The 60,127-nt window shown below is 43.8% G+C and overlaps 1 protein-coding gene and 1 long non-coding RNA gene across 2 annotated transcripts in view; both read right to left on the bottom strand.

Moving 5' to 3' along the window:
• The window catches only part of LOC110525344 (midkine-A), a 14,446-nt gene extending 549 nt beyond the window's left edge, over positions 1–13,897 (bottom strand). Inside the window, exons 1-5 of the mRNA XM_021605381.3 lie at positions 13,646–13,897; positions 1,303–1,391; positions 986–1,153; positions 573–737; positions 1–264 (exon numbers count right to left, since the gene is read on the bottom strand). The exon at positions 1–264 is cut by the window's left edge and continues 549 nt beyond it. Of these exons, the coding sequence (XP_021461056.1) occupies positions 248–264; positions 573–737; positions 986–1,153; positions 1,303–1,391; positions 13,646–13,650 (444 nt within the window). The 5' untranslated portion in view covers positions 13,651–13,897 and the 3' untranslated portion in view covers positions 1–247. The remainder of the gene's footprint in view (positions 265–572; positions 738–985; positions 1,154–1,302; positions 1,392–13,645) is intronic.
• Positions 13,898–42,344: 28,447 nt separating this feature from the next.
• LOC118964411 (uncharacterized) lies at positions 42,345–54,338 on the bottom strand. The gene is made up of 3 exons (XR_016496052.1): positions 54,209–54,338; positions 45,002–45,066; positions 42,345–44,591 (listed from the first exon to the last, which is right to left on the bottom strand). It is a non-coding gene; the product is annotated as an uncharacterized LOC118964411 (long non-coding RNA).
• Between the last annotated feature and the right edge of the window lie 5,789 nt (positions 54,339–60,127).

The raw sequence follows: 60,127 nt of genomic DNA, 5'->3' as shown, positions 1-60,127 counted from the left end.
GCGCTTAGCGGCAGAGACAGATGCTACATCCCAAATGACACCCTATTCCTTATATATTGCACTACTTTTGACCAGGGCCCTCTGGTCTAAAGTAGTGCACTATATAACAGATAGGGTGTCATTTTGGACACAGTCAGAGACACTGGCTGAGTGTTTGGCAAAGGAGGGTGACGATTGTGCTGCTGAAGTAAGCCAGAAGTCACACCTGCTGTGTCTCAGTCAGTCCTCAAGCTTCACTCTTTAGTTGTCACTCTGTCCTCTTCCCTAGAAAAAAAAGAAGAAAAAGTCAGTTGTTTGGATTCAATTGGGCTATTCTCAGTCAAACGGCAAAGTGCATTTTGACAGGGTGGCTATGAAATTCCTTTCAGCATATGAATTGCTTTATTTTCTGCAGTGTTGGGTTTGTGTTTTCATGTTGTTTTGGAGAACCTGCTTTTCCAGTTTAGTGACAAATGCATACCTGCTAAGGAGTATACCATCAGTATTCAACATCTCCTTAACAAACAGAATTTCAACCAGTTTTGCCCGCTGGGTTTGTCCTATGGTGGTCTAATAAATGAGATCCGACCTACCTTTTCCTCCCTTTCCCTTGGGCTTAGAGGAGCATGGCTTGGTCACCGTGATGGTGGCCTCGCAGTCTAACTTGAACAGGTCTTTCTTCAGGGTTCCTGACCGGCTCTTGGTGCCGGTGGTCGTGTCACACTCACCCCAATTGGTGAACCTGTACTTGCAGTCAGCTAGAAAGAAATACCATCTATTTTATCATATAAAACATGTTAATCTAATTCCGTTATGATTAGAGACCAGAGTTTTTCCTGACCACGATGAGACCTGACCAGTGACCATGAAAAACTATGGGCCCTAGTTACTAATGATGATGGTACAGAATGCAGATACATGTAGTATATTTACATATATGTGAATATATGTATGTACTGTATGTGTCTGTCAGGACCACATCCATCTCCAACATTTGCCCTCGTACCACCAAAGGCCTTCTTCCAGTTGCAGGGAATATTGCACTTGTGTTTGGTGGTGTGCTCACTGCAGGTGGCCTCACGGAACCCATCTCCACAGTCACCAGCATTGGGCACACATTTGCCAAAGCGCTTCTCAGCACACTCTGCTTTGCCCCCCTCTTTGGCTTTCTGACCTGTGGCACCAAAAATAAAACAAATAAATAATTGAATTGATTTTGCCGGACATTTGCAGTAACACAACATAACTTGAGCTCCTTCAAAGGGATACATTTTTTTTTATCTGACATATTGTACACACTAATGTAGTTTGATCACATCTCACCTTTTTTGTCACCATGTTTGTGTGCTGCTTCTGCTGTGACCATCAAGGCCACAAGCAGCACAAGTGTCATTGAGAACACACCTTGCATTCTGTGGAGAGAAAATGTAATATCATTATCAACATATTATTGGAAAGTTTACTAGCCACTGGGCTGAAAGAGATGATCAAAACACATTATGGTTCTATGTATGTCCTATATCTTTTTTATGCTTTTGGGAGTTGTAACTTGTGAGTGACCATGGTCGAGTTCCTGCCCGACTACAGTCATGGCCAAAAGTTTTGAGAATGACACAAATATTAATTTCCACAAGGTTTGCTATTTCAGTGCCTTTAGATATTATTGTCAGATGTTACTATGGAATACTGAAGTATAATTACAAGCATTTCACAAGTGTCAAAGGCTTTTATTGACAATTAACATGAAGTTGATGTGAAGAGTCAATATTTGCAGTGTTGACCCTCTTTTTCAAGACCTCTGCAATCCGCCCTGGCATGCTGTCAATTAACATCTGGGCCATATGGTGGCACTGATGGCAGCCCATTCTTGCATAATCAATGCTTGGAGTATGTCAGAATTTGTTGGTTTTTGTTCGTCCACCCGCCTCTTGAGGATTGACCACACGTTCTGAATAGGATTAAGGTCTGGGGAGTTTCCTAGCCATGGACCCAAAATATTGACGTTTTGTTCCCTGAGCCACTTAGTTATCACTTTGCCTTATGGCAAGGTGCTCCTTCATGCTGGAAAAGGCATTGTTCGTCACCAAACTGTTCCTGGATAGTTGGGAGAAGTTGCTCTCGGAGGATGTTGGTACCATTCTTTATTCATGGCTGTGTTCTTCGGCAAAACTGTGAGTGAGCCCACTACCTTGGCTGTGAAGCAACCCCACACATGAATGGTCTCAGGATGCTTTACTGTTTACACAGGACTGATGGTAGTGCTCACCTTGTCTTCTCTGGACAAGCTTTGGTCCAGATGCCCAAAAGAATCGGAAAGGGGATTCATCAGCGAAAATGACTTTACCCCAGTCTTCAGCAGTCCAATCGCTGTACCTTTTGCAGAATATCAGTCTGTCCTTGATGTTTTTCCTGGAGAGAAGTGGCTTCTTTGCTGCCCTTCTTGACACCATGCCATCCTCCAAAAGTCTTCGCCCCACTGTGCGTGCAGATGCACTCACACCTGCCTGCTGCCATTCCTGAGCAAGCTCTGTGCTGGTGGTGCCCCAATCCCGCAGCTGAATCAACTTTAGGAGATGGTCCTGGCGCTTGCTGGACTTTCTTTGGCGCCCTGAAGCCTTCTTCACAACAATTGAACCGCTCTCCTTGAATTTCTCGATGATCCAATATATGGTTGATGTAGGTGCAATCTTACTGGCATATCCTTGCCTGTGAAACGCTTTTTGTGCAAAGCAATGATGACGGCACATGTTTCCTTGCAGGTAATCATTGTTGACAGAGGAAGAACAATGGTTCCAAGCACCACCCTCCTTTTGAAGCTTCCAGTCTGTTATTCAAACTCAATCAGCATGACAGAGTGATGTCCAGCCTTGTACTCGTCAACACTCATACCTGTGTTAACGAGAGAATCACTGACATGATGTCAGCTGGTACTTTTGTGGCAGGGCTGAAATGTAGTGGAAATGTTTTTTGGGGATTCAGTTCATTTGCATGGCAAAGAGGGACTTTGCAGTTAATTGCAATTCATCTGATCACTCTTCATAACATTCTGGAGTATATGCAAATTGCCTTCATACAAACTGAAGCAGCAGACTTTGTGAAAATTAATATTTGTGTCATTCTCAAAACTTTTGGCCACGACTGTAGATGCGTAGGCATTTTAAAAATATTTATTTTTATTTCACCTTGATTTAACCAGGTAGGCCAGTTGAGAACAAGTTCTCATTTACAACTGCGATCTTGCCAAGATAAAGCAAAGCAGTGCGACAAAAACAACAACACAGAGTTAGACATAAACAAACGTACAGTTAATAATACAAAATAAAATAAAAATAGAAATGTAGAAGAGTAGAGAGGTAGGCAATAAATAGGCCCTAGAGGCAAAAATAATTACAATTTAGCATTAATACTGAAGTGATAGATGTGCAGATGATGATGTGCACGATGTGCATGATCTTACCTCATTTGCACACACTGTATATAGACTGTTTCTACTGTATTATTGACTGTATGTTTGCTTATTCCATGTGTAACTTTTTGTTGTTCTTTTTGTCACACTGCTTTGCTTTATCTTGGCAAGGTCGCAGTTGTAAATGAGAACTTGTTCTCAACTGGCCTACCTGGTTAAATCAACGTGAAATAAAAAAATAAAAACTGCACGTAGAGATATTGGGGTGCAAACGAGCAAGAGGGTAAGTAATAATATGGGGATGAGGTAGTTGGGTGGGCTATTTACAGATTGACTGTGTACAGGTACAGTGATCAATAAGCTGCTCAGACAGCTGATGCTTTAAATTAGGGAAGGAGAAAAAAGACTCCAGCTTCAGAGATTTTTGCAATTCGTTCCAGTCATTGGCAGCAGAGAACTGGAAGGAAAGGCGGCCAAAGGGTGTGTTGGCTTTGGGGATGACCAGTGCAATATACCTGCTGGAGAACGAGCTACTAGTGGGTGTTGCCAGTGAGCTGAGATAAGGCTGGGCTTTACCTAGCAAAGACTTATAGATGACCTGGAGCCAGTAGGTTTTGCGACAGATATGTAGTAAGGGCCAGCCAACGAGAGCATACAGGTCGCAGTGGTGGGTAGTATATGGGGCTTTGGTGATAAAACGGATGGCACTGTGATAGACTACATCCAGTTCGCTGAGTAGAGTGTTGGAGGCTATTTTGTAAATGACATCGCCGAAATCAAGGATCAGTAGGATAGTCCGTTAAGAGGGTATGTTTGGAGGCGTGAGTGAAGGAGGCTTTGTTGCGAAATAGGAAGCCGATTCTAGATTTAATTTTGGATTGGAGATGATTAATGTGAGTCTGGAAGGAGAGTTTACAGTCTAACCAGACACCTAGGTATTTGTAGTTGTCCACATATTCTAGGTCAGAACCTTCCAGGGTAGTGATGCTAGTCGGGCGGAAGGGTGCCGGCAGCAATCGGTTGAAGAGCATGCACTTAGTTTTACTAGCATTTAAAAGCAGTTGGAGGCCACGGAAGGAGTGTTGTATGGCATTGAAGCTCGTTTGTAGGTTTGTTAGCACAGTGTCCAAAGAAGGGCCAGATGTATACAGAATGGTGTCGTCTGCGTAGAGTTGGATCACAGAATCACCAGCAGCAAGAGCGACATCATTGACATATACAGAGAAAAGAGTTGGCCTGAGAATTGAACCCTGTGGCACCCCCAGAGAGACTGCCAGAGTACCGGACAACAGGCCATCTGATTTGACACACTGAACTCTATCTGAGAAGTAGTTGGTGAACCAGGCAAGGCAGTCATTTGAGAAGCCAAGGCTATTGAGTCTGCTGATAAGAATGCAATGATTGAAAGAGTTCAAAGAGTTGAAGAGTTGCTGCACGGGATGCTGAGATGTTGGCCGGGGTAGGGGTAGCCAGGTGGAAAGCATGGCCAGCCGTGGGAGAATGCGTATTGAAATAATCGATTATCGTAGATTTATCGGTGGTGACATTGTTTCCTATCCTCAGTGCAGTGGGCAGCTGGGAGGAGGTGCTCTTATTCTCCATAGGCTTTACAGTGTCCCAGAACTTTTTGGAATTAGTTCTACAGGAAGCAAATTTCTGTTTGAAAAAGCTAGCCTTAGCTTTCCTAACTGAGTACATTTGTTCCTGACTTCCCTGAAAAGTTGCATATCGCGGGGGCTATTCGATGCTAATGCATAACGCCACAGGATGTTTTTGTGCTGGTCAAGGGCAGTCAAGTCTGGGGTGTTCTTAGTTCTACATTTTTTGAATGGGACATGCTTATTTAAGATGGAGAGGAAAGCACTTTTGAAGAGCAGCCAGGCATCCTCACAGGTGAGGTCAATATCCTTCCAGGATACCCGGGCCATGTCGATTAGAAAGGCCTGCTGACTGAAGTGTTTTAGAGCGTTTGACAGTGATGAGGGGTGGTCGTTTGACCGCAGACCCATTACGCACGCAGGCAATGAGGCAGTGATCACTGAGATCCTGGTTGAAGACAGCAGAGGTGTATTTCGAGGGCAGGTTGGTCAGGATGATATCTAAGGCGGTGCCCATGGTTATGAATTTAGGGTTATAACTGAAGTGAATAAAACAAAGTTAGGGAGAAGGCTTCTAATGTTTACATGCATGCAACCAATGCTTTTACGGTTACAGAAGTCAACAAATGAGAGCGCCTGGGGAATTGGAGTGATGCTGAGGGCTGCAGGGCCTGGGTTAACCTCTACATTTACCAGAGGAACAAAGGAGGCGTTGCATTGCATCAACCAATGGTTGCGTGCCACCTCATCGAATGTTGAATTGGGCATCAAATTACTAATGCCGCGTTCATGTGCTAGTCAGAATTAGGAAACTTTCTAACTTTGTACCTATGTTTGTCCATCACATACAACCACCAACTGTTTGTTCATCGCTCTTGATCTAGATGGCAACTCAGCGCAAATGCGCATGTGCCAACTGAATCTCAACAAGTACACAGTCAGTACTTGTATTTGATTAACGTTTATTGACAGCAAACACAGAAAGACACATAACTACAGAGGGCAAACATAGGTACAAGGTTAGCATTTAATAAAAACATTTTTTTTAAGTATTGGTCTTGGGTGAACCAATGTAGTCAGACCTGAATTCCAAAAAGTCTGGTCTCATCAGAAACTTCCTTCACCATGGAGTGGAGTTTAGTCAGCTACCGTGCCTTCAGAAAGTATTCATACCCCTTGACTTATTCCACATTTTGTTGTGTTACAGCCTGAATTAAAAGCATATATGTTTCTTACCCATCTACACACAATACCCCATAATGACAAAGTGAAAACATGTTTTTAGAACTATCTCATTTAAGTATTCACACCTCCATACATGTTAGAATCACCTTTGGAAGTGATTACAGCTGTGAGTCCTTCTGGGTAAGTCTCTAAGAGCTTTGCACACCTGGACTGTGCAATATTTGCACATTATTCTTTTAAAAATTCTTCAAGTTCTGTCACATTGGTTGTTGATCATTGCTAGACAGCCATTTCTAAGTCTTACCATAGATTTTCAAATTGATTCAAGTCAAAACTGTAACTAGGTCACTCAAACATTCATTGCCGTCTTGGTAAGCAACTCCAGTGTATATTTGGCCTTGTGTTTTAGATTATTGTCCTGCTGAAAGGTGAATTTGTCTACCAGTGTCTGTTCGAAAGCAGACTGAACCAAATTTTCCTCTAGGATTTGGCTTGTGCTTAGCTCTATACCATTTATTTTTATCCCCCCAAAAACTCCCTAGTCCTTGCCGATGACAATCATATCCATTACATAATGCGGCCACCACCGTGCTTGAAAATATGAAGAGTGATACTCAGTGATGTGTTGTGTTGGATTTGCCCCAAACATAACGCTTTGTATTCAGGACATAAAGTTCATTTCTTTGCCAATTTTTTTGCAGTTTTACTTTAGTGCCTTATAAACAGGATGCATGATTTGGAATATGTTTTATTTTGTACAGGCTTTCTTCTTTTCATTCTGTCGTTTAGGTTAGTATTGTGGAGTAACTACATCCTCAGTTTTTTCCTATCACAGCCATAAAACTCGGTAACTGTTTTAAAGTCACTATTGGCCTCATGGTGAAATCCCTGAGCGGTTCCCTTCCTCTCTAGCAACTGAGTTAGGAAGGCCACCTGAATCTTTGTAGTGACTAGGTGTCTTGCTACACCATCCTAAGTGTAATTACTAACATCACCATGCTCAAAGGGATAATCAATGTCTCCTTTTTTATTTTTACCTATCTACCAATAGGTGACCTTCTTAGCAAGCCATTGGAAAACCTACCTGGTCTTTGTGGTTGAATCGGTGTTTAAAATTCACTGCGCGACTGAGGGACCATACAGATAATTGTATGTGTTGGGTACAGAGATGAGGTAGTCATTCAAAATATGTTAAACACTATTATTCCACACAGAGTGAGTCCATGCAACTTATGTGACTTGTTAAGCAAATGTATACTCCTGAACTTATTTAAGCATGCCATAAAATGGTGGAATACTTATTGACTCAAAACATTTCAGCTTTTCAATTTTTGTTAATTTGTAAAAAATAAAAATAAAAACATACACTAAACAAAAAATATAAATGCAACATGTAAAGTGTTGGTTCCATGTTTCATGAGCTGAAATAAAATATCCCAGAAATGTTCCATATGCACAAAAAGCTTATTTCTCTCAAATTTTGTGCACAAATTTGTTTACATCCCTGTTAGTGAGCATTTTGCCAAGATAATCTATTCACCTAACAAGTGTTGCATATCAAGAAGCTGATTAAACAGCATGACCATTACACAAGTACACCTTGTGCTGGGGACAATAAAAGGCCACTCTAAAATGTGCAGTTTTGTCACACAACAGAACGCCACAGATGTTTCAAGTTTGAGGGAGCGTACAATTGATATGCTGACTGCAGGAACGTCCACCAGAGCTGTTGCCAGAGAATTTTATATTCATTTCTTTACCATAAGCAGCTCCCAACGCCATTTTAGAGAACTAGGCAGTACATCCAATCGGCCTCACAACAGCAGACTAAGTGTAACCACGCCAGCCCAGGACCTCCACATCTGGCTTCACCTGAGAAATCGTCTGTACCTGTCAGATGGCAGACAGCGTCTACGGCATTCGTGTGGATGAACTGTTTGCTGATGTCAACGTTGTGAACAGAGTGTCCCATGGTGGCGGTGAAGTTATGGTATGGGTGGGATGCATGTTTGGGATGCTCTGTGTCGACGTGTACAACAGCGTGTTCCATTGCCAGCCAATATCCAGCAACTTCGCAGAGTCATTGAAGAGGAGTGGGACAACATTCCACAGGCCACAATCGAAAGCCTGATCAACTCTATTTGAAGAAGATGTGTCGCACTGCATGAGGCAAATGGTGGTCGCAAATGCTGGACTGGTTTTATGATCCACACCCTTGCTTTTTTTAAAGAAATCTGTGACCAACAGATGCATCTGTATTCCCAGTCATGTGAAATCCATAGACTAGGGCCTAATTCATTTATTTAAATTGAATGATTTCCTTATATGAACTGTAACTCAGTAAAAATCTTTGAAATTGTTGCATGTTGCATTTATATTTTTGTTCAGTGTAATTTCACTTTGACATTATGGGTTATTGTGTGTAGGCCAGGGACACAAAGTCTCAATTTAGTCTAAATTCAGGCTGTAATATGGAATGTGGAAAAAGTCAAGGGTGTGAATAATTTCTGAAGGCACTATATGTGTTGCTATGAGTTACTGCACCTCAATGCAGTACACTGTACTTATTATAACATACTTTGTTCTGTTTTCAGTCAGTTTATAGATAACTTTACTTTGAAGTTACTCTGCAGTTAACTGTCCTTCATCTTAGTTGGTGGATCATTTTAGCCTATGAACATAGCCTACTAATATCTGTATTTTTGTTTCCATGATTACATGGATAACCACGCAAATACACTGCCATTCAAAAGTTTGGGGTCACTTAGAAATGTCCTTGTTTTTGAAAGAAAAGCAAATGTTTTGTCCATTAAAATAACATCAAATTCATCAGAAGTACAGTGTAGACATTGTTAATGTTGTAAATGACTATTGTAGCTGGAAACGGCTGATTTTTTTATGGAATATCTACAGTTGAAGTCAGAAGTTTACATACACCTTAGCCAAATACATTTAAACTCAGTTTTTCACAATTCCTGACATTTAATCCTAGTAAAAATTCCCTGTTAGGATCACCACTTTATTTTAAGAATGTGAAATGTCAGAATAATGATAAAGATAATTATTTATTTCAGATTTTATTTATTTCATCACATTCCCAGTGGGTCAGATGTTTACATACACTCAATTAGTATTTGGTAGCATTGCCTTTAAATTGTTTAACTTGGGTCAAACGTTTTGGGTAGCCTTCCACAATCTTCCCACAATAAGTTGGGTGAATTTTGGTCCATTCCTCCTGACAGAGTCAGGTTTGTAGGACTCCTTGCTCGCACTCGCTTTCTCAGTTCTGTCCATACATTTTCTATAGGATTGAGGTCAGGGCTTCGTGATGGCCACTTGAATACCTTGACTTTATCGTTCTTCAGTCATTTTGCCACAACTTTGGAAGTGTGCTTGCGGTCATTGTCGATTTGGAAGACCCATTTGCGACCAAGCTTTAACTTCCTGACTGATGTCTTGAGATGTTGCTTCAATATATCTATATAATTTTCCTCCCTCATGATGCCATTTATTTTGTGACGTGTACCAGCCTCCTGCAGCAAAGCATCCCCCACAACATGATGCTGCCACCCCCAGGCTTCACGGTTGGGATGGTGTTCTTCGGCTTGCAAGCCTCACCCTTTTTCCTCCAAACATAACGATAGTCATTATGGCCAAACAGCTCTATTTTTGTTTCATCAGACCAGAGGACATTTCTCCAAAAAGTACGATCTTTGTCCCCATGGCAAGTTGCAATCCGTAGTCTTTTATGACGGTTCATCTCTAGGAAACAGAACCCATCTCCTTCCTGAGCGGTATGACGGCTACATGGTCCCATGGTGTTTATACTTGCGTACTATTGTTTGTACAGATGAACGTGGTACCTACATGCGTTTAGAAATTGCTCCCAAGGATAAACCAGACTTGTGGAGGTCTACAAAAGAAAATTCTGAGGTCTTGGCTGATTTATTTAGATTTTCCCATGATGTCAAGCAAAGAGGCACTGGGTTTAATGGTAGGCCTTAAAATACATCCACAGGTACACCTCCAATTGACTCAAATGATGACAATTAGCCTATCAGAAGCTTCTAAAGCCATGACATCATTTTCTGAAATTTTCCAAGCTGTTTAAAGTCACAGTCAACTTAGTGTATGTAAACTTCTGACCCACTGGAATTGTGACACAATGAATTTTAAGTGAAATAATCTGTCTGTAAGCAATTGTTGGAAAAATTAAATGAGTCATGCACAAAGTAGATGTCCTAACCGACTTGCCAAAACTATAGTTTGATAACAAGACATTTGTGGAGTGGTTGAAAAACTAGTTTTAATGACTCCAACCTAAGTGTATGTAAACTTCCGACTTCAGCTGAACATAGGTGTACAGAGGCCCATTATCAGCAACCATCACTCCTGTGTTCCAATGGCACATTGTGTTAGCTAATCCAAGTTTATCATTTTAAAAGGCTAATTGATCATTGGAAAACCGTTTTGCAATTATGTTAGCACAGCTGAAAACTGTTGTTCTGATTAAAGAAGCAATAAAACGGGCCATCTTTAGACTAGTTGAGTATCTGGAGCATCAGTATATGTGGGTTCCATTACAGGCTCTAAATGGCCAGAAACAAATAACTTTCTTCTGAAACTGGTCAGTCTAATCTTGTTCTGAGAAATGAAAGCTATTCCATGTTAGAAATTGCCAAGAAACTGAAGATCTTGTACAACGCTGTGTCCTACTCCCTTCACAGAACAGGGCAAACTGGCTCTAACCAGAATAGAAAGAGGAGTGGGAGGCCCCGGTGCACAACTGAGCGAGAGGACAAGTATATTAGAGTGTCTAGTTTGAGAAACAGACGCCTCACAAGTCCTCAACTGGCAGCTTCATTAAATAGTACCCGCAAAACACCAATCTCAACACCAAGAGTGAAGAGGCGACTCCTGGATGCTGGCCTTCTAGGCAGAGTTCCTCTGTCCAGTGTCTGTGTTCTTTTGACAATCTTAATCTTTTATTTTTATTGGCCAGTCAGAGATATTACTTTTTCTTTGCAACTCTGCCTAGAAGGCCAGCATCCCGTAGTTGCCTCTTTACTCTTGACGTTATGCTGATGCTCCAGATATTAAACTAGTCTAAAGAAGGCCTGTGTTATTGCTTCTTTAATCAGAATAACAGTTTTCAGCTGTGCTAACATGATTGCAAAAGGGTTTTCTAATGATCAATTAGCCTTTTAAAACGATAAACTTGGATTAGCTAACACAACGTGCCATTGGAACACAGGAGTGATGGTTGCTGATTATGGGCCTCTATACGCCTATGAAGATATTCCAGCTACAGCTACAATAGTCATTTACAACATTACCAATGTCTACACTGTATGTCTGATCAATTTTATGTTATTTTAATGGACCAAACATTTTATTTTCTTTCAAAAACAAGGACATTTCTAAGTGACCCCAAACCTTTGAACGGTAGTGTACACCACTTACAGACATTTTCCTGTTGACAGTTATGCATGATGAAAGTAGGCCAATGGTTTCTAACATTGCTCTTATCCGATCATAATATTTTGCCTAGATAACCTTTGTCTCACTGAATCAACTGAACGCCTTCAAGCCTTCTGCTATTACTTGATGAGTGCTCAATCAACAAGTACGGCAGTATATCCCTTTAATATGTGGGCCACAGGCATCCCCTTTGAATACATTAAATGTGTCAATAACCCATACATCTCTCCCTGTCCCGTCCCCCCCCCCCCCCCCCCCATTACCGGGCTGGGAAATTACAGAGTCTTCTTTGAGAGTTCAGTTTCAAGAGAAAGGCCTCCATTAAATGAGTCCGTTCTTTCACACGTCAGCCGGCCGAGCAAATCCCGCTCGTCTCCCGGCCCCAAATGTGGAGGGCTTCTCCGGGCTTTTGTGTGAACAGAACAGGCTCTCAGCAGGCTCCCTCTCCCTCTCTGTGCTCCAGCCATGCGGAGGGAGAGGCCAAGCGCTTGCTGAAAGGCCTTTAGAGTCCCCTCAAAGGAATACTGATTCATTGGACCAAAACAAAGGGCCTTCTTGCCTGTTTTCATTTCTCTCAAAAGCCCTAACACAGATCCCATGCCACATCTTAGGAGCAAGGCCTCTCCACTGTCTAGCTGAATGTAAACCTATTTGCATAAGGAGACAATGAAGTCTTAAGATGAAGAAAATAAGCGTGATGCCCCCTTTGGTAGATGCGAGGGCAGTACATTTTGAGAACTTCCTCATGAACCGGAGAGTTCACTCTCCCAAAAGGCAAACTTCATGAAAGTCGTTTAAAGATGATCTTGAACGCAGATCCGTCGTGGATCTCTAGAACACAATTATCATATCAACCAAACACTGGATAAACAATGTGAATCAAGGTTTTACTAAGACATGACCTTGTTATAACCATGGAACCAACATGCGTAGACATACTGAACAAATAGACAATGTGAGCTGAGGATGTCACAACTATTCACAGCTACTTCACAACAACTGTCTCACAACTACATACAAGACAAGCAAAGTTTTGGAAAATAAAATCTTTAAAAGTTGTTGTCAAGTTAGGGAGCAACAAAAGAGTGGTGGGGGTGCATTCCATTCCTCCAATCACTCGTCCTCAGTTCAATCATGACTTACTTATAAAGCTTGAATATAGTCTCATATAGGATTACCTTACCATGCCATGCCTTATAACCTAAAACTAGACAAAAGTGTGTGGAAAATCTCTGGCAGGATTGACATCCTGCAAGTGCCCGAAGAGTGTTGCTTTAATTGGGAGTAAAATAAACCCCCAAGGCAAACAATGAGCTAGCCATGGTATCTTCCTACAGGGTCAGATGAATCCCAACATTTTGATGGTTTTGACAGGAGAACAAACACATTTAGAAACCACACTGTCTGATGATTGTCCCATAATGAATAGAAACCACCTTTTTTCTACCATTAAAACTCAATTAATTAGATCACTTGCACTATCAAAAGCTGAATTTACTTTCCCATATTTGAATTGAACAATTATATCTGATTGAATAATTACATCTGATTCTGGTTTAGGTGGTAAAACGTGTAAGCTAAACAAGTAACACCATAGGATACGCTTTCTAACACCTAGTAGAGTTGGGCTAAATGATAACACAGTGATGCTCTTGTAGGAATGTGAAAACAACGTTTTTTTTAAAATCTCCCTCCCATTGTAAGAAGTCTTAAAACGGTATATTCAAAATTTACCTTAAGAGTTTGAGAATATAGAGTAAAAACCCAGTCTGTAGCGATATGGTATTTGATTGTTCGTAAAACAAATTGGAGATTTGGTTTGTGCGTAATGCGCACTTCCCAGCCTACCAATGCATGCACTTGTTCTGAACATCGACAGCAAATCAGTGAACAAAGAAACAATGTAAATAACATATGGATATGGTCTATGATTGTTAATAATGAATGCCTTAAACTGACAACAAATGCGGGATTAGAAAACAGTGCGTCAACTTACTTCATTCTCACAAACAGGCAACTTCACAGTCAAATCACTATACCGGTTGTGTAGTCGTTTGCTTTCCGCACCCAGACTACAGCTTGCGTTTACTGTGTCGTCCTACTTTTTTTTTCGAAACTAGTTTGAGCTGGTCGCATATGAACAATGTTTAAATCTACCACTCGGTGACATCACTTATCCATGTGGCATCACTTTAATCCATATAATGGGAGGCAAAAACAAGCTCATCTAATTTGCATTATATACAGTGGTCATGATTTCTGAGACCTGCCTGCTTCATGAATTATTATTCATTCAAACGTGTTTTACAGTAAGTTTTTCACGTAGACCTTTTTTGTGACATCCCTTTTATTATTGTTAAATACACCTGTTCTCATTAAGTAACACGGTAGACTCTCAAATATACTAATATTGCATTTAATAGAGCCTTAAATGCAAATATTATGTCAGTGTTAAGTTACAATCCAAAATTCTGAACCACATGTCTGTTATAAGAATGTAAAGAGGTATGGGGGAAACCTGCAGAATGGCAGGTGAATTGCAAGCCAAAGAGCTGAATAGAATATACAGTTTCAGTTTTCACTACTAGGACCAGTAATTCGCATTTTGATTCTCATGTTTTCCAACCCAGCAAATGAGCTGTTCACATCATCCATCAATGATTCACTGTATCCTTATTGCACAACAGACCCACAATGTACACATTTTTCCCATGGTCATAAACATTTATCCCTCTCTTCTATCCCAATGAAGTCCACATGACTTCTGTTATGGTGTGAGGAACACCTGTTTGGTCAGGGAATGATTCAGTTGGATAAATAATACCTATTTAAATACTGTAAGGTTTGGTCACTGGGTTATAGAGCACCGTTTGGCTCTTGTTGCCCCTCTGTTGGTTTCAGTGTACACAGTAGCAACCCCTGTTTCTTTCATTAACAACATGTTTTGTTGAGGTAATGTATTTTCATAATGTGGCTTCTTTAGTGCTTATAAGTTGATTGGGGTGTCTCTATGGTTATGTTAGTATATTATTATACATTGAACAAAAATATAAATGCAAGATGTTAGTCACACATGAGCTGAAATAAAAGATCCCAGAAATGGTCCATACACACAAAAAGCTTATTTCTCTCAAATTTTGCGCAGAAATTTGTTTACATCCTGTCACGTTCTGACCTTTATTTCCTTTGTTTTGTCTTTATTTAGTATGGTCAGGGCGTGAGTTGGGGTGGGCAGTCTATGTGTGTTTTTCTATGTTGGGGTTTTGAGTTCAGCCTAGTATGGTTCTCGTATGGTTCTCAATCAGAGGCAGGTGTCGTTAGTTGTCTCTGATTGAGAATCATACTTAGGTAGCCTGGGTTTAACTTTTGAGTTGTGGGTGTTTGTTTCCGTGTGAGTGTTTGGGCCTCACGGTACTGTTTCGGATTTAGTTCGTTCACTTTATTGTTTTGTATTTCAGTGTTCAGTTCGTTTCATTAAACATAATTATGAACACTTACCACGCTGCGCTTTGGTCCTCACCTTCTTCCACCGACGACAACCCTTACACATCCCTGTTAGTGAGCATTTCTCCTTTGCCAAGATAATCCATCCACCTGACAGGTGTGGCATATCAAGAAGCTGATTAAACAGCATGATCATTACACAGGTGAACCTTGCGCTGGGGACAATAAAAGGCCACTCTAAAATGTGCAGTTTGTTTCACAAAACACAATGCCACAGATGTCTTAAGTTTTGAGGGGGTGTGCAGTTGACATGCTGACGAATGTCCACCAGAGCTGCTGCCAGATAATTTAATGTTAATCTTTCTACCATAAGCCGCCTCCAACATTGTTTTAGAGAATTTGTCAGTTCGTCCAACCAGCTTTACAACCGCTGACCACGTGTATGGCGTCGTGTGAGAAAGCGGTTTGCTGATGTCAACGTTGTGAACAGAGTGCCGCATGGTGGCGTTGGGGCTATGGTATGGGCAGGCATAAGCTACGGACAATGAACCCAATTGCATTTTATCGATGGCAATTTGAATGCACAGAAATACCATGATGAGATAATGATGCCCATTTTGTTTAAGGTATCAGTAACCTAGAGATGCTTATCTGTATTCCCAGTCATGTGAAATCCATAGATTTGGTCCAAATTAATTCATTTCAACTGACTGATTTCCTCATATGAACTATAACTCTGTAAAATATTTGAAAGTGTTGCATGTTGCATTTATATTTTTGTTCAGTATAATCATGTTTCATTGTTTATTCTAGAAAAACCTGGCAATCCACTTTGATAAAAATACAGTGACCCTTCCGCTGTATATCTTGGAAAACATTCACATGCTTCTTTATGTATGTTAAACATCTATTAAAGCTGTAAAAAGCAGAAGCTTATATATTTATCTTTTGGCTTTGTGGACTGTTGCTTCTCAGGGCAGAGTTTAATGCCATCATCACCCAAGGTTGTCGGTTCCCCCCTCATGGTGAAATGGATCAGTCATGCGTGGGGGACATTGTTGGTCTGTTGCTATTGGAGCCTTCAGTTGGGAAGCTGGGAAAAGTCACATGAAGGCCAATTTGTGGAAAGAAGTCTTCCCCTGCTGAGTCCTACAAAGTTGTCCTCCATTTTCCAACCCAAGAAAAGACCAGCCATCAAGTAAGGAAACAACCAATTAAATCATCTGTGAACGTTTGCTGATCACAGGGAATGTCCCCAATCAATCCCAGGGCTCGTATTCACAAATAGTCTTAGTAGGAGTGCTGATCCGAGATGAGTTACCCTCTGTCACTATAACATTATTCATTATGTTCAAAAAGGGAAATTCCTACTCTGAGATGCCCAGATGCCCTTTGTTCTATTTACCTAAGGAAAGAAGAGCCAATTGAACAAAGATCCCCAGGCTTCAACTAACGTAAACGTATCAAATAACCCTAAATAGATTTTTGAAAGTAGTGACAGTCAGAAACTGCGACGATCAATGTTAAAAGGTTTATTTTTTCAAAATAAACTGTAGTAAACAGGCTTGATGAGCAAATATACAGCACAGTATTAATACGCAGCCCATACAAACAGATATCTCTAGCTTAAAATGGTGGATTTTGATGGGGATTTTTTTATTATGTTACTTAGATTGAGGCACCGGTGCCTCAATACACTCTAGGGGGTTAAAAGCAACCTCTTTCAATTACAGAAACTTTACACAATACCTTGACATTGCATATGGAGAAAGATACAAGGTTCATGAAGCCACATTCAGATCCAGTTACTCCAGCCCTGAAAATACCCCAAAAAGCTGTTCTTTTTTTCACTTGCCCTTTCGTTTCCATTTGCTTGCTGTGTAGAGGACTTGGACCCATTTATAATAGAAGAAAAGCGGTTAACATACATGCACTCGACACATAGCACTCAACACTCTAGTCAAACTGAAGCATCACTAGCAAGAGGAAGAAAGAAAGAAAGACCTGCCTCACCTCTACACTTTGACCCATACTAGTAGTGTAGCCCATAGTAATAGTAATTATATTTCTATAGTGTAGCCAGCCTGGTCTGTTAGAGGGAAGACACCTCCCTCCTCCCTCAAATCCAGTACAGGGCTTTCTATTGTTAGGTATGGCAAACAGAGAGAGAGACAGAGAGAGTGTGGTGCGGTTGCAGTAAATAGTGGGATCATCATACAGCAGTCTCCTGGTCCTCTCGTTGGATCATCTGGTAGTACTGGCAGTTCTCCAAGTACTCAGCCAGCTCCTGGTCATTGGCCTTCTTTGCACGCCACTTCAGCGTCTCACTCTGAGGAAGGGAGGGCAGGAGAAAGGGATGAGGGGGTGGAGAGAGAGAAAGAAGGAGGGATGAAAGCGAGAGTGAGAGAAAGGGAGAGGGGGATGACACAGAGAAATGTGTGTGTGTGTGTGTGTGTGTGTGTGTGTGTGTGTGTGTGTGTGTGTGTGTGTGTGTGTGTGTGTGTGTGTGTGTGTGTGTGTGTGTGTGTGTGTGTGCGCTTTTTGGTTGATTCTGATGATAATGCCCCCAAATTATATTATATATTATATATTGGCAAGAAAACAGGAAAATATTCTCATACAATATGTTTTTTCCTGTTGCCAGTGAGTTCACCATGGTGACTGTGTAGTGTAAGACCATTGTGGATCTATGGGACCAGCCAGGAATCCTGCAAGGCTACAATTCTCACTGACAGAGAAGAACGTTAATCACCATTACAAAGTATAGACAGCAATTTTCCCCAATAATAGACCTTTACTGGACTATAGCTAGTCTTTATTATAACCATCAGGCTGGTTGTGATAACAATCACGATTCATAGAGCCCTTTACCTGAAGGTCAAGTAAAAAAGGCCCCTTTACTGAACTAGAGCTAGGTAATTATGATAACCATCAGCCCGATTCAATTTAATTTATCTGAAGGTCAGTCTTCATGAGGGAAGCCCCGGCCTCCACCAGGTTGTGTTGTAGCTGGGAGCTCTAGGTTTGACCCAGTTGACATACTTTATCCAGGAACTGAGTAATTCATATAAATTAGGTCTATTTTAATTGTATTATTTGAGGACAGAGCTTTAATAGTAGAGAGTTGGCCTCAGTAATAGGCCGATGCGGTGGAAACCGGTTGCATGATGTTCTGTGTCAAAAGGGTCCATATAGAAAATCAGTAAAAGGAAGTTGACAATATGACTGTTAAAAAATGGACAGGATTCAGATATTGCATCCAGTATCCATGTGCACACAAGCACCCTATCTACAGTATTTCACACATATCTATCAATCATGTTAGATGTGTTAGAATGCTTTTTTATGTTTCATCCACAACAGTGAGGGAAAATATTAATATGTTCATTGGGTTTATACACTGAGAATAATAAACATTAGGAACACCTTCCTAATATTGAGATGCTTTCACCTGGATTCACCTGGTCAGTCTATGTCATGGAAAGAGCAGCTGTTCTTAATGTTTTGTATATTCAGTGTATGGGATACTGCAGAGTGGTTCCATTATCGAAACGTTAAAAGTGTCATATCAGTACTTGAAATCACTTTCTAATTCTTAAAGTGGGATGGGAGTCAACTGCATTGATTGATGGGTCAGTTTCTTACCGTTGTCTATGATTTACTTGTCAATCTCCTTGCAGCTCACCTCCACTGCATAATGTAGGAAGGTGCAGCCCAAAGTATCCTGCGTAAAAATATCTGCCACCTGTTTGTGGAGCTCTATGAGCTGTGAGGAAAAAATAATGGTTAATTTACAGTGCTTCAACTTTACAGTACTTCAACTTTACTGTTCTTCAACTTCACAGTGATTAAACTTCATAGCTTAATAAGCATGCCCCTTTCAAAAAAGGTAGAACTAACAGATATAGCCCTTGGTTCACTCCAGACCTGACTGCCCTCGACCAGCACAAAAACATCCTGTGGTGGACTGCACTAGCATCGAATAGTCCCCACGATATGCAACTTTTCAGGGAAGTCAGGAACCAATACATGCAGTCAGTTAGGAAAGCAAAGGCTAGCTTTTTCAAACAGAAATTTACATCCTGTAGCTCTAACACCCAAAAAGTCTGGGACACTGTAAAGTCCATGGAGAATAAGAGCACCTCCTCCCAGCTGCCCACTGCACTGAGGCTAGGAAACACTGTCACCAGCAATAAATCCACGATAATTGAGAATTTCAATAACCATTTCTCTACGGCTGGCCATGCTTTCCTCCTGGCTACCCCAACCTCAGCCAACTGCTCCGCAACCCCTGCAGCAACTTGCCCTGCAGCTACTTGCCCAAGCCTCCCCAGCTTCTCCTTCACCCAAATCCAGATAGCAGATGTTCTGAAAGAGCTGCAAAACCTGGACCCGTACAAATCAGCTGGGCTAGACAATCTGGACCCTCTCTTTCTAAAATTATCCACCACCATTGTTGCAACCCCTATTACTAGTCTGTTCAACCTCTCTTTCGTATTGCCCGAGATTGCTAAAGATTAGAAAGCTGCCGTGGTCATCCCCCTCTTCAAAGGGGGTGACACTCTAGACCCAAACTGTTACAGACAGATATCCATCCTGCCCTGCATTTCTAAAGTCTTCGAAAGCCAAGTTAACAAACAGATCAATGACCATTTTGAATCCAAACCGTACCTTCTCCACTGTGAAATCTGGTCTCCGAGCTGGTCACGGGTGCACCTCAGCCACGCTCAAGGTCCTAAACGATATCATAACCGCCATCGATAAAAGACAGTACTGTGCAGCCGTCTTCATCGACCTGGCCAAGGCCTTCAACTCTGTCAATCACAGTATTCTTAATCGGCAGACTCAACAGCATTGGCTTCTCAAATGACTGCCTCGCCTGGTTTACCAACTACTTCTCAGATAGAGTTCAGTGTGTCAAATCGGAGGGCCTGTTGTCCGGACCTCTGACAGTCTCTATGGGAGTGCCACAGGGTTCAATTCTCGGGGCGACTCTTTTCTCTGTGGGGGTGCCTTGCGAAAGTATTCGGCCCCCTTGAACTTTGCGACCTTTTGCCACATTTCAGGCTTCAAACATAAAGATATAAAACTGTATTTTTTTGTGACGAATCAACAACAAGTGGGACACAATCATGAAGTGGAACAACATTTATTGGATATTTCAAACTTTTTTAACAAATCAAAAAAAAAAAAATTGGCGTGCAAAATTATTCAGCCCCTTTACTTTCAGTGCAGCAAACTCTCTCCAGAAGTTCAGTGAGGATCTCTGAATGATCCAATGTTGATCTAAATGACTAATGATGATAAATACAATCCACCTGTGTGTAATCAAGTCTCCGTATAAATGCACCTGCACTGCGATAGTCTCAGAGGTCCGTTAAAAGCACAGAGAGCATCATGAAGAACAAGGAACACACCAGGCAGGTCCGAGATACTGTTGTGAAGAATTTTAAAGCCGGATTTGGATACAAAAAGATTTCCCAAGCTTTAAACATCCCAAGGAGCACTGTGCAAGCGATAATATTGAAATGGAAGGAGTATCAGACCACTGCAAATCTACCAAGACCTGGCCGTCCCTCTAAACTTTCAGCTCATACAAGGAGAAGACTGATCAGAGATGCAGCCAAGAGGCCCATGATCACTCTGGATGAACTGCAGAGATCTACAGCTGAGGTGGGAGACTCTGTCCATAGGACAACAATCAGTCGTATATTGCACAAATCTGGCCTTTATGGAAGAGTGGCAAGAAGAAAGCCATTTCTTAAAGATATCCATAAAAATTGTCATTTAAAGTTTGCCACAAGCCACCTGGGAGACACACCAAACATGTGGAAGAAGGTGCTCTGGTCAGATGAAACCAAAATTGAACTTTTTGGCAACAATGCAAAACGTTATGTTTGGCGTAAAAGCAACACAACTGAACACACCATCCCCACTGTCAAACATGGTGGTGGCAGCATCATGGTTTGGGCCTGCTTTCTTCAGCAGGGACAGGGAAGATGGTTAAAATGGATGGGAAGATGGATGGAGCCAAATACAGGACCATTCTGGAAGAAAACCTGATGGAGTCTGCAAAAGACCTGAGACTGGGACAGAGATTTGTCTTCCAACAAGACAATGATCCAAAACATAAAGCAAAATCTACAATGGAATGGTTCAAAAATAAACATATCCAGGTGTTAGAATGGCCAAGTCAAAGTCCAGACCTGAATCCAATCGACAATCTGTGGAAAGAACTGAAAACTGCTGTTCACAAATGCTCTCCATCCAACCTCACTGAGCTCGAGCTGTTTTGCAAGCAGTAATGGGAAAAAAATTCATTCTCTCGATGTGCAAAACTGATAGAGACATACCCCAAGCGACTTACAGCTGTAATCGCAGCAAAAGGTGGCGCTACAAAGTATTAACTTAATAGTTTAAGGGGGCTGAATAATTTTGCACGCCCAATTTTTCAGTTTTTGATTTGTTAAAAAAGTTTGAAATATCCAATAAATGTCGTTCCACTTCATGATTGTGTCCCACTTGTTGTTGATTCTTCACAAAAAAATACAGTTTTATATCTTTATGTTTGAAGCCTGAAATGTGGCAAAAGGTCGCAAAGTTCAAGGGGGCCGAATACTTTCGCAATGCACTGTATCAACGATATCGCTCTTGCTGCGGGTGATTCCTTGATCCACCTCTACGCAGACGACACCATTCTCTACACATCTGGCCCTTCTTTGGACACTGTTAACAAACCTCCAAACAACCTTCAATGCCATACAACACTCCTTCCGTGGCTTCCAACTGCTCTTAAACGCTAGTTAAACTAAATGTATGCTCTTCAACCGATCGCTGCCCGCACCCGCCTGCCCGACCAGCATCATTACTCTGCACGGTTCCGACTTAGAATATGTGGACAACTACAAATACCTAGGTGTCTGGCTCGACTGTAAACTCTCCTTCCAGACTCATATTTAACATCTCCAATCCAAAATTAATCTAGAATTGGCTTCCTATTTTGCAACAAAGCATCCTTCACTCACGCTGCCAAACATACCCTCGTAATACGGATCGTTCCAATCCTCGATTTTGGCGATTTAATTTACAAAATAGCCTCCAACACTCTACTCATCAAACTGGATGCAGTCTATCACAGTGCCATCCGTTTTGTTACCTAGGCCCCTTATACCACCCACCACTGCGATCTGTATGCTCTCGTTGGCTGGCCCTTGCTACATATTCGTCGCCAGACCCACTGGCTCCAGGCAGAGGTGGGACCAAGTCATTGTTTTACAAGTCACAAGTAAGTCTCAAGTTTTAGCACTCAAGTCCCAAGTCAAGTCTCAAGTCAAGACAGGCAAGTCCGAGTCAAGTCTCAAGTCCTAAACTTTGAGTTTCGAGTCCTAAGCAAGTCATAATGTGCTCTTCACCAAATGTAATACCATTTCATATTTTTAACAAGAGTATTAGTTAGTATATTACATTTACGCAAATCATGAATGCTTTTAAAAATATCTATATACATATTACTTTCCAAATAAACGTTATATTTCCATGGAAATACATGGGTAACCATGAGAAAGACCTCCCCCCCCTCAACAGTGATCAACGATCGAGGATCGCTATGGGGCGCAATCGGGCGATGTGGGCTTGTACACAATCGCCCAACCTTAACACACAAACACACACTCTCTCTGTGTGGTTACACTAGGCTAACGTATGTCAATGGTTATAGGAACAGCAGTAACATCAGGCCTAGCCAGTTGCAGCTCAATCTTCTGTGCAATGATCACGTTCCAGCACTGACTGATTGTGTGGAGGCTCATTGATTTAACGTTACGTTAGCCTACATGATACACTAGTAAAGTAATAAAATATATAGCTGTCGGCTATATTAGCCACGACTTACCGTTCTTTGTGCAGCTTCAAATGTTGAACAAAGTTGGAAATTGTTGTGCCTCTTCCCGCATGTTTTGCAAGTTGAAATCCGTTTTTTGTTGATACAGCATCGTCTTTATATCCAAAAATAATAATTTTGGGTATCATCTTTCCAAGGGCTCCATCTGAAATCACCCGCCGACATTCCTCTGCACTGCCACGCGCAACTTTTTCTCAACTGGCACAATTTGATTGGCTGCTGTCCGATTCAAAGTGTAATCTGTTCAATGAAGAGTTGATGCATTGCACACTTTTTTTTAATAGAATCATTATTTGGGCTTGGGGAGGGTATCAAATCAGGTCGAGTCATAAGGCTCAAGTCCAAGTCAAGTCACGAGTCATTGATGTTCAAGTCAAAGTCGAGTTGCAAGTCATCATATTTGTGACTCGAGTCGGACTCGATTCCAAGTCATGTGACTCGAGTCCACACCTCTGGCTCCAGGTCATCTATATGTCTCTGCTAGGTAAAGCTCTGCCTTATCTCAGCTCACTGGTCATCATAACAACACCCACGCGTAGCACGCACTCCAGCAGGTATATTACACTGCTTTGGCTGCCTTTCCTTCCAGTTCTCTGCTGCCAATGACTGGAACGAATTGCAAAAATCGCTGAAGTTGTAGACATATCTTCCTCACTAACTTTAAGCATCAGCTATCTGTGGAGCTTACCGATCGCTGCAGCTGTACACAGCCCGTCTGTAAATAGCCCATCCAACCACGACTTCATGAATTTGAAGTCATAACCCTCCGATAGCTAGCCAAGGGGATGAGGTAGGGAGTGCATTGCGACCAGGTGAGGGAATCCAATAGCCAAGGGGAAGAGGTAGGGAGTGCATTGCGACCAGTTGAGGGAATCCAAAAGCCAGACAACAATGCATGAATACTTCATTGTTCCATAACGGCATTTGTTTGGGAATAATGGCACACGTAACACATCACAGAACATTCAACACTTCACTTAAATACAACATAAATATCACAGGACATACTTCCCAAGACAAGGTCAGACAGACAAATAGATAGAGGTGTACTGTAGGTGGTGAGTTACGGTTTAGTCTTCCTGGATTTAGGAACCTGATGCTGGTTGATATGAATTACTTGTGTGCCCTGTGTGTTCTACAGAGTGGGGTTTTGAACATTCGACCTGACAGCAGGAGTTGGTACTGGTCTTAGTAAAATTGTCTGGATTTATGGATGGTTCTTGATTTGTAGAGTGACGGGATGCTTTGTGTCTTGACACTGCCGAACCATACCACCCAAGGGAGCAGAAGGTTAGGATGCATTCAATTAATGTCTTATATAAAAGGTGAATCATCAGTAAGGCCATAGGAAGTAGTCTTAAGACAAATGTTTTGCCCAGAACCCAGGGAGATATTACAAAACACAAAACCATTTCTTATGTTCACAGAATACAAAACAGAACACTAATGACCCTCACCTCCACCACACTCTCCGACAGTCCAGTTCTGTTTGCTGCCTCAGCCAGTATACATATCACAGACTTCATATGAGAAGTGGGCCATAATAAGCTAAGAAATCACTAAGGCAAGGTTACACGCTAGGCAATCCCCACAGCAGATGATACTGATTTCACATTATTCACATCCAGCCATGATGGATGATGCAATAAGGCATGTTTCAGTATAAGCGTTGTGTTTCAGTATAAGCGTTGTGCCCTTAGCCAGTAACACACTAAAAACCTACTCCACTGATTATTGCTAGGACTTACTAGTGTGGTTGTTTCCATGATTTGTTGGCTGATTCGGTACACTATTGTTATGTTACTGTGTTGTTATTGTAATGGTGATTTTGCTTCTGTTTGTAAATCATTTTGGTACAATGGGCTGTATAATCAGAACAAGCATCACAGATAATATTTACATGTACCAGGAATTTGACCTGGTGACATGGTGCTAATATACAGTATATAGATTATAAGAATATTATAACAATCTTATAACAATATTACAAGGGCTCATGTATTCAAGTATGCTGTGCTGGAGTATGGTGATGTTCAGCTTGTCAGTTGCACCAAAGAGCTAGAGAAGGAGCTTGAGCGAGTACAATTCAGATGGATATATTTTGCCACCCTGCTGCCCAGCTCTACCCTCACGCTTTTGGCCATGAATGGTGACTTTAACGGAATATAGATAGGAAGCCATAATTTTACTCCTCAAAGACATGAGAGATCCCTTCACAACCTCCCTCCACTCAAATAGCACTGACAGTTCATAGCTTCTCAGTTTTACCTGCTAGGACAAAGGCATTCCGACTATTTCCTACATTATCCTATCAGACTCTGTACTGGTAAAGATACATTTAACGTCTACATGATTCTATGATATTTTCAAATAAAATTGTATTGGTTGCATACACATTTTTAGCAGATGTTATAGTGAAATGCTTGTGTTCCTAGCTCCAACAATATCTAGCAATTCACAACAATGCACACAAATCTAAAAGTAAAAGATTGGAATTAAGAAATATATAAATATTAGGATGAGCAATGTTGTAGTGGCATTGACTAGAATACAGTAGAATGCAGTATATAATCAAATCAAATCCAATTTTATTTGTCACATACACATGGTTAGCAGATGTTAATGCGAGTGTAGCGAAATGCTTGTGCTTCTAGTTCCGACAATGCAGTAATAACCAACAAGTAATCTAGCTAACAATTCCAAAACTACTACCTTATAGACACAAGTGTAAGGGGATAAAGAATATGTACATAAAGATATATGAATGAGTGATGGTACAGAGCGGCATAGGCAAGATACAGTAGATGGTATTGAGTGCAGTATATACATATGAGATGAGTATGTAAACAAAGTGGCATAGTTAAAGTGGCTAGTGATACATGTATTACATAAAGATGCAGTAGATGATATAGAGTACAGTATATACATATATATATGAGATGAATAATGTAGGGTATGTAAACATTATATTAGGTAGCATTGTTTAAAGTGGCTAGTGATATATTTTACATAATTTCCCATCAATTCCCATTATTAAAGACATCATTTCCCATCAATTCCCATTATTAAAGTGGCTGGAGTTGAGTCAGTGTGCTGGCAGAAGCCACTCAATGTTAGTGGTGGCTGTTTAACAGTCTGATGGCCTTGAGATAGAAGCTGTTTTTCAGTCTCTCGGTCCCAGCTTTGATGCACCTGTACTGACCCCGCCTTCTGGATGATAGCGGGGTGAACAGGCAGTGGCTCGGGTGGTTGTTGTCCTTGATGATCTTTATGACCTTCCTGTGACATCGGGTGGTGTAGGTGTCCTGGAGGGCAGGTAGTTTGCCCCCGGTGATGCGTTGTGCAGACCTCACTACCCTCTGGAGAGCCTTACGGTTGTGGGCGGAGCAGTTGCCGTACCCTGTCACTGTGTCTTATGACCGAAAATAGCTTCTACATATCAGGACAGAGATTACTCACCCCGTACTGGAGGAATAATATAATATCTTATGTTTCACAGAGTCGAGGCTGAACGACGACATGAATAACATACAGCTGGGGGGTTTTAAACTTTTTCTGTCGGATAGAACAGCGGCCTCTGGTAAGACAAGGGGTAGCGGTCTATGTATATTTGTAAACAACAGCTTGTGCACAGAATCTAAGGAAGTCTAGGTATTGCTCGCCTGAGGTAGAGTATCTCATGATAAGCTGTAGACCACACAATTTACCAAGAGAGTTTTCATCTGTATTTTCCGTCCCTGTCTATATACCACCAAACCGATGCTGGCACTAAGGCCACACTCAATGAGCTGTATACAGCCATAAGCAAACAGGGAAATGCTAATCCAGGGGCAGCCCTCCTAGTGGCCAGGGACTTTAATGCATGGAAACTCAAATACGTTTTACCTAATTTCTACGAGCATGTTAAATGTACAACCAGAGGGAAAAAACTAGACCACCTTTACTCCACACACAGAGACACATAAAAGCTCTCCCTCACCCTCCATTTGGCAATTCTCACCATAATTATATCCTCCTGATTCCTGCCTGATTCCTGCTCAATAAGAAAGTGGTCAGATGAAGCAGATGCTAAGCTACAGGACTGTTTTGCTAGCACAGACTGGAATATGTCCCGGGATTCTTCTGATGGCATTGAGGAGGAGTACACCACATCGGTCACTGGCTTCATCAATAAGTGCATCGATGACGTGGTCCCCATAGTGACTGTACGTACATACCCCAACCAGAAGCCATGGATTACAGGCAACATCTGCACTGAGTTAGATGGTACAGCTGCCGCTTTCAAGGAGCGGGACTTTAACCTGGAAGCTTATAAGCAATCCCGCTATGACCTCTTACAAACCACCAAACATGCAAAGCATCAATACAGGACTAAGATTGATGAGCCAGCTGAAGCGTAGACAACCTGGTGAGCCGGCTGAGGAGTAAAACCCTGGCGATCCAGCTGAGGCCTGACGTGGGATAGCATGGGTGCCTGCCGAGTCAATGGGGACAAGAAAGCTGGCTCGAGAGGTTAAGGCGTGGAAGCCCGATGGCGGCGGCCCTTGGACCCGACGTCACCACCAACCGGAACGCCACCACTCCCCGATGCTTCGTTAGAAGGCTGCTGCATTCTGTAAGGACCGATGCTGGAGATGAAAAGCATGTACGGGGAGTCAACATTTAATAAGGACCAGACATGAAACAAGACAGGCACAGCGTCAGCACACGGTCCAAACAACGACATCCGACAATCAATGCTGAAGCGGGGAACAGAGCGGGGGAACAGACAGATATTGGGGAGGTAATGACAGAGGTGACTGAGTCCAGGTGAGTCCAATAATTTCTGATGCACGTGATGGGGCGGCAGGGTAGCCTAGTGGTTAGAGCGTTGGACTAGTAACCGGAAGGTTGCAAGTTCAAATCCCCTAACTGACAAGGTACAAATCTATCGTTCTGCCCCTGAACAGGCAGATAACTCACTGGTCCTAGGCCGTCATTGAAAATAAGAATTTGTTCTTGACTGACTTGCCTAGTTAAATAAAGGTAAAATAAAATAAAATGGGGGAAGGCAGGTTTGCGTAATGATGGTGGCAGGAGTGCATAATGCTGGGGAAGCTGGCGCCCTCGAGCGCAAGGGGGGAAGTGCGGCAGCGGGCATGACACTTCGCCACAAAACTACCTGATCTTCTCAAAAAGATAAGTTTGTCTAGCTGTGTCCGGTCCAGGTGGTGCTTGTACAAGCAGGCCATCTATGGAAGGAAGGATGTCAGCGTTGCGCAGCAGCTGAAACCTGGACTGAGTCCGAACGCTCCTTGGCTACAACAACACCAGGCTCCAGAGCATCAAAGTTGTGAAAGAGGAAATAACAAAAAAAATTATGTGAGATCAATAAAAGTAGTGTTACAACCTGGAATTAAAATGGATTTTGGAAGGGTTTGTATCACTTTGAAGATGTAAAATATTTTTTATTGTGAAACAAACAAGAAATAATACAAAAATACAGAAAACTTGAGCGTGTATAACTATTCACCCCCCCAGTCAATATTTTGTAGAGCCACCTTTTGCAGCAATTACAGCTGCAAGTCTCTTGGGGTATGTCTCTATAAACTTGGCACATCTGGCCACTGGGATTTTTTGCCCATTCTTCAAGGCAAAATTGGATTGAGGTCTGGCCTTTGACTAGACCATTCCAATACATTTAAATGTTTTCCCTTAAACCACTCGAGTGCTGCTTTAGCAGTATGCTTAGGGTCATTTGTCCTGCTGGAAGGTGAATCTCGGTCCCAGTCTCAAAACTCTGGAAGACTGAAACAGGTTCCCCTCAAGAATTTCCCTGTATTTAGCTCCATCCATCATTCCTTCAATTCTGACCAGTTTCCAGTCCCTGCCGATGAAAAACATCCCCACAGCATGATGCTTCCACCACCATTCTTCACTGTGGGGATGGTACATGGAATAAACAAACATACAGTCAATATTACAATAGAAAAATCTATATACAGTGTGCGCAATAAATAGGCCATAGTGGCAAAATAATTACAAAATAGCAATTAAACACTGGAGTGATAGATGTGCAGAAGATGAGTGTGTGGTACTGGGGTGCAAAGGAGCAAAATAAATAAAATAAATAACAGCATGGGGATGAGGTAGTTGGATGGGCTATTTACAGATGGCTATGTACAGGTGAGGTGATCTGTGAGCTGCTCTGACAGCTGGTGTGTCACAAATATTACCGAAGGTGACTCCCCTTCTTGTTCGGGTGGCGCTCGGCGGTCGTCGTCGCCGGTCTACTAGCTGCCACCGATCCTTTGTTCTGTGTTCGTTTGGTTTTGTCTATTGGTTTCACCTGTTTCTTGTTTGGTTATTTGGGTGGGGTTATATAAGTTTGTTCAGCCCGCTTCTGTTTGTGCGGGCTTGTTCGTATGTATGTGTTAGAGTGGTTTGTGTTTGCATTTCGGGTTTCTCGCTGTCCTTTATTTTTTCACATTATTGTTTTCTATTTTATTCCTGTGATTTATTCTGGACATTAAAGCGTGTTTTTCCCGCATCCTTTTGCTCTCTGCGCCTGACTCCACACCTATACACTCTTTGAGCGTTACAGAAGCCCGCACCTTAATATGGATTCAGCAGGAGCAGCGACCACCCCTCTTCCCACGATGGAGGAGAGAGTCCTTCATCACACGTCCATCCTCCATCGCATCGGATCAGCGATGGATCAAATGATGGAGAGGATGGATCATTGGGAGAGGAGTGGTCTCCCTACTACCCCACCTACCCTCCCACCAGCAACTCTACCATCTCCCCCAGCGGGATCTGGTTCCAGCGCTCTACGCATTACGCCTCCAAGGGAGTACGATGGAGCAGCGGCGGGGTGCCAGGGATTCCTGCTGCAACTAGACCTCTACCTGGCCACTGTTCGGCCGGCTCCCTCGGACAAGGAGAGCGTGAGTGTCCTCGTCACTTGCCTTACGGGTAGAGCCCTGGAGTGGGCCAATGCTGTCTGGAACGGGCCCGACTCAGCGAGGGGCAACTACCCGGAGTTCACCCGCCGTTTCCGGGCCGTGTTCGATCACCCTCCGGAGGGCCGAGCGACGGGTGAGAGGTTGTTCCATCTCAGGCAGGGGACGAGGAGCGCGCAGGACTTCGCGCTGGATTTCTGGACCTTGGCCGCTGGAGCAGGGTGAAACGACAGGGCCCTGATAAGACCATTACAGGTGTAGCCTGAGAGAGGACGTCCGCAGGGAGCGGGCCTGTCGGGACACTACGCTTAGCCTGGATGAACTGATAGACCTGTCGATCCGGTTAGACCATCTGGTAGCTGCTCGCGGACGTTCTGAAAGGGTCCTGTTAGTTCCACCTCCTGACCCTCCCGCTCCTATCCCGATGGAGCTAGGAGGGGCCGCGTCTAGGGAGATCGGAGGAGGAGGCTCCTCCTGCACCAGTTGTGGCCGGAGAGGGCACACTTCAGGTCGGTGCTGGAGGAGTTCATCTGGGATTCGAGCAGGCAGGCAGAACACTCCTCAGTCACCCCAGGTGAGTAAGCACCACACTCTCCCAGAGTTTCTTGTTGGTCACATGTTTTTATTTGTTTCCTTAAATTTTTTTCCCTCTCTCCAGCATAAGGCGCTAGTAGATTCAGGCGCAGCTGGGAACTTTATAGATCGCGGACTCGCTCAGAGGTTGAGGATTCCGTTAGTAAAAGTAGACCCCCTTTTTCCCGTGCACTCTTTAGATAGTCGACCATTAGGGTCAGGGCTGGTCAGGGAAGCCACAATTCCTTTGGAGATGATTACGCAGGGGAATCATAAGGAGCGAATTAGTCTGTTCCTTATCGATTCACCTGCGTTTCCGGTGGTGCTGGGGATTCCCTGGCTGGCTATTCACAATCCAACGATTTCGTGGAAACAGGGAACTCTCCAGGGGTGGTCTGATGAGTGTTCAGGCAGGTGTGTAGGGGTTTCCATCGGTGTGACAACGGTGGAGAGTCCAGACCAGGTTTCCACCGTGCGCATTCCCGCTGAGTATGCCGATTTGGCTATCGCTTTCAGTAAAAAGAAGGCGACCCAATTACCACCCCATCGACAGGGGGATTGCGTGATAAACCTCCAGGTAAACGCTGCACTCCCCAGGAGTCATGTGTATCCTTTATCCCAGGAGGAGACGTTGGCTATGGAGACATATGTCACCGAAGCTCTGGGACAGGGGTACATTCGGCCCTCCATGTCACCCGTCTCCTCGAGTTTCTTTTTTGTGAAGAAAAATGATGGTGGTTTGCGTCAGTGTATTGATTATCGAGGTCTAAATTCCATCACGGTGGGTTTTAGTTACCCACTACCTCTCATTTCTACGGCAGTGGAATCATTTCACGGAGCGCAGTTCTTCACGAAACTGGATCTCAGGAGTGCGTATAATCTGGTGCGTATTTGGGAGGGAGATGAGTGGAAAACTGCATTTAGCACTACATCTGGCCATTATGAGTACCTCGTCATGCCATACGGGTTAAAAAATGCTCCAGCTATCTTTCAATCCTTCGTGGATGAGATTCTCAGAGACCTGCACGGACAGGGTGTGGTAGTGTATATTGAGGATATTTTGATCTACTCCGCTACATGTACTGCGCATGTGTCTCTGGTGCGCTGGAGCATGCTGGAGCATGACCTGTACGTGAAGGCGGAGAAATGTGAGTTTTCCAAACGAGCCGTTTCCTTCCTGGGTTATCGCATTTCCAACTCGGGGGTGGTAATGGAGGGTGACCGCGTCAAGGCCGTGCGTAATTGTCCGACTCCGACCACGGTACAGGAGGTGCAGCGGTTCTTAGGGTTTGCCAATTACTACCGGAGGTTTATCCAGGGTTTTGGTCAGGTAGCAGCTCCTATTACCTCACTGCTGAAGGGGGGGCTGGTGCGTTTGCAGTGGTCAGCAGAGGCGGACGGAGCTTTCCGTAGGTTGAAGGCGCTGTTCACTGAGACACCGGTGTTGGCGCATCCGGACCCTTCTTTGGCGTTCATAGTAGAGGTGGACGCATCCGAGGCTGGGGTTGGAGCGGTGCTCTCACAGCGCTCGAGTGCGCCACCGAAGCTCCGCCCCTGTGCCTTTTTTTCGAAGAAGCTCGGGCCGGCGGAGCGGAATTATGATGTGGGGGACAGGGAATTGTTGGCTATGGTTAAGGCCCTGAAGGTGTGGAGACACTGGCTTGAGGGGGCTAAGCACCCTTTCCTTATCTGGACTGATCACCGTAACCTGGACTATATCCGATCAGCTAGGAGACTGAATCCTCGTCAGGCAAGGTGGGCCATGTATTTCACTAGATTTCGTTTTACTATATCGTATCGACCAGGTTCCCTCAACACTAAGGCCGACGCGCGGTCCATCGATCCTACTCCCATCATTCCGGCGGCTAAGCTGGTAGCACCAGTAGTATGGGAGGTGGACGCGGACATCGAGCGGGCGCTAAGGAAGGAACCTGCGCACAGGTTCCGGAGGGTCGTAGGTACGTGCCGCTCGCTGTTCGTGATCAATTGATTCGATGGGCTCATAGTCTACCCTCGTCGGGTCACCCAGGTATTTCTAGGACAGTGCGAGGTCTTAGGAGGAAGTACTGGTGGCCCACCTTGGTGAGGGATGTGCGAATCTATGTCTCCTCCTGTTCGGTGTGCGCCCAGAGTAAGGCTCCTAGGCACCTGCCACGAGGGAAATTACAACCCCTCCCCGTTCCACAACGGCCGTGGACCCATCTATCGGTGGATTTTCTTACTGACCTTCCCCCCTCTCAGGGGAACACAACGATCCTGGTCGTTGAGGATCGGTTCTCTAAGTCCTGCCGTCTTATCCCATTGCCCGGTCTCCCTACGGCCCTGCAGACTGCGGAAGCCCTTTTCACCCATGTCTTCCGGCACTAAGGGGTACCCGAGGATATAGTTTCTGATCGGGGTCCCCAGTTTACCTCCCGTGTGTGGAGGGCATTTATGGAACGCCTGGGGGTCTCGGTCAGCCTGACCTCAGGGTATCACCCGGAGAGTAATGGGCAGGTGGAGAGAGTGAACCAGGAGGTGGTTAGGTTTCTGCGGTCGTATTGCCAGGACCGGCCAGGGGAGTGGGCGAGATACATCCCCTGGGCAGAAATGGCCCAGAACTCACTAAGTTCACTCCTCTACCAACATGTCACCATTTGAGTGTGTGTTGGGGTACCAGCTGGTCCTGGCACCATGGCATCAGAGCCAGACGGAGGCTCCTGCGGTGGAGGAGTGGGTGCAGCGCTCTAAGGAGACCTGGAGGGCCGTCCAGGAGTCATTACGCCAAGCGAGTGGACGGCAGAAGAAGACTGCTGACCGTCACCGCAGTGAGGCCCCCGTGTTTGCACCAGGGGACAGAGTCTGGCTCTCGACCCGAAACCTGCCCCTCCGCTTGCCGTGCCGGAAGCTGGGTCCGCAGTGTGTAGGGCCATTTAAAGTCCTGAGGAGAATAAACAAGGTTTTTTATCGATTATTACTTCCTTTGTATTATCGCATTAACCCCTCGTTTCATGTGTCTCTTCTCAGGCCGGTGGTAGCTGGTCCCATGCAGGAAGGTGAGGTTCCGGAGGTCCCTCCGCCCCCTCTGGACATCGAGGGGTCCCCGGCGTACACGATACGAGCTATTCTGGACTCGAGACCCCGGGTGAGGGGCTTGCAGTACCTCGTTGACTGGGAGGGGTACGGTCCGGAGGAGAGGTGCTGGGTCCCGGTGGGGGATATTTTGGATCCATCTATGTTGAGAGCGTTCCATTGCCTCCATCCGGATCGCCCGGCGCCTCGGCCCCCGGGTCGTCCCCGAGGCCGGCGTCGGCGCGCTGCGGGAGCTGCGCGTCAGGGGGGGGGGGGGGTACTGTCACAAATATTACCGAAGGTGACTCCCCATCTTGTTCGGGTGGCGCTCAGCGGTCGTCGTCGCCGGTCTACTAGCTGCCACCGATCCTTTGTTCGGTCTTCGTTTGGTTTTGTCTATTGGTTTCACCTGTTTCTTGTTTGGTTATTTGGGTGGGGTTATATAAGTTCGTTCAGCCCGCTTCTGTTTGTGCGGGCTTGTTCGTATGTATGTGTTAGAATGGTTTGTGTTTGCATTTCGGGTTTCTCGCTGTCCTTTATTTTTTCACATTATTGTTTTCTATTTTGTTCCTGTGATTTATTCTGGACATTAAAGCGTGTTTTTCCTGCATCCTTTTGCTCTCTGCGCCTGACTCCACACCTATACACTCTTTGAGCGTTACATGGTGCCTGAATATGAGTCTCCAGCTTCAGTGATTTTTGCAGTTTGTTCCAGTCATTGGCAGCAGAGAACTGGAAGAAATTAGGCCAAAGGAGGAATTGGCTTTGGGGTTGACCAGTGAAATATACCAGCTCGAGCGCGTGCTTGAAGTTGGCTTAAAGTGGTCCTATGGACAGATACTCCAGTCTCCCCTGTGGAGCTTTGCAGCTCCTTCAAGGTTATCTTTGGTCTCTTTGTTGCCTCTCTGATTAATGCCCTCCTTGCTTGGTCCGTGAGTTTTGGTGGGCGGCCCTCTCTTGGCAGGTTTGTTGTGGTGCCATATTCTTTCCATTTTTTTAATAATGGATTTAATGGTGCTCTGTGGGATGTTCAAAGTTTCTTTCTTTTTTTATAACCAAACCCTGATTTGCACTTCTCCATAGCTTTGTCCCTGACCTGTTTGGAGAGCTCCTTGGTCTTCATGGTGCCGCTTGCTTGGTGGAGCCCCTTGTTTCATGGTGTTACAGACTCTAGGGCCTTTCAGAACAGGTGTATATATACTGAGATCATGTGACAGAACATGTGACACTTAGATTGCACACAGGTGGAATTCATTTAACTAATTATGTTACTTCTGAATGTAATTGGTTGAACCAGATCTTATTTAGGGGCTTCATAGCATAGGGGGTGAATAAATTTGCACGCACCACTTTTCCGTTTTATATTGTTTAGAATTTTTTTAGTAATTTATTTTGTTTCACTTCACCAATTTGGACGATTTTATTTATGTCCATTACATGAAATCCAAATAAAAATCAATTTAAATTACAGGTTGTAATGCAACAAAATAGGAAAACTGCCAAGGAGGATGAATACTTTTGCAAGGCACTGCACCAAGTGTTGTCATCGATTCCTTGTAGAGACACCACAACGTTGCTTTTGTCACATGGGATGGCAGCAGCTTTCCACCAAGTGTTTGTGTCCTGGGTGGCATCCTGGTAATACTATTACATTATCCTCTGCGTAGTTGTTGATGAAGTTCACCACTCGCTGTAAGTCCTCATGCTTCCGGTGTAACCTGTGTTTGCTTGGGCCAGCTCTTATTTTGATGGGAGGCATTAGACCATTCCCCTTGTATGACTGGTGGAGGAGAGTCAATCGTGTTCTACTGATGTTGAAAGACAAATTCCAGATACAAATATTTTGGAATTATTATACAATAGATAGCCGTAATCACCGTCAGACACACATCTGGCGAAGTGGAGTCTTTTGTTTAGACATGCAGGCTAAACAATGAATCATAATACATTCAGTAATGTTCCTAGCAATACAAACCGATTGTCATAGATAGCTAAAGTTAACCAAATAGGTTCAATGTTAGCTAGTTAGCTAGCTAACATTAGGCTATTATGCTATAACTATTAGGCCAATAGGCTGTAACTAGCCATGCGAAATGGCATTCTGAGATAACATTACTACATACGGATCATAAACGTAATTTTAGCTCACGAGTCAGCCATCTAACATCAGCTAGCTAGCTAACAGTAAGCTTTAACTTGGGGGATTTTTTGTTAAGACGTAGCTAGCTAGCTAAACAAACAATGAAGCATAATCCCAATCCATAGAGTACTAGCAATCCATAGAGTACTAGCAATTTCATAGCTAGCTAAAGTTAACCAAATAGGTTCAATGTTAGCTAGTTAGCAAGCTAATATTAGGCCATAACTAGCAATGTGAAATGGCATTCTGAGAATGTTACTACACACATATCATAAACATAATGTTAGCTAGCGAGCCAGCCATCTAACGTCAACTAGCTAACGAACAGTAAGCTTTAATAACTTCTTATGGCTGGGGGGCAGTATTGAGTACCTTGGATGAATAAGGTGCCCAGAGTAAACTGCCTGCTCCTCAGTCCCATTTGCTAATATATGCATAGGATCAGTATGTGGATAGAAAACACTCTGAAGTTTCTAAAACTGTTTAAATTATGTCTGTGAGTGTAACAGAACTCACATGGCAGGCAAAAACCTGAGAAAAAAATCCAACCAGGAAGTGGGAAATCTGAGGTTGGTCGATTTTCAACTCAGCCCCTATTGAAGTTACAGTGGGATTTGGTCATCATGTACTTCCTAAGGCTTCCACTAGATGTCAACCGTCTTTAGAAACTTCTTTGATGCTTCTACTGTGAAGTGGGGCCGAATGAGAGGGGAATGAGTCAGAGGTCTGGCAGCAGTCACGCGCATTGCGAGGTATCTCTCGTTCCTTTGCTTTTCTGAAGACAAAGGAATTCTCCGGTTGGAATATTATTGAAGATTTATGTTAAAAACATCCTAAAGATTGATTCCATACATCGTTTGACAAGGTTCTACGGTCTGTAACGGAACTTTTTGACATTTAGTCTGCAACTAGTGAACGCGCTTCGTGAGTTTTGATTTGTTTACCAAACGCGCTAACAAAAGTAGCTATTTGGACATAAATTATGGACATTATCGAACAAATCAAACATTTATTGTGGAACTGCGATTCCTGGGAGTGCATTCTGATGACGATCATCAAAGGTAAGTGAATATTTATAATGTATTTTTTTCTGACTCCTGTTTACTCCAACATGGCGGATATATGTATTTGTTCTCTGAGCGCCGTTCTCAGATTATAGTATGGTTTTCTTTTTCCATATAGCTTTTTTGAAATCTGACACAGCGGTTGCATTAAGGAGAAGTATACCTTTAATTCCATGTATAACACTTGTATTTTCATCAACATTTATGATGAGTATTTCTGTAAATTGATGTGGCTCTCTGCAAAATGACCGGATGTTTTTGGAACTACTGAACATAACGCGCCTAATGTATACTGAGATTTTTTGATATAAATATAAACTTCATCAAACAAAACATACATGTATTGTGTAACATGAAGTCCTATGAGTGTCATCTGATGAAGATCAAAGGTTAGTGATTAATTTTCTCTCTATTTCTGCTTTTTGTGACTCCTCTCTTTGGCTGGAAAAATGGCTGCGTTTTTCTGTGAATAGGTGCTGACCTAACATAATCGTTTGTGGTGCTTTCGCTGTAAAGCCTATTTGAAATTGGACACTGTGGTGGGATTAACAACAAGATTACATTTAAAATGGTATAAAATACTTGTATGTTTGAGGAATTTTAATTATGAGATTTCTGTTGTTTTGAATTTGGCGCCCTGCACTTTCACTGGCCGTTAACGGGATTTCAGCCCTAAGAAGTGTTAACCCATTCCAGCCGTGCATTGTAAATTACATCATAACTTTCAATTGTGGCTCATTCCATTGTGCCACATGATTTCTCCATATAGCCGAATGGCTTGCTTCGTTTCAAGCATGGTTTCAAGTAATTCGGCTAACAGCGCTTAGTAAAAATATAAAGTGAAATATAACCCCTAACCCTAACTTGAGTTCACTGCCTGTAGCCATTTCAAGTGTGAAATGCTCAGTCTGAAGCCATTCGGCTATGGGTTTCAGAGCCCTATCATAATAATACAATAAACATTGGCAAAAAAAACATAATTAAATTGTTGCCAGGAGTACAGTTACAGTCACCAACACTCTTGATAACATGAAAATAGCCTAACCAGCTCTGATAGGGTGAGTAAAATGGTCAGAGTTGGGTGGGGGCTAAAGCTTAAGATGATTCTCATGACATTACACATGGCCAGTGTGAACCAGAGTGACTTGACACAACAGGCCAAGCAAGCTGTACAAACAAAACAGAAATGACACAGGACGTGTTATTTAATGAAAGGGGTTGCAGTGTGCTGTGAAGCATTCATCCATGTATACGGGTAAGAGTCTAGCTACAGATTCAGATATTATATGTTTATATTTTTGTCAGAAAGTTATTTTCATTGCAAGTTAAGTGTATATTCGATTCATTAAATTATTTTTATCGATACACTGGGTCACATTTATTTGGATGGTCTGGATTTTCCATCTGTCGATGGTCCACAGATACGTAGTCATACTATTAATAAGCTATGTGTTGACAAGCAACTGCTTGCTACGGTTAGAGTTAAGTTTAGAATAAGGGTAAGGGTTAAGGTTAGTGTTAGTTGATAATTAGTTGAAATGTTACTGATAGTATCAAAATAAAGTGTTAACATAAACATATTCATTTTGGCAAACAGAGACACAAGTTATACTGTAGTAGGATGTTAGTGGGACTGAGTAATGTACAAAAGCATGCTCCTGGTCTCCTAAGGTGTTTTATTACAGTTTTTTTTCAATAACTAGTGCAATTTATGTGGTATATTTCCACAACTATTAGCACATAAAATCAACAGATCATCAAAATGGGACATGTTTCAAAACAAGTACAATTTCAATTGACTGAGTACAACAAACATATTCACAAAAGTCACTTGTTCATTGCACCAAATCAATCATACAATTGGCATTCATATTCCAGTATCTGCTTTTCACAATGCATCATTCATATAACCTTTGACATGATTTCCTTGTCATTTGTTAAAATACATACTAAATGACTTAATCAATTAGCTCAAAACTGATAACTAGTAAATCAAATTGTATAGTGTATACCAAAAGTAAAATCGATTGTATATGTAAACTCAGTACACAAAACATTATGAACACATGGGCCCAGATTTTACAGAAAAACCTAAGAAGCTTCTTAAGAAAATGATTTGAATGGTTGAAAATAATCAATACGGAAACTTTCAGATGAAGTTTGTGAGTAAATTACACATGTTCAATTGCTTTCATGAGCTTATTCTTTCACTGCCCAAAGACAAGGGTTTAGCTATCTTGGAATTAAGAACAAATCCAATAACTTTATTTTCAAGGATCTAATTTCTTCTTAACCATTTGTTTAAGGAGAAACATAAGAAATAGGATATTAACATTTCCAAGTACCTTTTTGAGGAATCACAACTTTGCTTAACATTCTTAAGTCTATAGTTAAAGACAAAATGGCAGTTAAGAAGAAACTCATAAAACCTTAAGGTTTTGTGAATCTCAGCCCTGTTCTTCCCATTAGATTCAGTAGACTGACCAGGTGAATGCTATGACCCTGTCATGATGTGCCCTGGTGGGAGGATCATAGCCCCTCCCCCTCTCTCGCTCCACAGTTTTATGACTTTACAACAGGTCAGAAATACCTGGTAGAAACTGCCAAGCAGTTTTGAGAGAGTCGAAGAGAACAAAGAACCTCTCTTGGCCAAACTCCTAAATCACCAAAATTGAAGAATTAAACAATATTTCCACTTTTGAGAATGTGGGAATGGTCCATGGACACTTAAGGGACAGTTCATTTGGTGATCTCATGAGGGACAGGAAACACACAACTGTATCTCTTAAAGTGTAAATTTCCCAGCTGTCAGGTCTCAACATCTAAATATTGTGAAATGTATGTGATTGTGAAAAGATGTAATGTGATGTTAACCTTCTAAATGAGAGTAGTTAATCTTTATATGAAAATCCATAGTCAGTGGCCACGCCCATGTGAGCATAGACATAAATTCTGTGTCATGGAACTGCCCTTTTCTACTGAAATGGATAAAACCCACACCTGATGAAATTCACACCAAACCACAGTGTAAACTAAGGTTGCAAATGGTTGAATTTCTAACGCTTCGAACACACCGACTGTGTCATTGTGTTTTGATACACCAGAAGTACATTCATTTCCAAAGGAACGCTGCATTTGCCTTGCAACATTGCGTTGCAGTGCGTTCTGTGTATGCATCACATTGTATGCGTAGACTTGATAAAAAGTAGCAAAATGTGAATGTTGAGTTTTTGTTGCACACATATCCAGTAAAAAAATCTGGGATTACATAATAAAAAGTTTAATTGCATACTTTCTTTACATTTTTTATACATTTATTTGCCAAGTATATTATTTACTCCATGGGTGTCAAACTCTGGCCCGTGGGCCAAATTTGGCCCGCGGGGTAATTATATTTGGCCCGCGAGACAATACCAAATTACTACTAGAGCTGGCCCGCCGGTATTATACAGCGCATTCACCACTAATACTACGAATCCCATTATGCTCTGCTGTTTTCGCGCGCCAATCAGGACAGGACCCAGAAACGCTCTCTCCTCTGTGACAGTAGTCATAGCAACATAGACACTACAACTGTCAGCGAGCTAACCCTTCCCAAAAATGGCGAAAAGAAAGGCAGAAAACAGGAGCTTTCTGGACAAGTGGGAGGCAGAATATCTGTTTACATATGTAAAAGACAAACCTGTTTGTCTTGTTTGTGGAGTCAACGTGGCTGTAAGTAAGGAGTACAACATTAGACGACACTATGAAACGAAACACCATGACAAATACAAGGACCTGGACATGACTCAAAGGAGCCAGAAAGTAGAGGAGATGAAAAGAAGTTTGGTTTCACAACAGAATATGTTTAAAAAAGCCACATCACAAAGCGAGGCTGCTGTAAAGGCTAGTTATATAGTGGCAGCAGAGATCGCAAAATCAGCCCGGCCCTTTAATGAGGGAGAGTTCATGAAAAAGTGCATGATGAAGGTTTGTGACCTCGTATGCCCAGAGAAAAAACAAGCATTTTCAAACGTGAGCCTGAGCAGGAACACAGTAGCTGATCGCACATGTGATCTTGCCACCAATCTGTATGACCAGCTGATGGAAAAGGGAAAAGATTTTGTTGCGTTCTCCCTCGCTGTGGATGAGAGCTGCGACGCATCTGATACTGCTCAGCTGTCAGTCTTCATCCGTGGAGTGGACTCAAATCTGTGTGTTACGGAGGAGCTATTAGGATTCAAATCAATGCATGGCACAACCACAGGAAAGGAAATCTTTGAGGAGGTTTCCAAATGTGTAACTGAAATAAAGCTGCCGTGGGATAAACTCGTTGGATTAACGACAGATGGTGCGCCAGCGATGTGCGGTAAAAAGAGTGGACTGGTGGGCATGGTTCGGGAGAAGATGCGGGAAGAGAACTGTGCAGGTGAGCTAACTGTTTACCACTGCATCATACATCAGGAAGCACTGTGTGCCAAAGCCCTAAAGATGGAACATGTTATGACCACAGTAACACAGGTAGTTAACTTTATAAGAGCCAAAGGTCTAAATCACCGCCAGTTTAAATCTTTTCTGGAGGAGTGTGGTTCGGAATACGCAGACGTGCCGTATCACACAGAGGTGAGATGGCTAAGCAGAGGAAAAGTACTGAACAGATGTTTCGAGCTGCGTGAGGAAATATGTCAATTCCTGGAAACCAAAGGGAAGGATACAGCAGAGCTCGGGGAGCAAAAGTTCCTGTGTGAGCTGGCCTTTCTCTGTGACATCTCGAGCCATCTCGATGCGCTGAACCTGCAGCTTCATGGGCGGGGGCGCATCATCACAGACATGTACGCTGCAGTGAGGGCCTTCAAAACTAAACTGTGCCTGTGGGAGAATCAGATACTGCAAGGAAACCCTTGCCATTTTCCCTGCTGCCAATCCATAAAAGCTCAGATCTCTGCCGCCGTGTTCCCATGCGCACAGTTTGCTGAAAAACTCAGTGTTCTCGCCGCTGAGTTTAGCCGGCGATTTGCCGACTTCGATGCCCAGAAATGCAAGTTTGAACTGCTTAGTAATCCCTTCGCAGTTGATGTGGAAAATGCACCAACCAACATCCAAATGGAGCTGATTGAACTCCAGTGCAACGACACGCTGAAGTCAAAGTATGATGCTGTGGGCGCCACACAGTTTCCACGGTTCATCCCTGACACAATGCCTCAGCTCCGCACCCAAGCTGCTCAGATGCTCTCCATGTTCGGCAGCACTTATCTATGCGAGCAACTTTTCTCCTCGATGAAGATGACCAAAACAACTCACAGGAGACGTCTGACTGATGAACATCTTCGCTCGATACTGAGGATTTCTTCAGCTCAGAGCTTGAGCCCAGACATTGATGAACTAGCATCCAAGAAGAGATGCCAGGTATCTGGCTTGGGCACATCAGATTAGACCAGTGTGCAATAATTAACGTTTTCTTTATGCACTTTTTCTTGCTACAAGGCATGGGCTTGAATGGTTTATTGATTTATTATCATTTTATTTGTAAAATTATTAGCCAGTGGAAAAAGTTTATTTTGGTATTTAAATCAGAAGGCTGCAAATAGAAAAGAGGCATACAATTTTTATTTAAATTGTATTTATTTAATAAATGAATGCCATTGATGTGTTTTTTCATTTGAAATTCGATTTTGCATGTCTCCACTATTAAATTATATATTGTATGGTAATAAGCGATGCTTGTTCCATATTCAATGTTAAAGCAAAACTTGTTTGGGTCCATATTAAAAGGTTAATTTGTTCAATGTTGGCCCGTGACTTTGTTCAGGTTTTACATTTTGGCCCACTGGGTATTTGAGTTTGACACCCCTGATTTACTCGATGACATCCACAAATTAATTGTGAGAGCCTATAATATAATATCCCTCAAATTCTGTCCGCCGTGGCGGCTCTGGCGCGGGACGTGGACCCCGCCTCTTTATCCGCCTCCGTGGCCTCTTAAACGGCGACCCTCGCCGCCGACCTCAGACTGGGGACGCTAGCCCCAGGTCCCGAATGGACGGAAGACTCCGGCAGCTCTGGAGTGAAGGGCGATTCTGGCAGCTCCTGGCTGACTGACGGCTCTGGCAGCTCCTGGCTGACTGATGGCTCTGGCAGCTCCTGGCTGACTGACGGCTCTGGCAGCTCCTGGCTGACTGATGGCTCTGGCAGCTCCTGGCTGACTGGCGTTCTCTGGCTTCCATGAGGTTCATAATAATCTCAGGTGGTCCTAGATCCAGAGGTGCTTCCTCCATTTCATCGTCTTCCATGGCTGCACCAATGGTGGTCATACTTGTGGATGATGTAGATGTTGTAGAGGGTCTCGCTGCACCAGATGGTTGCACATGTAGATGACGTTGAGGGTCTTGATGCACCGATGGGGACAACACTTGTGGATGACGTAGTAGATGGTCTGGTTGTAAAATTGTCACTCGTTGCCATAGGCACGGAAGACGGAACTTCTTAAATAAACTTCTCCGTGGTGCCCCACGTTATTAATGAGTTAATTGTTGCATGATTTAATTCAATCACGTAATCAATTAAACGTTACGTAATCGATTTGATAAAATAGCATGTCATCACATTAATGTTAGTCACAGACACAACAATCTCTTATTAAAGTCACTTGTTAAATCCACTTGAATCAGTGTAGATGAAGGGGAGGAGACGGGTTAAAGAATGATTTCTAAGCCTTGAGACAATTGAGACTTGGATTGTGTATGTGTGCCATTCAGATGGTGAATGGGCAAGACAAATGAGGTGCACCGTTTTGTGTCAAGAATGGCAACGCTGCTGGCTTTTTCACACTCAACAGTTTCCTGTGTGTATCAATAATGGTCCACCACCCAAAGGACAACCAGCCAACTTGACACAACTGTGTGAAGCATTGGAGTCAACATGGACCAGCATCCCTGTTGAACTCTTTCGACACATACAACAGGTGAACAGGCTTATAGTGAAATGCTTACTGACTAGCCCTAAACCAACAATGCAGTTAAGAAAATAGAGTTAAATAAACTAAAGTAAAAAAAGTAACACAATAAAATAACAATAAACAGGGTCTGAGGGCAGGTTTTCCTTATGTTTGGAAGTGTATAGTTTGTCCCTATAGAACTCACAGACATTCAGTACTCAACCACTTTCATCTTCTGAATCACTGTCTTCCGGTTTACAGTCCTCCTATTTAACTAGGTAGGTCAGTTAAGAATAAATTCTTATTTACAATGACAGCCTACCCCGGCCAAACCCGGACGACGCTGGGCCAATTGTGCGTTGCCCTATGGGACTCTCAATCACGGCCCGATGTGATACAGCCTTTATAACCAGGGACTGTAGTGGCGCCTCTTTGCACTGAGATGCAGTGCCCTTAGACCCTGCGTCACTCGGGCGCAACGCCTACGGGAGCTTTAATATGTTCTGCATTTTCTTTGGGAGCAGCACATAGGCACCCAGGTGAAAGCACGTTGGCTCGGCCTTACCCTGCCCAAGAGGAACAAGGGCCTCTTCAAAAAGCCCCAGCTCTCTCTGGCAAAAAAAGGCAATTTTGTAGGTCTGCCTGTATAAGGTGCCTCTCCTCCGCTGCGCTAAGGCAGATGTTTTTCAGCATCACTGCATGCTGCTTTGCCCAGAGCAGACTGGTCCCAACAGCTTGGGGGACAGACTGGATGTTCACCTGGGACTGGATGACACCTGGGACCAGACTGGATGTTCTTGCTGGAGAAAATCCTCTTACTCCAGTCTTGGGGGGAATTGGGGTGACTTGTTCCTTCCATGTTGCGTGATTGTCGCTTGATTTTTTCTGGAGAGCTGTACAGCAATGGTTTGTTCATCTGAAGAACAATTTTAAGAAATGTTAATAAAAATCTTGAATTTTGATAGAAATCTTTCATATAGTTCAAAGCACCTGGGAGAATGAGACTTAGATAACAGCAGTGATATGCCAGCGTGTGATGCAGTGTTCAACAACACTGAACTGCCTGCAGTACCTGTATACTTTCTGACCAGGCCACAATAGAAAGAGCGCGACAGGACCAGCCTATGGATTGTGGCCAGCAGACAGTGAATCTTCTTGGTCTGCAGACTTTCCAAAATTGCTGCCAGTGTTGGAGACCAGTGTATAATCAGGTTTCTCTTCTCCATGGCCTTCGTTAACATTTTAAAAGGTTTAAAACCTATATTGACTAGCCTCAATACAGTGTGACAAATATGATGGAGACAACATCCTAAAAAAGCGACTTACTTTCAAGCTGAGAAGTCAACTGAGTGTTCCTATCACAGGTGATTGACGGGGAATTCCTTTCAGACCTAGAAAATATTATACAAATAAGTGAAAATATAACAGTATGAAAGCATCTCAACATAAAACTAACTAGGCTAAATCCATTTGAGTATAGATTTGAGTGTAGAGTGACTTATTGCAGCATGAAGTGTTGGCACACAGGTCAGAACACTTCATGTAGAATAGATTAAGCAGGGGAGGGGGGGGTAACTCATGTTTCTAATATATGGAGTGGAAAGGGTCAGGTGACAACAGGAGGTGGAGATAAGAGTATAAAGTAACGGGGCAGGGAGTAGCTATGCAGATCCAAGACACAACAGGAGGTGGTGATACGAGTATAAAGAAACGGAGTAGCTTTGCAGATCCAAGAAACAACAGGAGGTGGTGATACGAGTATAAAGTAACAGGGAGTAGCTATGCAAATCCAGGACAACAGGAGGTGGTGATAAGAGTATAAAGTAACAGGGCAGGGAGTAGCTTTGCAGATCCAGGAAAACCAGAAGTGATGATAACAGTATAAAGTAACAGGGAGTAGCTATGCAGATCCAGGACACAACAGGAGGTGGTGATACGAGTATAAAGTAACAGGGAGTAGCTATGCAAATCCAAGAAACAACAGGAGGTGGTGATACGAGTATAAAGTAACAGGGATGAGCTATGCAAATCCAAGAAACAACAGGAGGTGGTGATACGAGTATAAAGTAACAGGGATGAGCTATGCAAATCCAAGAAACAACAGGAGGTGGTGATACGAGTATAAAGTAACAGGGATGAGCTATGCAGATCCAGGACAACAGGAGGTGGTGATAAGAATATAAAGGAACAGGGAGTAGCTTTGCAGATCCAAGACAAAACAGGAGGTGGTGATAAGAATATTACCTAACAGGGAGTAGCTATGCAGATCCAGGACACATCAGGAGGTGGTGATAAGAGTATAATGTAACAGGGAGTAGCTATGCAGATCCAGTACACAACAGGAGGTGGTGATAAGAGTATAAAGTAACAGGGAGTAGCTATGCAGATCCAAGACACAACAGGAGGTGGTGATAAGAGTATAAAGTAAAAGGGAGTAGCTATGCAGATCCAGGACGCAACAGGAAGTGATGATAAGAGTATAAAGTAACAGGGAGTAGCTTTGCAGATCCAAGACAAAACAGGAGGTGGTGATAAGAGTAAAAAGTAACAGGGCAGGGAGTAGCTTTGCAGATCCAAGACAAAACAGGAGGTGGTTGTCATGTTGTGTCTTGTCTCTGTCCTTTCCCTTCACCCTGTCTCCCTCTGCTGGTCGTTGTTAGGTTACCTTTTCTCCCCCGCTTTCTCCCAGCTGTTCCTTGTCTCCTCTAACTACCCATTCACCCCGTTTCCCACCTGTTCCCTTTTTCCCTCTGATTAGGTCCCTATATCTCTCTCTGTTTCTGTTCCTGTCCTTGTCGGATTCTTGTTTGTGTTTCATGCCTGAGCCAGACTATCGTCATGTTTGCTGCAACCTTGTCCTGTCCTGTCGGAACCTGCCGGTCCATCTGAGCCTACGTTTTGTTTTGTTATTAAAGAAGCTCTGTTAACGTTAATTCGCTTTTGGGTCCTCATTCACGCACCTGACAGAAGAATCCGACCAAGAATGGACCCAGCGACTTCGGATCCTCTCCACTCAGCCGTCGGGATCCAGGGAGCGATGCTAGGCAGACACGAGCAGGAAGTGTCTGCTGCTCGACATGCCGTTGAGACCCTGGCCACCCAAGTCTCCAACCTCACAGAACAGGTTCACCATCTCCGCCTCGATCCACCGGCCACTTCCAGGGCTTTCGAATCTCCGGAGCCCAGAATCAATAACCCGCCGTGTTACTCTGGGGAGCCCACTGAATGCCGCTCGTTCCTCACCCAGTGTGATATTGTGTTTTCTCTCCAGCCCAACACTTACTCCAGGAGCACTGCTCGTGTCGCCTACGTCATATCTCTCCTTATTGGACGGGCTCGTGAGTGGGGCACGGCAATCTGGGAGGCAAGGGCTGAGTGTACTAACCAGTATCAGGACTTTAAGGAGGAGATGATACGGGTTTTTGATCGATCTGTTTTTGGGGAGGAGGCTTCCAGGGCCCTGTCTTCCCTATGTCAAGGCAATCGATCCATAACAGACTACTCTATTGAGTTTCGCACTCTTGCTGTCTCCAGTGGCTGGAACGAGCCGGCCTTGCTCGCTCGTCTTCTGGAGGGTCTCCGCGCAGAGGTAAAGGATGAGATTCTCTCCCGGGAGGTTCCTTCCAGCGTGGATTCCTTGATTGAACTCGCTATTCGCATTGAGCGACGGGTTGATCTTCGTCACCGAGCTCGTGGAAAGGAGCTCGCGCTCTCCGTCGCCCCCCTCTCCGCATCACTACCATCTTCCTCTGCCGGCTCGGGTGCTGAGCCCATGCAGCTGGGAGGTATCCGCATCTCGACTAAGGAGAGGGAACGGAGAATCACCAACCGCCTCTGTCTCTATTGCGGTTCCGCTGGTCATTTTGTCACTTCATGTCCAGTAAAAGGCCAGAGCTCGTCAGTAAGCGGAGGGCTACTGGTGAGCGCTACTACTCCTGTCTCTCCTTCAAGATCCTGCACTACCTTGTCGGTCCATCTACGCTGGACCGGTTCGTCAGCTTCCTGCAGTGCCTTAATAGACTCTGGGGCGGAGGGCTGTTTTATGGACGAGACCTGGGCTCGGGAACATGACATTCCTCTCAGACAGTTAAAGGAGCCCACGGCCTTGTTCGCCCTGGATGGTAGTCCTCTCCCCAGGATTCAGCGTGAGACGCTACCTTTAACCCTCACTGTGTCTGGTAATCATAGTGAAACCATTTCTTTTTTAATTTTTCGTTCACCTTTTACACCTGTTGTTTTGGGTCATCCCTGGCTAGTTTGTCATAATCCTTCCATTAATTGGTCTAGTAATTCTATCCTCTCCTGGAACGTCTCTTGTCATGTGAAATGTTTAATGTCTGCTATCCCTCCTGTTTCCTCTGTCTCTTCTTCACAGGAGGAGCCTGGTGATTTGACAGGGGTGCCGGAGGAATATCACGATCTGCGCACGGTGTTCAGTCGGTCCAGGGCCACCTCTCTTCCTCCACACCGGTCGTATGATTGTAGTATTGATCTCCTTCCGGGAACCACCCCCCCCCGGGGTAGACTATACTCTCTGTCGGCTCCCGAACGTAAGGCTCTCGAAGATTATTTGTCTGTAGCTCTTGACGCCGGTACCATAGTCCCCTCCTCCTCTCCCGCCGGAGCGGGGTTTTTTTTTGTCAAGAAGAAGGACGGGTCTCTGCGCCCCTGCATAGATTATCGAGGGCTGAATGACATAACAGTGAAGAATCGTTATCCGCTTCCTCTTATGTCTTCAGCCTTCGAGATCCTGCAGGGAGCCAGGTTTTTCACTAAGTTGGACCTTCGTAACGCTTACCATCTCGTGCGCATCAGGGAGGGGGACGAGTGGAAGACGGCGTTTAACACTCCGTTAGGGCACTTTGAATACCGGGTTCTTCCTTTCGGCCTCGCTAACGCTCCAGCTGTCTTTCAGGCATTAGTCAATGATGTCCTGAGAGACATGCTGAACATCTTTGTTTTCGTTTACCTTGACGATATCCTGATTTTTTCACCGTCACTCCAGATTCATGTTCAGCACGTTCGACGTGTCCTCCAGCGCCTTTTAGAGAATTGTCTTTTTGTGAAGGCTGAGAAGTGCACTTTTCATGCCTCCTCCGTCACATTTCTCGGTTCTGTTATTTCCGCTGAAGGCATTAAGATGGATCCCGCTAAGGTCCAAGCTGTCATTGATTGGCCCGTCCCTAAGTCACGCGTCGAGCTGCAGCGCTTTCTCGGCTTCGCGAACTTCTATCGTCGTTTCATCCGTAATTTCGGTCAGGTGGCAGCTCCTCTCACAGCCCTTACTTCTGTCAAGACGTGCTTTAAGTGGTCCGTTTCCGCCCAGGGAGCTTTTGATCTCCTCAAGAATCGTTTTACATCCGCTCCTATCCTTGTTACACCTGACGTCTCTAGACAGTTCGTTGTCGAGGTTGACGCGTCAGAGGTGGGCGTGGGAGCCATTCTTTCTCAGCGCTCCCTCTCTGACGACAAGGTCCATCCATGCGCGTATTTTTCTCATCGCCTGTCGCCGTCGGAACGTAACTATGATGTGGGTAACCGCGAACTGCTCGCCATCCGGTTAGCCCTAGGCGAATGGCGACAGTGGTTGGAGGGGGCGACCGTTCCTTTTGTCGTTTGGACTGACCATAGGAACCTTGAGTACATCCGTTCTGCCAAACGACTTAATGCGCGTCAGGCGCGTTGGGCGCTGTTTTTCGCTCGTTTCGAGTTCGTGATTTCTTATCGTCCGGGCTCTAAGAACACCAAGCCTGATGCTTTGTCTCGTCTCTTCAGTTCTTCAGTAGCCTCCACTGACCCCGAGGGGATTCTCCCTGAGGGGCGTGTTGTCGGGTTGACTGTCTGGGGAATTGAGAGGCAGGTAAAACAAGCGCTCACTCACACTCCGTCGCCGCGCGCTTGTCCTAGGAACCTTCTTTTCGTTCCCGTTCCTACTCGTCTGGCCGTTCTTCAGTGGGCTCACTCTGCCAAGTTAGCCGGCCACCCTGGCGTTCGGGGTACGCTTGCTTCCATTCGCCAGCGTTTTTGGTGGCCCACCCGGGAGCATGACACGCGTCGTTTCGTGGCTGCTTGTTCGGTCTGCGCGCAGACTAAGTCCGGTAACTCTCCTCCTGCCGGCCGTCTCAGGCCGCTTCCTATTCCCTCTCGACCGTGGTCTCACATCGCCTTAGATTTTGTCACCGGACTGCCTTCGTCAGCGGGGAAGACTGTTATTCTTACGGTTGTCGATAGGTTCTCTAAGGCGGCTCATTTCATTCCCCTTGCTAAGCTTCCTTCTGCTAAAGAGACGGCACAAATCATCATCGAGAATGTTTTCAGAATTCATGGCCTTCCGTCAGACGTCGTTTCGGACAGAGGTCCGCAATTCACGTCTCAATTTTGGAAGGAGTTTTGCCGTTTGATTGGGGCTTCCGTCAGTCTCTCTTCCGGCTTTCACCCCCAGTCTAACGGTCAAGCAGAACGGGCCAATCAGACTATTGGTCGCATCTTACGCAGTCTTTCTTTTCGCAACCCTGCGTCTTGGTCAGAACAGCTCCCCTGGGCAGAATACGCCCACAACTCGCTTCCTTCGTCTGCGACCGGGCTATCTCCTTTTCAGAGTAGCCTCGGGTACCAGCCTCCGCTGTTCTCATCTCAGTTCGCCGAGTCCAGCGTCCCCTCCGCTCAGGCTTTTGTCCAACGTTGCGAGCGCACCTGGAAGAGGGTCAGGTCTGCACTTTGCCGTTATAGGGCGCAGACTGTGAGGGCTGCTAATAAGCGTAGAACTAAGAGTCCTAGATATTGTCGCGGTCAGAGAGTTTGGCTCTCCACTCAGAACCTTCCCCTTAAGACGGCTTCTCGCAAGTTGACCCCGCGGTTCATTGGTCCGTTCCGTATTTCTCGGGTCATTAATCCTGTCGCAGTTCGACTTCTTCTTCCGCGATACCTTCGTCGCGTCCACCCGGTCTTCCATGTCTCCTGTATTAAGCCCGTTCTTCGCGCCCCCGCTCGTCTCCCCCCCCCCCCCCCCCATCCTTGTCGAGGGCGCACCCATCTACAGGGTCCGCAGGATTTTGGACATGCGTCCTCGGGGCCGTGGTCACCAGTACCTTGTCGATTGGGAGGGGTACGGTCCTGAGGAGAGGAGTTGGGTTCCCTCTCGGGACGTGCTGGACCGTGCGCTGATCGAGGATTTCCTCCGTTGCCGCCAGGTTTCCTCCTCGAGTGCGCCAGGAGGCGCTCGGTGAGTGGGGGGGTACTGTCATGTTGTGTCTTGTCTCTGTCCTTTCCCTTCACCCTGTCTCCCTCTGCTGGTCGTTGTTAGGTTACCTTTTCTCCCCCGCTTTCTCCCAGCTGTTCCTTGTCTCCTCTAACTACCCATTCACCCCGTTTCCCACCTGTTCCCTTTTTCCCTCTGATTAGGTCCCTATATCTCTCTCTGTTTCTGTTCCTGTCCTTGTCGGATTCTTGTTTGTGTTTCATGCCTGAGCCAGACTATCGTCATGTTTGCTGCAACCTTGTCCTGTCCTGTCGGAACCTGCCGGTCCATCTGAGCCTACGTTTTGTTTTGTTATTAAAGAAGCTCTGTTAACGTTAATTCGCTTTTGGGTCCTCATTCACGCACCTGACAGTGGTGATAAGAGTATAAAGTAACAGGGAGTAGCTTTGCAGATCCAGTACACAACAGGAGGTGGTGATAAGAATATTAACCAACAGGGAGTAGCTATGCAGATCCAGGACACATCAGGAGGTGGTGATAAGAGTATAATGTAACAGGGAGTAGCTATATAGATCCAGGACACAACAGGAGGTGGTGATAAGAGTATAAAGTAACAGGGAGTAGCTTTGCAGATCCAGGACACAACAGGAGGTGGTGATAAGAATATTAACTAACAGGGAGTAGCTATGCAGATCCAGGACACAACAGGAGGTGGTGATAAGAATATTAACTAACAGGGAGTAGCTATGCAGATCCAGGACACATCAGGAGGTGGTGATAAGAGTATAATGTAACAGGGAGTAGCTATATAGATCCAGGACACAACAGGAGGTGGTGATAAGAGTATAAAGTAACAGGGAGTAGCTTTGCAGATCCAGGACACAACAGGAGGTGGTGATAAGAATATTAACTAACAGGGAGTAGCTATGCAGATCCAGGACACAACAGGAGGTGGTGATAAGAATATTAACTAACAGGGAGTAGCTATGCAGATCCAGGACACAACAGGAGGTGGTGATAAGAATATTAACTAACAGGGAGTAGCTATGCAGATCCAGGACACATCAGGAGGTGGTGATAAGAGTACACAGTAACAGGGAGTAGCTATGCAGATCCAGGACACAACAGGAGGTGGTGATAAGAATATTAACTAACAGGGAGTAGCTATGCAGATCCAGGACACATCAGGAGGTGGTGATAAGAGTACACAGTAACAGGGAGTAGCTATGCAGATCCAGGACACAACAGGAGGTGGTGATAAAAGTATAAAGTAACGGAGTAGCTATGTAGATCCAGGACAAAAGGAGGTGGTGATGACAGTATAAAGTAACGGAGTAGCTATGTAGATCCAGGACAAAAGGAGGTGGTGATGACAGTATAAAGTAACAGGGAGTAGCTATGCAGATCCAGGACAACAGGAAGTGATGATAAGGGTATAAAGTAACGGAGTAGCTATGTAGATCCAGGACAAAAGGAGGTGGTGATAAGAGTATAATGTAACAGGGAGTAGCTATATAGATCCAGGACAAAAGGAGGTGGTGATAAGAGTATAATGTAACAGGGAGTAGCTATGCAGATCCAGGACAACAGGAGGTGGTGATGACAGTATAAAGTAACAGGGAGTAGCTATGCAGATCCAGGACAACAGGAAGTGATGATAAGGGTATAAAGTAACGGAGTAGCTATATAGATCCAGGACACAACAGGAGGTGGTGATGACAGTATAAAGTAACAGGGAGTAGCTATGCAGATCCAGGACAACAGGAAGTGATGATAAGGGTATAAAGTAACAGGGAGTAGCTTTGCAGATCCAGGCCAACAGGAAGTGATGCTAAGACTAAAGTAACAGGGAGTAGCTTTGCAGATCCAGGCCAACAGGAAGTGATGCTAAGACTAAAGTAACAGGGAGTAGCTTTGCAGATCCAGGACAACAGGAGGCTGTTATAAGACTATAAAGTAACAGGGAGTAGCTATGCAGATCCAGGACAACAGGAGGTGGTGATAAGAATATAAAGTAACAGGGCAGGGAGTAGCTATGCAGATCCAGGACACAACAGGAAGTGATGATAAGAGTATAAAGTAACAGGGAGTAGCTATGCAGATCCAGGACACATCAGGAGGTGGTGATAAGAGTACACAGTAACAGGGAGTAGCTATGCAGATCCAGGACACAACAGGAGGTGGTGATAAAAGTATAAAGTAACGGAGTAGCTATGCAGATCCAGGACAAAAGGAGGTGGTGATAAGAGTATAAGGTAACAGGGAGTAGCTATGCAGATCCAGGACACAACAGGAGGTGGTGATAAGAATATAAAGTAACAGGGAGTAGCTATGCAGATCCAAGACACAACAGGAGGTGGTGATAAAAGTATAAAGTAACGGAGTAGCTATGCAAATCCAGGACAAAAGGAGGTGGTGATAAGAGTATAAGGTAACAGGGAGTAGCTATGCAGATCCAGGACACAACAGGAGGTGGTGATAAGAATATAAAGTAACAGGGAGTAGCTATGCAGATCCAAGACACAACAGGAGGTGGTGATAAGAGTATAAAGTAACAGGGCAGGGAGTAGCTATGCAGATCCAGGACACATCAGGAGGTGGTGATAAGAATATTAACTAACAGGGAGTAGCTATGCAGATCCAGGACACATCAGACGTGGTGATAAGAATATTAACTAACAGGGAGTAGCTATGCAGATCCAGGACACATCAGGAGGTGGTGATAAGAGTATAAAGTAACAGGGCAGGGAGTAGCTATGCAGATCCAGGACACATCAGGAGGTGGTGATAAGGATATAAAGTAACAGGGAGTAGCTTTGCAGATCCAAGACACAACAGGAGGTGGTGATAAGAGTATAAAGTAACAGGGCAGGGAGTAGCTATGCAGATCCAGGACACATCAGGAGGTGGTGATAAGAATATTAACTAACAGGGAGTAGCTATGCAGATCCAGGACACATCAGACGTGGTGATAAGAGTATAAAGTAACAGGGCAGGGAGTAGCTATGCAGATCCAGGACACATCAGACGTGGTGATAAGAGTATAAAGTAACATGGAGTAGCGTTGCAGATCCACTACACAACAGGAGGTGGTGATAAGAATATAAAATAACAGGGCAGGGAGTAGCTATGCAGATCCAAGACAACAGGAGGTGGTGATAAGAGTATAAAGTAACAGGGAGGAGCTAAGCAGGTCCAAGAGATGGTGGGACCAGGACACAGCATACAGTAGGGTATAGGAACATGGCATTCATGACTGTTCGGGCTAAGCCAGACAGAAAGGGGTATTTAGAAATGCAATAAAACCTTAGGTCAGAGATGAAGCAACTACTTACGCGACCCGCTGTTGCTCTGCGAGAGTTTCCACGTATCTCTCCTGCCATGTAAAGAACAACGTCCTCTTGTCTGTGAGGGTCTCCTTTATCTGATGTGTCCAAACTTCCACATCTGACTGTGTGCTGCCTGCAACATAAAGGGCCTAGTTAAATCTATTGGAGAACAAAATAAACCAGTTCTACATGTTGTCATGACGTAGGCCTGGGGGGTAGGTTTATGACAGTCATAAATACCTCTCCCCCCATTTTTCCTCTCTCTACCCTACTGATGTTACATTTGAAAACCCCTTGGTTAACATAGAGATTCTGGGAACATCAGAAGGTGGGGGGAAATGAACTATATTCTGTTAATCCGACCAATTGAACATATGCATGCGGTGATACTTAATGAATATGATGTCAGTTCGGTTGTCATGTGAGACATTCTCATCAATAAGATGAAAACTCTGTGTAGACTTTACACTGTAGTTTATCAGATTCACATGGAATTGTTGTTCAATTTAAATGTTTGAATATGAAATTATTTGTGAAGGGATGAAATGTGATTTTAGCTTCTAAAATGTGAGAATTGGGTTTTCATGAGTGGCCCGACTCGGTGGCCCGCGTGAAGAGACATAGTTTACAACCTATGAAACACAACCTATCCCTCCACTATATAAGCCCTTGACGAAAATATAACCTCCTGTTCCGAGGATGTGAGGATGACGGTCCTATGTCAGAATGAACTACAGAATGAACTACAGAATGAAGCCAACATCAGCGTGAGCTTTGGTTGCGAATGGTATAAACTTTGAACTCTTATTCACTACAGAAGTGATACCTCCTAGCCGTTGAGTTAGCAACAGCAGCTGCAAACGAGGGTTAGGAAGGAACAGACAGAATATTCCGTCTATCACACAACGTTACTACAACATATCCAATTGACCACTAGAGACATTCTTCAAAGGACAAAGGGCTCGGTTTGGCAACACGGCCTTCCATCTACTACCAACCTACCGAAGCGCAGCTCAGAGTAAATATTTATTGCATTTTCCTTTTCCAAATGGGCGGTAATTTAGAATGCATAAGATACTGTATTTACGATAGCACAGCTTCTTCCTTTGTCCCTCAGTCTTCCCGCTCTTTCACACAAACCCAGCCCTTTTCTTTTGTGTAACCAGCTGTCATATCTGTTCCGCCCGCTAGGGACGTTTTCCTTTATCACGTAATTTGTAATCAATTTGTAATCAAGTATAATTCATTCTTTGTATATGTAATTCTGTGTGATTAATTATTTATTTACTAAATACCTAACTAAACACAATTTTGTCTTGCTGATTCAACTTGTTAGCCAGGGTTCATTTAGATAACCAAGAATTTACAACTTTCAGATGAGACTGAATTAAGTTGACAATTAATATTGACTGCTAATGATGTAAAATATTACTAGGTCTTTAAGAGTTTATTTGAAAGATAACAGCTCTATAAATATTATTTTGTGGTGCCCTGACTCTAGTTAATTATCATTTACATGATTAACTCAATCAGGTAATATTAATTACGGAGAAATTATTTTATAGAATAGCATGTCATATCACTTAATCCGGTATAGCCAAAGATACAACAATGTTCAATGCTCAGAAGTTAGAGAGAAATATCTTACGGACAATGTAAGGAATTTGACAAAAATATCAAATTGGCACTGAAACCACAGCAAGGATTTCATCATCAAATCAAACAAATGTATTCTATAAAGACCTTTGAACATCAGCAGTTGTAAAAAAAAGCATCAAAGTGCTTTACAGATACCCTGCCTAAAACCCCAAAGAGCAAGCAATGCAGAGGCAGAAGCACAATACAAGAGGTTTGCATGGTGTGCATGCGTGTCAGACTGATGGATAATCAGAACAGGATAGAGCACACAAAAATACTTTCAAATGTTCATAGATGACCAGCAGGGTCAGGCTATAGAGGGTGCAAACATGGCTTTCATGTTTAAGGAAGTCAAGGTTTATGGGTGGGGTGGGTTGCGTGGTTCACCTTCCCACCCATGGGGAAAAATAAAAAGTATGTGGGCGTGGGTTCCCCAGTAGCTTATGTAGGTTTGCTACTTGCTTACGAAGAGTAGCTACCTCGCTCCTGTAGTTGTCTGCAAATATTGACTGGCAATCACCAAGCTGCCCACTCAGGAAAAAACTTCAAACTGTAACCAGTGCCTGCAACCTGGATCAGGTTGTCAGTCAACCTACCAGGGTAGTTACAAACAGCACAGGAATTAAATCATCAACATGTATTGATCACATCTTTACTACCGCTACAGATATTTGCTTTAAAGCAGTATCCAAATCCATAGGATGTAGTGACCACAATATAATAGCCATATCTAGGAAAACCAAAGTTCCAACGGCTACAAGAGGTTTAGTAGTGATTCATACGTTGATGATGTAAAGAATGTTTGCTGGTGTGTGGTGTGTAATGAGGAGCAACCAGACGCTGCACTTGATGCATTTATGAAACTACTTATTCCAGTTACTAATAAGCACGCACCCATTAAGAAAATTAAGATTTTCTTTAATCTCCTCGGATTGATGAGGAATTGAAAACTTGTATGGTTGAGGCAAAAGGCATGGCAATTAAGTCTGGCAGCCCAACTGATTGGCAAATGTACTGCAAATTAATAAATCATGTGACTAAACTAAATTTAAAAAAAACTACACTATGAAACAGATAAAGCTTTTTACTATCATTCTTTATATAATTTGGGGCACCTTAAATTAAATTTTTGGGGAAAAAAGTCAACTCGGCTCCTTCATTCATTGAATCAGATGGCTCATTCATCACAAAGCCCACTGATATTACAAACTACTTCAACTTAGGGCTGCAATCCCGTTAACGGGATCGATATGACAACAGCCAGTAAAAGTGCAGGGCGCCAAATTCAAAACAGAAATCTCATAATTAAAATTCCTCAAACATACTGTATCTTATACCATTTTAAAGGTAATCTTGTTGTTAATCCCACCACAGTGTCCGATTTCAAATAGGCTTTACAGCAAAAGCACCACAAACGATTATGTTAGGTCACCACCAAGCCACAGAAAAACACAGCCATTTTTCCAGCCAAAGATAGGAGTCAAAAAGCACAAAGAGAGATACATTTAATCACTAACCTTTGATGATCTTCATCAGATGACACTAATAGGATTTCATGTTACACAATACATGTATGTTTTGTTTGATAAAGTTCATATTTATATAAAAAAATCTGAGTTTACATTGGCGCGTTTCTCACGCGGGACTAGGTGTGTGAGGAAGGAATAAGGCGCAGAGAGTTCCACAGGGAAAATGTGCACTTTAATCCGGCACAAACAAACAAACAAGCCCCAACACAGGGCACGGAAATAAATGGACCACCCAAAACACAGGGTGCCAGGTCCAGAACACGAACACACCTAACTAACGCACACACGTAACACAAAATTAATCCTGCAACAAACAAGGGCGGGTAAATGGACTTTAAATAAGGAAGCTCATCATGCACACTCAAAAGGACACAGGTGAAACTAATAAGACAAAACAACCAGACAACGAAAAATGGATCGGTGGTGGCTAGTAGGCCGGTGACGACGACAGCCGAGCACCGCCCGAACAGGCAGGGGAGCCAACTTCGGCGGAAGTCGTGACAGCGTTACGTTCACCAGTTCCAAAAGCATCCAGTGATTTTGCATAGCCACATCAATTTTACAGAAATACTCATCATAAATGTTGATGAAAATACAAGTTACACATGGAATTATAGATATACCTCTCCTTAATGCAATCGCAGTCAGATTTTTTTTTTTAATTTACGGAAAAAGCAAACCATGCAATAATCTGAGAACGGCGCTCAGAATTTTTATTTATTTTTAGCAGCCATGTTGGGGTCAACAGAAGTCAGAAATAACATTATAAATATTCCCTTACCTTTGATGATCTTCATCAGAATGCACTCCCAGGAATCCTAGTTCCACAATATATGTTTGATTTGTTCGATAATGTCCATTATTTATGTCCAAGTATCTACTTTTGTTAGGGCGTTTAGTACACAAATCCAAACGCTCGTGCAGGTCCAGTCGAACGTTGGACGAAAAGTTCAAAAAGTTATATTACAGGTCGTTTTTATCATAAATCTTCAATAACGTTCCAACCGGAGAATTCCATTGTCTGTAGAAAAGCCATGGTTGCGTACATGTGAAATGCGCGTGACTAAGATTCTGTTAGTTATAATTCTATGTTAAATGCATACATCATTTAGTCATTATTCATAATAAATCCCATAACAAAAACAAACTCAAAATAGTTCTGGGACACTAAAGTCCATGGAGAATAAGAACACCTCCTCCCAGCTGCTGAAGATAGTGGATTTATCAGTAGTGACAGAGTTTCCTATAACTGAGAATTTCAATAAGCATTTTTTTACAGCAGGCCATGCTTTCCACCTGGCTACCCTTACCACGGTCAACAGCACTGCACCCCCCACAGCAACTCGCCCAAGCCTCCCCATTTCTCCTTCACCCAAATCCAGATTGCTGATGTTCTGAAAGACCTGAAAAATCTGGACCCCTACAATTCAGCTGTTCAACCTCTTTCTGAGATTACCAAAGATTGGAAAGCAGCTGCAGTCATCCCCCTCTTCAAAGGGGGGACATTCTAGACCTAAACTGCTACAGACCTACAGACCAATCCTACCCTGCCTTTCTAAGGTCTTCGAAAGCCAAGTCAACAAACAGAATACCGACCATTTCGAATCCCACCGCACCTTCTCCGCTATGCAATCTGGTTTCAAGAGCTGGTCATGGGTGCACCTCAGCCACTCTCAAGGTCCTAAACGATATCTTAACCGCCATCGATAACAAACAATACTGTGCAGTCGTATTCACTGACCTGGCCAAGCCTTTCGACAATGTCAATCACCACATCCTCATTGGCAGACTCGATAGCCTTGGTTTCTCAAATGATTGCCTCGCCTGGTTCACCAACTACTTCTCTGATAGAGTTCAGTGTGTCAAATCGGAGGGCCTGTTGTCCTGGCCTCTAGTAGTCTCTATGGGGGTGCCACAGGGTTCAATTCTTGGGCCGACTCTCTTCTCTGTACACATCAATGATGTCGCTCTTGCTGCTGGTGAGTCTCTGATCCACCTCTACGCAGACAACACCATTCTGTATACTTCTGGCTCTTCTTTGGATACTGTGTTAACTAAACTCCAGACAAGCTTCAATGCCATACAACTCTCCTTCCGTGGCCTCCAACTGCTCTTAAATACAAGTAAAACTAAATGCATGCTTTTCAACCGATCGCTGCCTGCACCTGCCCGCCCGTCCAGCATCACTACTCTGGACGGTTCTGACCTAGAATATGTGGACAACTACAAATACCTAGGTGTCTGGTTAGACTGTGAACACTCCTTGCAGACTCACATCAAACATCTCCAATCCAAAGTTAAATCTAGAATTGACTTCCTATTTCGCAACAAAGCATCACTCACTCATGCTGCCAAACATACCCTAGTAAAACTGACCAACCTACCGATCCTCGACTTTGGCGATATCATTTACAAAATAGACTCCAACACCCTACTCAATAAATTGGATGTAGTCTATCACAGTGCCATCCGCTTTGTCACCAAAGCCTCATAGAATACCCATCACTGCGCCCTGTACGCTCTCGTTGGCTGGCCCTCGCTTCATACTCGTCGCCAAACCCACTGACTCCAGGTCATCTACAAGACCCTGCTAGGTAAAGTCCACCCTTATCTCAGCTCGCTGGTCACCATAGCAGCACCCACCTGTAGCACGCGCTCCAGCAGGTATACAGTGCCTTGCGAAAGTATTCGGCCCCCTTGAACTTTGCGACCTTTTGCCACATTTCAGGCTTCAAACATAAAGATATAAAACTGTATT

This window comes from Oncorhynchus mykiss, chromosome 1, assembly GCF_057628025.1.
Source record: "Oncorhynchus mykiss isolate SJ-2025 chromosome 1, ASM5762802v1, whole genome shotgun sequence".
Taxonomy (NCBI): domain Eukaryota; kingdom Metazoa; phylum Chordata; class Actinopteri; order Salmoniformes; family Salmonidae; genus Oncorhynchus; species Oncorhynchus mykiss.
The sequence above is the reverse complement of the archived record's forward strand: the minus strand, read 5'-3'. Positions and strand labels throughout refer to the sequence as shown.